At 41.0% G+C, this 58803-nt stretch overlaps 2 protein-coding genes across 9 annotated transcripts; both read left to right on the top strand.

The window, feature by feature from the left end:
• The first annotated feature begins 15561 nt into the window (after positions 1 to 15561).
• On the top strand, positions 15562 to 36083 carry MAJIN (membrane anchored junction protein). Of its 8 annotated transcripts, none has more exons than XM_033154337.1 (10): positions 15562 to 15586; positions 19430 to 19493; positions 24048 to 24165; positions 25405 to 25450; positions 26530 to 26605; positions 28948 to 29073; positions 29523 to 29554; positions 30907 to 31016; positions 33391 to 33496; positions 35961 to 36083. In XM_033154337.1, exons 2-10 carry the CDS (start codon positions 19469 to 19471, stop codon positions 36066 to 36068), a joined length of 747 nt encoding a protein of 248 aa, XP_033010228.1. In that variant the 5' UTR covers positions 15562 to 15586; positions 19430 to 19468; the 3' UTR covers positions 36069 to 36083. The 8 variants fall into 8 exon arrangements, with proteins under 8 accessions (XP_033010228.1, XP_033010227.1, XP_033010223.1 ...); XM_033154336.1 differs by lacking the exon at positions 15562 to 15586 and adding an exon at positions 15854 to 15869; XM_033154332.1 differs by lacking the exon at positions 15562 to 15586 and adding an exon at positions 15854 to 15869 and having other exon boundaries at positions 24045 to 24165.
• Positions 36084 to 41331: 5248 nt separating this feature from the next.
• SLC6A19 (solute carrier family 6 member 19) lies at positions 41332 to 58060 on the top strand. The gene is made up of 12 exons (XM_033154330.1): positions 41332 to 41660; positions 44729 to 44869; positions 45671 to 45808; positions 48007 to 48188; positions 49376 to 49486; positions 50388 to 50500; positions 50942 to 51070; positions 51721 to 51877; positions 53212 to 53416; positions 54666 to 54825; positions 56317 to 56479; positions 57410 to 58060. The coding sequence occupies exons 1-12, from the start codon at positions 41459 to 41461 to the stop codon at positions 57620 to 57622; spliced, it is 1914 nt and encodes a 637-aa protein (XP_033010221.1). The 5' UTR covers positions 41332 to 41458; the 3' UTR covers positions 57623 to 58060.
• The last annotated feature ends 743 nt before the right edge of the window (positions 58061 to 58803 follow it).

Genomic DNA, 58803 nt, shown 5'->3' with positions numbered 1-58803 from the left:
GCAGAATCCTATTGCTTAGCATTAACCACATCTAGGGTTGCCACCTTTGGTTGGTCAAAATATGGGACAGGCTGGGCAAAATAAAACTCAGGGACACACTCTATAGACATGTTGCAGTAATGTTTTGTAAGGAATAATAATTTACAAGCAGTCCAATGCAGAGAAGCAGGGCGATTCTTTTTCTCCTCCTAGCTACCCTCTTGCCGCCACCCCACCACCACCACCTTCATAACCACTGGCGGAGGAACGGGGGAGCGGACCACCCCTGGCACCACTATTCCGGTAGGGTGCCATCGCGGCGCCCCAACACGTGCTGCGCCCCCCCGCATGCCTGGCGCCATGCCCCCCCAGACGGCACGCCACGCCCCCCGGGGACCAGCCATGCCCTCAGCCTGCTCTCCGCCCCCGGTAGCGGAGCATGCAGCTTCGCCACTGTTCCTAACCCATCCTTGAGGCAATTTCCCCAAATTAAACTGAGAATGCAGCCGCAAAATTATGTAGGCCTTACTGAGATGTTTTGCCCTTAGTTTTCACTTGCCATTGCTGACATTGGAGGAGGGGAAGCAAACAAGAAAGAAAGGGTCAAGGAAGAGAAGGTTATGAAACTGGCATACGATAATGAGCTCAGTCAATAAAGTGATTCAGAACAGGAGCCCTATTGCAGCTATCCCTCTCTGGAAGGGCAACTGGGAGGCTACTGCTTGCATATTTCCTCTCGTAACTCTGTGTAAAATGACTACATATGTACTCTTTTCTTTAATGAAAGCTAGAAATGCAGATAGGAGTCCTGGGCCATCTGTAAGGGACCAGGTCCTCACAGGCCACCCTGTAGAAATGTGTCTAGGGCTGGTTATAGTATATCAAATGTGGATGCATGTTTTTTTTTATAAAAAAAATGCAGGTCAGTTCAGCAAGACCTGACATTGGAGATTGATGGTGTCTTTGTAATATTTGTTTTGTTTACAATTATAGTGGCACAGCATAGTGGAAGCAAACAAGCATTCCTACTGCAAGTAGCAGATCACCAACAAGGAACTTGCATCCCTTCGCAGCTGCACTTACTGTTCGAGTTATTCCCAGCTAGAAACTCTTGGCTCCTTCCCTGTTTCTGACAGTTCACACTCTAGCTGGTATGTATGCATGTATTTGCTGTTTCTCTGTCCCCATTCCTCGGCTGGAGGGTTATCACTTTCTTTAAGCTCTGAGAGATACCTCATCTCAAAAGCTGGAGACTAATTCCTTAGCTTTCAGGAGACCATCTCCTGCCCTTGGTTCCCACTGATGAAATATCCTATAAGCAAATATTCAGCCAAACAAAGAGAGCTTCAGCCAGCAGCCATGATACCACCATTATCAACCTCTGCTCTCGGACAGAAAGTTAAATGAGATTAGATGTAGCATGTATACTCCACTTTCCTATTAAAATAATGTACTCAAAGTGGCTTACAACAATAGTTAAGGTATTTGACGACAGAGTTCAAAGCCCAATGCCCACATTCAGAGTCCTTGCCCAAGACCTGCACTAGGGCTGGGCGATATCTGCTTTTCAACATTGCAGTACAGTATATTATCAGCTAAGGGAGACGGGTGGCGCTGTGGTCTAAACCATGGAGCCTAGGGCTTGCCGATCAGAAGGTCAGCGGTTCAAATCCCTGCGACGGGGTGAGCTCCTGTTGCTCGGTCCCTGCTCCTGCCAACCTAGCAGTTCAAAAGCACGTCAAAGTGCAAGTAGATAAATAGGTACCGCTCCGGCGGGAAGGTAAACGCTCTGGTTTCGCCAGAAGCAGATTAGTCATGCTGGCCACATGACCTGGAAAAACTGTCTGCAGACAAACGTCGGCTCCGTCGGCCAGTAAAGTGAAATGAGCGCCGCAACCCCAGAGTCGTTCACAACTGGACTTAACTGCCAGAGGTCCTTTACCTTTTTTATATATTACCAGCTAAACACTGTGATTTATCAATCCTTTTAGAAGACATCTAAAGACACCTAAAACTTCCCTGTATCAGGAAGATTTTAATGTTTGATGTTTTACTATGTTTTTATATGTTCTGTAAGCCACCCAGAGTGGCTGGGGAAACCCAGCCAGATGGGCGGGGTACAAAAAAAAAATATTGTTATTATTATATACCACAATGTCTGAAATAAGGATGGTGCTACTGTAGAGGCATTGGCTGGCTTCAAGGTTTTCCCCCACATTGTGATTTTTAGAGCACACACACACGATTCAAGATATATTGCCAGGTCTAAAATTATGAAAACGATATCACAATATGGCATTCAAACTAGTTTTGGATGATATATCGCCCAATCCTAACCTGCACTACCTCCACAGAAGTTAGAGTGCAGTTCTTTAAGTTCCATCCTTATTCCCCAGGTTTTTAATAAAAAAAATACCTGCAGGAATTGATGTATTTTGACTCTAGTGTACATGCATATAAGGGTATGTGCTTGGAAAAAGTGTCAATGTATTATTTTCTATTCCCTTCTCACAAAAACACATCTCAAAGTAAATGTTGCTGGATTTTGAAGTTATTCTATGGTAAGTCCTTCAGGTTCCATTATAAGGCTAAATGTTTTACTGAAGATGCTGAAAATTGTGGCAGTAATGAGGATTTCCCACCACAGCAAACACTCCTGATTTTTGCAAGGCAATCCTATTTTAATGCAAGATTAAATAACTGCTGCGCTTCTCTGTTAGTTTAAGGGAAGAACTGGTGGAGAGGGAAGGTGAGGGCAATGTGCTATCTCTGGATTTGTTCTTTCAGTAATGTTTTATGGCAGAGGTTGTGTATAGTTGCACAAAGATAACCATCAGGCTTTGTCTAATTGTTCCCGCACTTGTCAAATAACTGCTTGTAAAGTTTATATAATACAACAAGGTGACTCCTTTGCAGGCTGTTTGTTGACCTTCCCGTGCTTGTGGCTTCCCACCTACTTTTTATGTTTAACATTCCTCCTCTCTTGTCGGGGTTTGGTTGCTGGAGCTCCTCGTGCACGGCCTTAGACTGGTTATGCACGAGGTACCAGTTGCGGGGAAAGCGGCCAGCGTTCCGCGTGCTTTTGAGCACGGTCGCCGGCCAAGCCTCACAGTCTGAAGGATGATGAGTAAGCCAATTGAAGACTCTGGTGGAGTGTGAGTTCCTAATCGCCTTCTTTAATGAACAGTTGCCTCGTGAAAATAAATATATACCCTGACTCTGAATAGGCGGATCAGATTAAAGAAATTAAAAATTTTACTTTACTCCCCCCTTAAACCCCAAAGGAAGACGGACACCGGTTGTATCTTTAGTGGCTTCGGCAGAACCCGCGTAGGCTCGTCCCCTAAGCTAAATTCCCCTAAGCTTAAAGACCCTGCGCGCCCAATCTTCCGCGAGGCTAACTAAATAAACTAAAACCGAAATATCTTCCGCGGGCCTAACCCTAGGCTAACCTAAAGAAAACCTAACTAAGGCTAAACCGAATGATCTTCCGCGATCTAACTCTAACTAAAGAAAAACCCATCCAACCCGTCCAGCCCGCTCCTAGCCCCTTAAACTAAACTTGACTTCAACTAAAACCCAACTAAAAGAACATGAACGAACTCCTCTAAAAGAACGTGCGGTCTCGTGCCTAGGCGGGGTGCCTCTGCCTTTTATTAGGGAACAAACGTGACATCATCATTAGTACTTTAACCAATAAAATCACTGTTGCTGCCCTCCAAAAAGGCGGGAAGCAAGTTTAACGCTCATTAACAACTTTGAACATGACCGGATCTACAAAATAAAGGCGGATTAATCTCATAAGTGAACCACACTATTCATTCATGCTTTCACTTTCGCTTTTACGCGCAATTATACCAAAAGTAGACCTCGAAAAACTTATAAAATAACCAAATAAATATGAATCCATGGCGGATCCGTGAAACGTATTCCGACATATCATCTTTCTTTTTTTGTTTTAAATTAAATTATTTTTGATTTAGTTATATAAAAAAGGAAGGTTAGAGATATCATAAGCATTTATCTGACATAAACATTACCATTTGCTTTGATATAAACCTTGACATGAAAAGGCAAAGCGTCAACAGTGCCGACAGTGTCCACATCAAGACTGTGATATAAACACTAGCAACACCATCAACATCCACCCTTTTCATAGGAGGAAATACTTGTACAATAATGTAGCAATAAAGTCATGAAAATAACAAACCACTAGCCGAACATAAAAAGTGATCGATCCGATACACTGTAAACCTTTTAGGCATATATAAATACTTCAATATGTAGTGTAACACAACAAATCGTCTTATAAGCATGTATACTTTCGCGTGCAGCGTAAAACAACAAATTACTCCCCAAACACAAGAGAGGACCTGATACAGGTCCAAAATTAAAAATAACGGATAACGACTGCCCAAACATAAGAGAGGTCCCGATCCGGGACCCAAAATTAAAGTATAACTAGAGCTGGGGCTACATGGCCTACCCAGACCCCTCCCCCATTTTTTTTTAATTTTTTATTTGGAAACTAAGGAGAAATGGATAAGGAAACATAAAAGGTGTGTGGCACTGAGGCTATAGAATCGAGGGAACTTTCAGGAAGACAGATTCTGGACTTACCACAGCGACCACAGGTAACGGGGAACTAGGGTCCGATTCCAGAAAGGGGATTTAAGGCACCTAAGTACAAGTGGTTTGCGCCACTAGAGGGGATTTAAGCTACCTATATAAAGGTGTCCCAGCCAGGATGAGGATTTAAACCATCTACGCAAGGGTTTCCAGCGAAACGAAATTGGAATTAAACCAGCTACATAAGGGTCTCCCATTAACAGCAGGAAACAGAGTGAAGGGAAAAGCTGGGAACCTGGTTTACTGCCCAAAGGTAGCATATAGAGGGGGAATCTTTAAAGTAAATAGGGGTACCAAAAGGGTAGGATGCCACCAGACTTGACATATATATCTTGAACAAATCCGAGAATGACCAATTCTTTGACCAAAAGGCATATAAATGTTACCACATTTTGAACTACAACTTTTGCAAGCACAACGTGGAAATTTAGGATCATTGAAATAAAACATATATGTATAAACATATCTATGACTAGAACTGCACAAAGATGATGCTTTGACCTTACATAAACATTTCCATATCATCAAAATTGTGACGCTCTAAATGGAAACCATTTCAGAAAAGCTTTGCATATATAAACATCCATATCATTAATTATCAAGCTATAAGGAAAACACATGTAACATGCGAGGCGGATATTTCAAGAAGCATACAAAGGTAAATATGCAATTTTTACAAGTACAATATAAAGTACAAGACAGGTTTAGAACTGCAAAATGGTGTTGGAGAGGAGGATGAAGACGATGAATGAGTTGCCGGTCGTCTTCTTCTCCGACTACACACGACCATGTAGAAGAAATAGTCCTGGAACTCAGGAAAAGTTCATGGATCTCAGGAAAGTACTGAAACATCGAGCTCTGAAGAAACAACGATACCTGTAGAAGAAAGGAGGTTAAGCAAGCAAATCAAGGTGATCTGCTAGTGAATGCAGGTATGAGAATAACTGGAACAAATCTAGGCAGCCAGGAACCAAGGGGCTGCCCAGAGGCAAACAAAAGGCATAGGTTGAGGATAGTTGAAGAGTTGCTGCATTTGACAGGAAGTTGAGAAGTTAGCGAATAGCTAACAACCAGAGTTAGACATCACGGCTTGTGATGAAAAGGGAGTATCGAATTTCACGCAAAGTTTGACCAGCGTGTTTCTTGAGTGAAGAATAGAGTTGAACACACAAACAGGTGTGGGAAATAGGGGTTCTTTCCGCAGAAGTAGGGACAGTCCTCCGCTGAGAAGATTAAGCAACAAGGGGTTGTCGTTGAAGATGCAGGCTGGCAAGTACCACGCAGGGTTACATGACTTGATCTTCAGGTGAAGAGTTCCTTGCGGAAGACAGTACTTCTGAGCACAAGGAGGAACTGCCTGAAGAGCCTGTAGTAGAGTTCTTGGTTGATGCAAGAAAAGATACTCCAGAAGAATACCTGGGGAGATGCGGAGCATATTTGCAACCAGGTAGAGAGCAACAGAAAGCAGGTGAAAAGGGTTTGCGGTTTTGGTTGGAAACAGGTATGCTGCAAGAAGTGATGGCAGCAATCTGTAGGCACGGTGAGTACCATTCAAAACCAGCCAACAGAATGCCCATGCAAAAGACAGCACGGAACATAGCAAGGAGCGTCCCATGGCTGACGATTGGATCACTGAGACAAAGGAAAGTTTCAACGGCGTGAGAGTGCTTGAAGATGCTGCTGAACAGAACTTGTAGACAGGAGAATTCACCTTACCAAGCAGTGAAATTCTCCAGGAGAACTTTGCAATAGGTTTTCTGCAAGGGACAGTTTGAAGACTATCAAGGGAACACTCTAAAGTCAATGACTGTGGAGCTTTATCCATGAGGTACTGATGGAGAATAAAGAGTTGCATGTGATTCCGGTGTAGCAGCTCTTTGATTAGGGCCTCTGCTGCAGCGAGCTTTTCTGACGTCAGCGCCCATTGGTCGACCCATACAGGGGGTCCTTCCTTCCATGTGAGTGGAAGAGCATGTACTGGTGCTGATGCAAAGGCCCACATCAAAAATGTGTATGGACAACAGTTCTTGCTTTAGACAATAAGTCTCTGCCCCAAAGGGTGATAGGCACATCCATAACAAGTGGACGGAGCTGCACCATGGAGCCTGAGTCTGACTGGAAGGTAATCGGATGCACGCTCTGGTGGGCGGGTTCGAAACCTCCGACTCCGAAGACTTCCTGGGTGACAGTCGTTGCCCACTGGTCAGGCCAATCCTTTCTGGCGATCACTGTGACATCTGCGCCTGTATCAAGAAGACCCTTGATCTTTCGTCCACCCATTTCTAAGACGAGATGAGGGCGTTCTTCTGTAATCTTGATTAGCGCCATTGCTGTCTGAGGAGGCAAAGAGTCTACAGGAGCTGTAGGCGTAGAAGTAAGCAAATAGAGTCTGGCAATTTCCAAACCTTTTGTTAGGACACAAGGAACAGTTGAAAATCCTGGAATCAGCAACTGCGATGAATCTGTGATTCGAACTAGGCCTGCAGTCAGTGTGACTGTGGCAGGGAGGCGATCCATCCTAGGCAGGATAAGGCAAATCGAAGTGTCTGGGAATGGACCACGAATGGATGTTGGCAATTGCTGAGCAAACCATGGATTTGAAAAGTAACAGTCCTCTGTTAAGAAGAGTGGTATACCTGGGATAGAAGATTCTTCTTGTTCTTCGTTGGCAGTGTTTGAAGATATCCTTTTGGCTTCGGGTTTTTTGCACTGCTGAAGTTGGCAACTCTGAAGCTGCTTGGCGTTGAGTTGGCAAACTTGGGGTTCTTCCGTTGGTAAGAGTTGCTGATGCTGTTGAATCTGCTGGCATTCAGTCAGTTGTGCATCAAACTGGCAGGATGGAACTTCTTCTTTGACACGAGGCAGTAGAAGTTGTTGTTCCTGATAGTTGTTTGGTTGTGGCTGACTGAGCTTAAAAGCTGGAGGTGACACAAAGGTGTGGACATTGTTAACTGGAGTGATGCTTAAGCTTCCACAAGAGGGAGCTGTCTCACTCACTTGCATTCTTTGGCCACATGGAAAGTGATCATCAGCTGGGTTGCAACTTGAACACTGCTGTTTCATCAAGGGCAAATGTCCTTCAATGACAGATTGACCTTGACTCAAAGGTGAGTAAAGCTCAGGTGCTGCAAGGTTGACCTCAGTAGGATGTCTTCTCAACGTTGAAGGCAATTCTGCGATCAGAGGCTTGACTGTGATTGCTTGCTGCGAAGCAGGATCAACATCAGCAGGAACTGAAGGGCGGTCAGCAGAAGGTGAACTGAATGCTGTGTTCTCTACTGGAACCCTTTGAATAGGTAAGGCAGATGATGAAACCTCTGGAACCTGAATGCTTGATGAGGTCACATCTTTTCTCTGGACATCTGAAGAGTGGATATCTCTCTGGATCACTCTTTTTCCTTGATGACCTGGATAAGGAGTAGCGTTGTTCACCTTTCTGGGATGGTTGACCTTCATGATGTTCTTGAACTTGCACCCTATTGTTTTACCGGGGCCGGGGCGCGGCCCGCAGAACCGTTTCCCTGAACTGGAGATGAGGTAGGTGATGTGTTTTGTGGATTCAAGCGACAATCATTCGCCCAATGAAATCCTTTCTGACAGATGGGACATCTCTCTGGCGGCTTGGCAGCAGGCCTTGGCGTTGTTGCGCACTGCGACCGGAAATGCCCATCGCCTCCACACCCATAGCACTTCTTGACTGGCGTAGAGCTGTCTTGACGTGGCATCTGTACCGCAGCTGCCAAGAGCTGTGCTTTGTAGGAGTGGGTACCGACATTCTGGCAGACGCGTAGCATCTCAGTCAATGTGGCATCTGGACGAGCTGCAACTGCTGTTAGGGCATTCTTGCAGTCATCATTGGCATTTTCAAAGGCAAGTTGTTTTGTCAGCATGTTTCTGGCATGACGATCTTCTATCTGGCGTTCCACTGCAACAATCAGGCGATCCACGAAGTCCCCATAAGGTTCTTTTGGACCTTGCCTAACTGCAGCGAATCCTGATACTGAGCTAGCATCTGTGCGATTGGGTAGTCTGCGCCAAGCTTTGACTACAATGTCTGCTATGGTGACAAGTGCAGCATCAGGTATGGCTAGCTGTTGATTGAGATTGGAGTAATGTCCTGATCCTGTGAGCATATCTTCTGTGGCAAGTGGCGTTGCACGTCTGGCTGCTACTTCTTTCCACTCTTGCAGGCACAGAAGAGCATCTGTAGGCGACAGGAAGGTGCGAAGTATCAGCTTCCAATCAGATGGCAGAAGTCTACTAGTGGACAGTCCTTCAAGTAAACTTCTAGTATAAGGAGCTTGAAGTCCATTTTCGCGTATGGCTTTTCGCAGTTCACGTAGTGTCTCGAAAGGAATAGCTTGATATCTTGCAGGTTGTCCTCCATTAGCACGAATCACTGGAAAGATGTGCATTGGATCAGCACTAAAGTCTATTTGTCCCAAAGCTGCTTCCAAAGCTTGGGTTCTGCAGATGGGCTGCATTGCTGTAGGGTCTGTAGGTGGCATCAGTGAGTTTAAATCTTCTTGATGCTTTCCAAATGATGAGCCACTAGATGGTGCTAAAGAGTCTTTGACATCTGGATGCCTTGAAGATGGCTGACTATGAAGACAAGATGGCTGACTTGAAGTTGGATGAAGACAAGATGGCTGACTTGAAGTTGGATGAAGACAAGATGGCTGACTTGAAGTTGGAGCATAAGGTTGTTGGCTCTGTACTGCAAGTCCTGGCATCTGGATCATCATTGTTTGGCTTTGCTCTTGTCTTGGAATCTGCATTGGCATTGGAGGTGCTGAAGGGTTGGTAAATTGCTGTTGTGCTGCTTGCATTGAGGCTTGGATTGCTGTTGATTGGAAATCAGCTTGCTGCAAAACTGGAGCTGCTGGCTTGAGCGCGGCCTGCAGGGCAGCAGGGTTTGCTGGCAAAAAGGCTGCTTGCTGCTGCTGCTGCTGGATCGCTGGCAAAAGCGCGGCTTGCGATGGAGGAAGCGGGACCGTTGCTTGGAGCGAGGTCCGCGGCTGCTGCTGACTTGAAATCGCTGGCTGGTAAAAGGCCTGCGATGACTGCTGAGCGACTGGCGGTGGGGCAGTCCGCGGCGGGGCTTGAAAGGCCGACGGCGTCTGCTGCACCGGCACAGGCGGCAATGAATCTGGCAACGACAAATTGGACAAGGGCGAGTGCGTGTACGACAACGGGGCCTGAACTGGCTGCTGCGAGGGGGCCGAAAATGGCACAACCGCAAGCGGCAGCACAGGGGCACTATTAAAAGCAGTATTTCCCAAATTCACTGTTCCATTAAGCAAAACATTTCTTGGAGCGATTTGTTGAAAGCAGTTTCTTACTTTGCTCCATACTAATTGTACAGGAATTCCGATTTTCGGGTTGGCCATAAATTCTAACCCGATCCTTTCCCATGAGGCTAAATCTTTCGTTCCCTCCTTAGGGACCCAGGGACAAATTTCCCCAATGGTTTTAACTAAAAGCTCTACTTCTGATTCAGAGACAGGATGACCATTTCTTTTCAAAAGGTACAATAAATCTTCACAAAATTTTACTTGAGCAGTTGAGAGTGAGGAGCCCATTTTTTAAACACTTTTCCAAAACTTTTCCTCCCCCACCCGTAGGCTTCTACTAGGGGACACCGGTTCTACCCGTAGGCTTTAACCGAAAAACCCTGGCACCCGTAGGCTTTAGCCAGAAAACCTCCGCCCCCACCCGTGGGCTTCTACTAGGGGCTACCGGCCCTACCCGTAGGCTTTGACCGAAAAACCTGGCACCCGTAGGCTTTAGCCAGAAAACCTTTCCCTCCCACCCGTAGGCTTTTGGGAGACACCGGCCCTACCCGTAGGCTTTGACCGAAAACCCTGGCACCCGTAGGCTTTTGCCAGAACCCTTCCCACCCGTAGGCTTTAGGGAAGACCTTACTCTGCCCGTAGGCTTACACTAAACTCCTTGCCGCACTACCCGGGGACCCCTTGGGGCAAAATATACGCGCGCGACTTCTATTTACACTACTTTGGGCAAGCGGTGGATTCGCGCTACTGCAGCGAAATCCTGGATAAACCGGGCCGTTATACCTCACCTCTCAATGTCTGTTTCCGAGCCACTTCCGATATGTTGCCTTTAACCGGAGTCTTCGTGGAAGCGATTTTTGACTACGCTTTGCCTCAGAGAGGGCACCACTTGTCGGGGTTTGGTTGCTGGAGCTCCTCGTGCACGGCCTTAGACTGGTTATGCACGAGGTACCAGTTGCGGGGAAAGCGGCCAGCGTTCCGCGTGCTTTTGAGCACGGTCGCCGGCCAAGCCTCACAGTCTGAAGGATGATGAGTAAGCCAATTGAAGACTCTGGTGGAGTGTGAGTTCCTAATCGCCTTCTTTAATGAACAGTTGCCTCGTGAAAATAAATATATACCCTGACTCTGAATAGGCGGATCAGATTAAAGAAATTAAAAATTTTACTTTACTCCCCCCTTAAACCCCAAAGGAAGACGGACACCGGTTGTATCTTTAGTGGCTTCGGCAGAACCCGCGTAGGCTCGTCCCCTAAGCTAAATTCCCCTAAGCTTAAAGACCCTGCGCGCCCAATCTTCCGCGAGGCTAACTAAATAAACTAAAACCGAAATATCTTCCGCGGGCCTAACCCTAGGCTAACCTAAAGAAAACCTAACTAAGGCTAAACCGAATGATCTTCCGCGATCTAACTCTAACTAAAGAAAAACCCATCCAACCCGTCCAGCCCGCTCCTAGCCCCTTAAACTAAACTTGACTTCAACTAAAACCCAACTAAAAGAACATGAACGAACTCCTCTAAAAGAACGTGCGGTCTCGTGCCTAGGCGGGGTGCCTCTGCCTTTTATTAGGGAACAAACGTGACATCATCATTAGTACTTTAACCAATAAAATCACTGTTGCTGCCCTCCAAAAAGGCGGGAAGCAAGTTTAACGCTCATTAACAACTTTGAACATGACCGGATCTACAAAATAAAGGCGGATTAATCTCATAAGTGAACCACACTATTCATTCATGCTTTCACTTTCGCTTTTACGCGCAATTATACCAAAAGTAGACCTCGAAAAACTTATAAAATAACCAAATAAATATGAATCCATGGCGGATCCGTGAAACGTATTCCGACACTCTATCATCCTCATCTCTCCCTCTCCAAGCCACATCGCTCTTTTCTAGAAGTCGGTGAATCAACTTTCCCATCCACAAATCTGCTTTTGAAATCCCTCAAGATAGTCCCGAGGACAGGTTGTTCGAATACCAGAAAAAGGCAGAAATGCTTTTCTTGGAGCTGAGCATACTTGCCAAGACTTGGCTTAAAGAATCTTGGACATTTAACCTTGTTCTGAGACATATGTGTTAATAACAATTGTGTAAAACAAAATGACTCAACAGAAACTGCTGTAGCAGAACAAATAGGGGGCTGTGTATAGTCAGTTTCATGAGTAACATATTTAATGTGCATTTGAGGCAAAACTTCCTTAAGGTAGCATACAGCTGTTAGATAAAGCTTTTAGAAGCATAAATACCTCCAACTGTGGCTGTCTAGTGTTGGTGCCAAAAGCACCGAAAATGTGAAACTGGGGAATTGCTAAATATTTTGGGGAAGAATTTAGCAAGGTGTTGAAAAGAAGATGTAGTTTAGAATTATATTTATAGCAATGTTTTTGAACCATATAAACCACCTGATTGCCTCTGACCCTCTCTGGCATCATGGCAGATGTAATGAAAGCATCATGGCAGGCAGAATATGGGTTAGGAATATGGGTTGTTTTAGAACTTCAGCAGGCAAGGTTCTTCTTATCACTGCATCTGTATGCCAGGAACAGTTAAAGCTGCTGAATGTTTTCAGACAGAACTTTGGGCAGGAAAAAAGTTGGCATTCAATAACTTAGTCTGTTGGGAATGGAGATGAGTAGTTGTGCTCTGAGCATTTTGCATCCTGTTGTGTGTTCAACATGCATGTGTAAAACCAAGCCAAAGTACAGGATTTTCAATCATTCTAAATTTGAATTTGTAAAACACGGAAGATTAGCAATAATGACTGAAAAAGAAACATCTGATTATCATTTAAAACATGCCAGGGGAAAGATGAAGCATAAATTAAAAGGCACGTTCTAAGTAAGTTTAATGCCAGACAGGACAAAGTGTTTTACATGCCACATTGCTGGCTGTCTGCCAACTTTATGAAATATTTAGATAGGAATCTGAAGGAGTAAAAACTTGTTTAGATCTAGGTACCTATTAAAGTACCAATTAAAGTCCACAGCACTCGGGCCAGTAAATTTGTGCTAACACACACACATACACAAAAAAACCCCAGGAACAACGTATAAGACCGCATTCTGAAGTAAAAGAACATAAAAATATTCAGTGTTGATATATCATGGAAGTGTAGTATTATAATGCAGGTAAACAAGCAACTACACAATAAGATTTACTGTTGTGATCTTTTTTTAAAAAAATGGCTTACAACCAGGGCTATTGTTCAGCTGCAACTCACCAGAACTCAGTTCTGTAACTTATCTGGTGGGTGCTATTGCCATTATAGAATAACAAGGGTAGCATTCAGGTTGAGTTCCAGCAGCTCTTTTCCAGAAAAAATAACACTGGTTACAACAGAGGACAGAACAGCATTTACCAGTGTTAGGGTTTACTGAAGCTAAACCTGTCTAGGTCTGTCCTGGTATAAGGTTGCCAGCTTTTTGATCAGCTGTAAGGTTGCCAGCTTTTTTCTTGCCAAAAGTCTTGTGCCTGCATGAGAAAGAAACTGAATGGGAGATTGCTTTGGATTCCATGATGTAATAAAGTTGGGTTAAAAATGTAAGGGGGGGGAATGAATTAGATGTGATGGCTGCTGAAGACCTCTCTGTTTATAATGCAGGGGCCTTATTGAGTAAAAAGAATGCACAGCTGGGGATGTTGATCTCTTCCTGCTGGGTCCATTTCTGATAATTGGTTTCACTTCTGATTTCAAAGCCACGATGAGGAAAAAGGTGTAGGATCTCATGGTTTTGGGAAATGTACTGTGTGAGGAAACTGTGCAATGGGTGTGCCCTAATGTCAGGAAGCAGCAGGACTCAGGAAAGCTTCAATAGTATTTATTGCTCAACATCAGATCAAAACTCAGCATAACAGGCAAGACTAATGCATTCACAGCATAAAATGTAGTGAGGTTGCCCCCCCCCCCCGCTGCATTTCAAATCACATATACATGGTGTTCTACAGATTAGGGGGGGCGGGGATGACTTCACCAAGTGTACATTACACGTCTCATGCTATTCATGAAATTGTCATCTGTGCATGCACCATTATCTGTGCATGTGCAATGGCTGCCTCAAAGGTACACACCTAAGTCTAACTGCAGAGTGAATTTGGTTTACCGGTAATATTTCCTTTCAGATTGAAGCTGATTTGGTGGAGATGTATCAGACAGCAGTGCTTGTCAAGAAACCATTGGCATAGCTTTTCAACGTGGATTCAAAAACCACCAGTGGGAGATCACTGGAGCCAAAGTAAACTGTAGCATCCACGCATGATACCTTTAAAGCACATTTGGAACACATTCTTTCCCTCAAATAATTCTAGTTCCAACTGGTTCCCAGTTGACTAAGGAGGGAATCACCCCCAAGGAGGGGAGGGGAGTTTCTATTACATATCAGTTATATCTCTTAAAGTGAGAGGGGAAAGGCCTCACACGCTACAAAAAAGAAAACAGGGAAAGAGTGCCACAAATAATGTGATTTGTTCTTCAGCCTTTGTCCGCATGCACTTTTCTTCTAATATCAGATAGTTCCTTATATATTTAATTAAATGTGCATCTGTGCATTAAAATGTATTAAATGTATGTTCCATTATCATGTCTAGTTTGGTCCTAATTCTTGGTACAGTACATCTCCTGTATTTAAGCTGCAGTGTGGAACATACGAAAACAAATCTCAAGGTCTAAAGAAGCATATCAAAGTAGGATTGTTATTTTTTACTTCTTGCTTTGAACAACACACCTACCAACGCCCATTCACAAAGTGTGTTGGGAGATTCCCAACTGATACATGAGAAGCAAGTCTAAGGCACCCAGTAAATGTTTGCACACTTCTTTGCAGCCTAACCAATGTCCATAGTTTCATTTCTTCCTTTCTCACCTCTCCCTTGCCTTGTAAACTAAAACAACACAACTGTATCTAAATTAAAATCAGATTGTGTTTCCCTCATTGCCTTTTCCCCTTGTGTCCCGGACAAGATATCCGCTATAATCCTGTCCCTCTCCCCTTAAATTCTTACCATGTTTATCTGATCAAATCTGTTAGATGCTATGTAAAACAATTCAAACTTTTTTTAAAGCTCTTGTAAAAAAAGACGCTTCAAGGTAGGAGGCTTTGTGATTGACACAAGGGCTTAGCAATTAGATGATTTCTGATGCAAACTGGATAAACAGTTTTTGCCTGAGCTAGATTTGGGCAGAAGATTGCAAGTGTGCTCCCAAAAGTAATCAGTGCAGAGCCTTTTTTAGGGGGAAGGAAAAGAGGCAATTAGCTCAGGCCCGGCACATAAATCAACACTGACCAACTATATATTCCAGCTGAGGAAGGAAGGGAAAAGGTCCTCAAATGAACATTAATAGGCTTTGAAGTGTCCTGCATAATTGCACTTCTGCCACTGCTAAACTTACATACATCTGCACACACACTTTGTAAGTCACAAATACTTATTTTTGTTCTCCTCCCCCATGCATTGATCCATTTGCAGAAACATACAATCCTGAAAAGCTGGCAAATACCCAGGTTCACGGATTTGAAAAGGGGTCAGTGGCAAGCACAGCCTGACATTTACAGGTGTGGAGCAGCTGCACCTCCTTAAATTTCCTTTTCTGCACAAGAAAAGCCTTCTCCCCTTTGCATCAAGGCTACAGAACATACCACCCACCAAGCCAAATGCAGGGCAGCCAAGTACCGAGGCCTGCTTTGAGTTCAGGGAGAGTCGAGGGAATTTCCAGTTTGTACTGCCTGCCTAGAACTGGAAAAATGTGGGTAGGGAAATCAAGCAGCTGACAGACCACAATAGGGGCTTTGGCAGGCTTTTGGGGGGGGGGGCAGGAGTCACAGTCACAAATTTATACTGGTATAACTCTCCCCATGTTAAAATGGAGGCTGAGATTGGAGGTCAGTTTGAAATCTAATATGGGTTGCACTTCTTGGTGCCTCAACTGTCTTTTTGAGAAAGCAGGTGTATGCTCAAGTTAGAACTAGCTGTTTAGGTACAGAACAGGCAGAAATTATTTCAAAGGGCAGCATGTAAGTGTGTGGGTTGGTTCCATTGCGCAAAGGTTAAGGTTTTTAAGAAGAAAACGGGAAGGTTTAAGGCCATTGCTGAGGGAACCCTTACTCTTGCCAGCAGGGGCCAAATCCTTGCAATTTAAGGTGAAAATGTCACCTTTTTGCCTGTCATTGTTTTGCCTGCAATGTTTAGAAGTCACCAGAAACTATTCCAGCATCTGCTCTGAGCTCCAGCAGAGGGAGCTGTAAAACGAAAGGCATAAAAACAATGGAAGGCCTAGTTTTGTGAGGACAAAATGGCGGCAGGGGCAAAAGGAAAAGAGGAGGAAGAGCATCTGAGGAAGGAGTTGCAACACAGGCCCTCCTCATTGTCCTGTTCTCTCTCTCACACACACACAAAACAGCAGACACATTGCTCTTGCGAATCCTCCATCTGTACTCCTTTTATTGACATGTTTATTCAGTTGTCTGCTTATTTTCCTCTCAGTGTTGATAAACTGGAAAGAAATGTTAACGGAAGGAGGAAGCTAATTGTGGAAAAAGACAGCTTCCCAGGAGGAACTTAGTGGGTGTTTTCCCCACCCCACCCCCCCAAAAAATTAGGAGACCGCTGTGCTTTCTTGTTCTTTTATATTAAATTGGGAACTTGAAGATAGGTTCTGAGAGGAGGTTTGCTCTTCAGTTGCAAAGTGTTATCCTCTACTTTTATGCCTCCCCCCCCCACATGCTCAGGCTCACTTGCCTCAGGCTAATTAGAGACCCTCCAAAGAAGGATTAGCCTTAAAACAAGTATGGAGGGAAAAGTCGTGCTAAAAAGGACAACTCGTGTGGCTGGGTGTAGAAAAGGCTGACGATGAAAATAACTGAAAAGTGGCTTCATGTTCCTTTGCGACTCCAAAATATATTCCTAGGGAAATTCGCCCTCCAATCGCATTGACAATTGGGCATAAAGTTCGTTCCAATAACTTTGTATAAGTCTGGGCTTGAGGGAAATACTGTTCCAGAACGAGGAGATCTTTATACATGTGGAGGGAAAGCTGATGAAGAAAACCCATAAACACCATTTCCCCTCACAAACTTATTGCCATTCGAGTAGCTTGTTGTAAACACCCCCCCCCCCAAGGTGTTTGGTGTTTTGTTAAGAGTGCAGTCATAAATCAGACAGGCAGGGAGCAGGGCCAAACTTTGGTAATATGGTGCCCTGAGGGAAGACAAAACCCCCCCATAAAAAAATTCTTATTTCCACAATAATTCCTTTTGGTACAGTTGTTTTTTTTTTTTTTTACAAATCTTCTCAGTAGGTGCCCATGTAATTAATGTTGTTTTGCACCCCTTCAGCTTGGCACTGAGTGGGGGAACTGCCTGCAATGCCCTAAATCTGACACCAGGGGGCCAGCCAGATTAAAAATTGTGAGGGGGTGCTCTTAGCCTTTTTTTGCCACTTGTATTTACTGTATATATACAGTGCTATTTTTCTAGAAAAAGAGGTGTTGGAACTCATGGCAATGGTGCCCACCTGAGAGGTGCTGAAACTGAGTGCTTTTTTTCTTAAAAAAATGTTTATGGGTACTCTCATTTTGACTCAAGAAAATCACCATTTTATAGTTCAAATCAGGAAAAATAAATACAGTAAATGGCTTTCCCACTCCACTTCCTATTAAAAGGGGTGTGTGTTTGTGTGTGTGTGTACACACACGTACATACCAGCTAATACCAGCTATAGGTTGGCATAGAGGAAGGGTCGATCCTAAAGCCTCTCTAATGAAGCTTCTCCCTCCTGCCTTCCAGAAGGCCCCATTTAGGGGCTTAATGGCTGCTACCATCAACAAAAGGACCACCAGTGGTAGCTTCTCTGGAGAAGATTTTGGATGAATGTGTGAGGGGCTGCAGGATGCAAATGTACTGCTGTTTTTGTTTGTTTGTTTGTTTGTTTGCTTGCTTGCTTGCCACAGATAGAAACAACAACAGACAGTCACGGTATCTGTACCTCAGAAAAAATACAAAACCGTGTATATCACTGGAAGAATTGCATAAATATGAAACTAAACTGACAATATCATAATGCAAAGGGCATTTATAAATATTTCATCAGAGGCAAACCTATATATGCTTTAAATCATCAAAGTGCAATTACAAAGTGCAAAAATACAAAGTGCCATATAATGTTCAATATAATGATGAAGATGGTATAGCAAATGTCTATCAGACGCGTAGGTCCATCCTCACAATGTTGGGGAAGGTTATTCAGAATCCCTCCAACATGTGGGTGTGTTCTCCCGATGGGTGGCTAGCTTCAAACTTCCCGTTTCACCAACGGTTTCTTCAAGGTCTGGACTTTTCTTTGGTAACAACAATACAAACCATCAACTTCACTATAGATATAAATTCATGTACAGATATAAATTCATCAAAGTACATGAATTTTTTATTGTATAATTGAATTTTTATTGTATAATTGAATTTATATCTGTAGTGAAGTTGATGGTTTGTACACCATCTTCATCATTATATTGAACATTATATGGCACTTTGTATTTTTGCACTTTGTAATTGCACTTTGTACTAGCACTTTGATGATTTAAAGCATATATAGGTTTGCCTCTGATGAAATATTTATAAATGCCCTTTGCATTATGATATTGTCAGTTTAGTTTCATATTTATGCAATTCTTCCAGTGATATACACGGTTTTGTATTTTTTCTGCTTGCCACAGATGGCTAATGAGAGTTGGCAGTATGAATTCTATAAGAAAATAGGATTGTTGCATAACGCTCTCTCAGATTTAACAAAAGTTGATCTTTTAGTATTCTGGTTAATCAATGCCCCTCTTGTTCTTTTTTATTTAGTAGGAGTAAGTGGAGCTGGAGGGGAGGGAAGCAAGACGAGAGCTACAACAAAATGTATATTCTAAATACAGTACCCAGTGCAATGGCCCATCATCTTTTTCATTCACCATCATTAGGCTAGATTGGTTTCCTGGGAGATGTCCCAGTTAAGTGGATTTCCTGATTAAGTGCTTCCCGATTAACTGGAATAGATTGTAAGGACTGTACATAAATATGCCTTGCTTGTTGACTCTCTTTGTATTTTGTAGTTAGAAAAGTGATGCCTGCTCCACATTAGTTCTCTTTCCAAATGGTATATATCTTACTGGTTTCAAAAGAAAATAAAAAATAAAAAAATTCCTTTCCAGTAGCACCTTATTTTCTATATGACTAGATCCCCTAATAATAATAATAATATTAAAAAATCTAGTCATATTTCTGATAATGTATTGTTGTTAGGATGGAGTACTTAGTAATTGGGGGGGGGGGGTCACAAAAACAGGTTGGATGAAAGGCGCATACCCTTTTTTGCAAAACACTTGAGTGCCTACAAAATTTTAGGCTCCATTCCTGTTCCTACTGCAGTTTAAGATCCTGTGAAACCTCTGGATTAAACATGCATAGGATTGTGCTATAAGATTTTTAGTCAGAGGTGATGCGATAAAGGTATAATTGCTTGTAAATAGGATGCACTGATTTCTTTTGATCTGTACAGGCCATCCAGTACATTTTGCTGCCTGCAGCAGACGACAGGATGGTGCTATCCCCATGTACAAAAGGTAACTTGACTGGCAGTTGAATGTTACTTCAATATTGGTAGTCAAACAGCATCCTCTACTCCTGAAGACAGCGGGCTAGCTTAGGAGGGGCAGGGCACACAACTCTTCCCTCAAATACTGCATCATTCCCCAGCATTTGCTGCTTGAGGCAGCTGCTTCACTATGTCCAATGGTGGGGCTGGCTCTGGATGCACTGGTTTTGCAGTTCCTGAGATACCACAAAAGCTTGCAAGATATATAAGCCAAATAAGATAGTGGGGTGAATATACATACTGCATACCCTCCAACATTTCTCCGATGAAAATAGGGACGTCCCATTCCATAATAATAATTTTACTATTTATACCCCACACAACTTTACAGGGTTGCCTACTCTGGCCAGCTTCCAACATACATTAAAACATTTTAAAAATTAAGCATTAAAAAAACATCCCTGTACAGAATTGCCTTCAGATGACTCAGAGGTCGGATAACGCCATACCCTCCAACATTTCTCCAATGATAATAGGGACATTCTAAGGAAAAGTGGGACATTCCAGGATCAAATCAGAAACCGGGATGGCTTCTCTAAATCAGGGACGTCCTTGGAAAATAGGGACACTTGGAGGGTTTGCATACTATGTGCCAGTGCTTGTTGACATGCCACCACTTTCAATATACTCTAAACAAATCATCTGCTATCTGTAGCCTTACTTTTTCTCTACTCCTGTTTCTATAGCATTCCAAGGCAGTACAAACCTGAGAGCAAAAGTTATTCTATGATCTCTGTGGCCATATACTGCTTAACCAAAATATTTATAGTTTTGTTATTGCTGTTTTAAGCAAATTGGCAATACTGAGAACTGGAGGGTAAATCAAGTTGGCTTGTTTACAGCAAACTGTTTAGAATATTGATATTCACATGCATTTCGTGGTGTCCTATCCCTCTTCCCTTTCACTTATGCATATGAATATAAATATTCTAAACTGTTAATTGCAATCAGCTGTGCACTCATGTCCCGCTTATGGACTTCCCATAAGTTTCTGGTTGACCACTGTGAGATCAGGATGCTGGGCCTTTTGGCTTGATCCAGCAGGCCTCTTATTATATTCTTACATCTTCATTGCAAACTTAAAGTGCTTTCATGCCAATTAACTGCTGTGCTTTCTCTAAGAATCATAGGATTGTAATTTAGTGCAAAGTCTTTTTTTCTTTTGATGATGCCTAGATTCAGTCACTCACTGAACTTCAGTTCCTAGGATTGCTTGTTTATTGACTTGTTTGCTTTCTTTTTATATTGGCAGCATTTACATGCTGCCCCATAACAGTGTTCTCTGGGTGGCTTATAGATAATAAAACATTATTTTACAATAATAATCACAGAATTAAAAACAGTAAACTAATTTCAGCATACATATTTCATCAGCAGAGAGTAAAACAGCACAGAAAAATATACAGCATCCCTAAAAACATACTGTATAGCAGATATTTAATTCAACTATCTCAAAGGATTCACTATTTAAAAGCTTGGGGCTATCTCTTTTACTACTCTACAGTACATACAGCCACAAACCTTGTCAAAAAGGTTTAGCTGATAGGCAAGATCAGTTTACAGATCTGCACTAGGAGCCCATTTATAGTGACAAATGTAACCCCTTCCTTCCCATAGCTCTGTAAGAAATGACCTTTAAAGAACACTTATCCTGATTTGTCCATAGTTTGCAGCATCCTTGGTTAACAGAAGACTCAATAGCTCAGAGTCACATGCTTTGGATTCAGTTTCTTTTTCTTTTCCTTTTATTCAGTTTCAGTTCCAGACACCTCTAGTTCAAAGATCTTGGGTAACAGGGCTGGCAGAAACCTGTGCCTGGGGCTCTAGAGAGCCTACTGCTAGACAAAGCAGATATTGTTGATGATTTGTGCAGTTCTGTTTTCATTATATTTATCTGTAAGCGGCTTTGAGAGCCTTGTCTGGACATAGACAAGGATATAAATAAGGGATGGACTGTAGCCCAGAACAGAGCACATGATTTGCATGTTCTCAGTCCCCGATATCTCCTGGGTAGGGCACCCATGTTTGAAACCCTGCAGAACCGTTGTCAACAAGTGTGGTAAACAGTGCTGACCAATGATTGGATGCAGTAGTAAGGCAGACATTTTTATTTATTTATGTGACTTCATTATGCCCTCAGGACACAAAAATAAGCATTTATAAACATTTTCAATTGTTTTATTTTGAAATGATTCTTAGAAATGTAAGATGACTGTCTCACACTGGAGTTCATGTATGGGTTCAGCTTCATTAGAATGTCCTCTTCTGTGTTTATTTCCCTGTTTTGGGTTAGAAGAGAGAAAACAGAGGCTGCAGTTTGCCAGGAGAGGGCGTTCTCATCCTTACTCCAGCTCCAGCCAAGCCGTTTCTGCTTGATTTTTGTCTGCTGGACTACTGCCGCACTGGGCATTGCATTGCAGAGCAGCTGTAACACATGCAAAAATCTGCAGTACCATCCAGGCTTCCCCGTAGGATGTTCTGAGTGGTTGATGGTAGGATTAAAGAATTTGTGACGGAGGCAGGAATTAAAAACTGTACTCGTAATCCATGTAGAATGAGGAATAACATCTGTCCCTGCAGCATAATGGGTCAAAGAGGTTCAGCAGAAATATAGCAGGCTGGGACTTGGAGGGTGTGTTTGGTGTAACTTAATAGCAATTTTAAAAAAATCAATTTGATGATTTTTCAGTTGATCAACATTTTTCAGAAACATTGCCCAGATATATAACCTTGAATTTTTATTAATGTTAGGATTTGTGAGCAGAAGTACAGCCAGTAGAGTTAAAACCTGGAAAAAGTATGTGAGTGAGAGAGTATTTTAGGTGTGTGTGTGTGTGTGTGTGTGTGTGAGAGAGAGAGAGAGAGAGAGAGAGAGAATTGAATTTAAGAAAACAGGTAGGATTAATATGGCATATGCAAGTGGAAGCAACAACTTTTTAGATGTGGCAGCCTTTGGACAAAGTGTTGTACAAGTGGGAAAAGTTACCAGGAGTCTGGTTTTGCCATATTTTTAGAAACATTATCTTGTGGGTCAGTTTATTAATGACACAATGACTTCCCATTAATTTGTACCAACATGCAACTGTAGGATGTGTATGGCTATTTCTATTCCGACAACTGCCAGAATATGAGAGATGAGCTCTGTATGTCCTTTTGGCAGGGAAATCATGGGAAACCGCTAGATTCCTTGTAGCGACTGGAATTGTATTGTCTGGAATTGTGTTGGTTGAGAGACCAGTGGTTCCTGAATTTATAATGAGATTTACCCAGATCAGACTAATCAACTGATGTAGTTGTTATGCTTCAAGCAATGTATACTTTTATGATTCAGAACTCTGAACCACCTGACTCTCTTTTTTTTCCTCCCTGCTTTGGGAGGAAAATAAAATCCAGATGAAATTGTTTGTAATCATTTGGTATTTTTGATGCAGCCCAACTGAAGTTACCATGAGTATATTCTGAAATAAATAATTGCATTTGTGAAGGAGAATCATTTTGGTGCAAATATTCTGCCAAACAGCAATAAATAGTTTCTTGTTTCACATCTATAATTTGGAAGCTGTCCACCACAAAACACTGCCTTGCCATAAATGAAATACAGTATAAGTTAAAAAAGGATGTAATTAGTGTCCAGTATAATATACCATGGTCCATCCCACCTGTTTGTATTGATGCAGGGCTTTTTCTAAGTGCTCAAACTAATTTTACCACCATCAGGACAAAATTTCTTAAGTGTCCAAGTAACATCCTGTTTTGCAAAATTTATAAGCTGACTTGTGCTTGTGCTACTCTTGTGCTGTAATAAATCAGTAGTTTGAGAAAGTGCTGTTATTTTAGTGTCTCTGCTCAGTGGATGTTTGCATTTTGCTTTACAAATGAATTCTCTTTGGCTATAATATCAAATACTGAAGCAGTGATGGCATAAAATAGCAAGATTACATGAGATTCCTAGTAAATTGAAGGTTAATCTGTATTCTATAGCATTATGGCTTACGCATGGATCACAACATGACTTTAATAAGAAGTGCTTATCTTCATAACCAGGCCATTACTTTAAAATCTATTAAGAACATACTGTCATCTCTAATGATCCAAGAATCAGCAAGGTTAAGAGAATAATGAATCAGCTTAGTTTCCCGTTCATATTAATTTACCACTTTGTTGCAAACTCTTGCAGTAATGCTTTCTGAAAAGTGCAATCGTTGGAAAGAAAAACAAATTTCTGGGCTTGAAAACTAGCAATAGTTCTTATGAGCTACATGTTGAGGCAAGATTACTGCATATTTTCAGCTTTCCAACTGCACTTTTGAGAATCATCCCAGCATATATTTTGGCCTCATAAAAAACTGAACTGCTGTATTTTAATATATTTGCTGAACTCATAAAGCATAAACTTGTGCATAAGACTTCCGGACGAATTTCTAAAACTAGGCCAGTTCATAACAGTTTGGTTGCCTTGCCACAAACAATGGAATTGGTGTGATAAGATTTATTTTAGCATAGTGTTTCTTCTTCTTTTAAGGCTGGTTTTCTGAACACTCATCTTTAAAACCATTTACATGTCCAGTGCCTGAGACGAGGTTTTTTCATGCAGGAGCAAATGTCTACAAATTTAAGATCAAATATGGCAACTCTATGAGGTAAGTATGACAAGACAGTTATCTGAAAGCCTTCACTCTTGACAATATTGAGGAATTGTTCAAATTAGGAAGCAGAAATAAAAGATAGGCTCAGCATCTCAAAAGAACTTAGGTTGAGAATTGTTAATATCAAAAATTGTATTAGAATATTACAGATACTTAACCTACAGCTAGTTTATCATAATGACCCAGAGAATAAGCTATAACTTTATCTCTAAACTCACTGAGGTAATGCCATCTGTCATTCTCATCCCTCTGTATATCTGCAATGTGAAGCTAATACTGTAACTCTGGTCTGCCTTACAGGGTTGTTGTAAGGATAACTGAGCGAAGTTATGTGAAGCAGAGGCAGAGCTAGCTATTCCAGCACCTGGAGCGTTGCACATGCTGTGCACCCGGGGGCGCGGCTAGCCACCTGCGGGGGTGGGGCGAGCGTCCCAGGGGGCGATGCCAGTGGTGAGCATCCGGGGGGGGGGTGGCTCAGGGATGACACCCGGGGCAGACCACACCCACCACACCCCCTTCTTCCGCTACTGATGTGAAGCACACTGAACACTCAGCAAATACTGTAACAAGCTGCTGCTGCTATTATTACTATAACTATATAGCGCGGGGGGTGCTGTGGTCTAAACCACTGAGCCTAGGGCTTGCTGATCAGAAGGTTGGCAGTTCGAATCCCCGCAATGGGGTGAGCTCCCGTTGTTCAGTCCCAGCTCCTGCCCACCTAGCAGTTCGAAAGCATGTCAAAGTGAAAGTAGATACGGTAAATAGGTATCGCTCCGGCGGGAAGGTAAACGGCGTTTCCGTGCGCTGGTCTGGTTCGCCAGAAGCAGCTTGGTCATGCTGGCCACATGACCCGGAAGCTTTCTGTGGACAAACGCTGGCTCCCTTGGCCTATAGAGCGAGATGAGCGCGCAACCCCAGAGTCGTCCACGACTGGATGTAACGGTCGGGGTACCTTTACCTTTACCTTTATACTATAAATATCAGAATGTGTTTTTTTTCTGGATTGACCCTGGTTCATTTGAACAAAACCATTATTTAAATCGGCCAGAGTTCACCACAGTGCAGACATAACAAGAAAATTCTGATCACATCCTTGAAGCCACATTGGAGGGGAAAGGGGAATATATGAGCAGTTAGATATTTAGTCTAAACTACAGTAATTGCAATTGTTTTACAGTAAATGCCCATTTGCACTTGATTTCGCAGTTAAATTCTGTTATGTTTGTTTTACAGTGTTAATATTGATTTTCATGAAAGTATTGTCAATGAAGAACTACAGGTAAGATATGAAGCAGATTTATCTCAGAAGGGTCATGTGATAGATGTGGAATTTAGACTTTGTCCTCTTTGCTTTGGGAAAACAGAGTGCACTTAAAGTTCAAGTTCCATTTAGATAGCTTTGAACCTCACAGTGAATGCTTGTTTGGGAGTTACCTGTTTTCTGGGAGGAATACTTGCAAAAAACACGGCTTTGTCTTGTGTAAGAGGGGGTAGTACATTTCCTTATATGGTCCCAATTATGATTTTTCTGTTCTCATGGTATGTTTGTATTGCATGGTACTAAGCTTCATTTCTGACTGGCTTATGGTTCCCTACTGAACTTTTGAAATCCACTCCCCCCCCCCCGAAGTCCTTGTAAAGCCAAGTCTGCAATATGCCAATCCTACAATAATTTCTTTTAATTGTCTTCTTTTTATTAAGCATTGTATAATGGGCTCAGTGTGTTACTTACGCAGAGTACAGAGATGAAAGTGGGAGCATAGAGATGAAACTGATGCATCAAACTTTTTTTTATCCTTTTGCTTGAGCAGAAGAAGATGTAATAAAGTCAACTGCAGAGGAACCTGTGGTTGTGCAGATGTTGTTGGACTCCCAGCTTCCATCAGCTCCAGCCAGCATGGCCCATTGGTCAGGGATAATGGGAGTTGTTGTAGTTCAGCAACATCTGGAAGATCGAGGATAAGTATCGGGAGATCTAGAACAAAAATAAAAATAAAAATCCTTCCAGTAGCACCTTAGAGACCAACTAAGTTTGTTCTTGGTATGAGGTTTCATGTGCATGCACACTTCTTCAGATACACAGTATCTCAATAAGTGTGCATGCACACGAAACCTCATACCAAGAACAAACTTAGTTGGTCTCTAAGGTGCTACTGGAAGGAATTTTTTTATTTTGTTTTGACCATGGCAGACCAACACGGCTACCTACCTGTAATGGGAGATCTAGAAGTTAGTTTGATAAAACATAATAACAACCTTACCACAAGAACTCTGGATAGTCCAGTCTATTACACTGTGTTTAATATCAGAAATTTGTAAGCACTAATAAAGTATCAGAATTTCCTTCAATTCTTCCAGGATGCTATTCGAGTAATACTTGGAAACCTTGATGAACTATGCCCATTTACTACTGAACACTTGATAATATTTCCATGTATCCTTTTATCAGTGTAAGTTGTCTAAGGAACACGTGTTGACGGTGTGGGTGGTTATAAATCTATTAATAAAAATAAAAATAAATAATCATAAGGCTAATCTGGGAAAAGATTTTACACAACCCGTCTGACATATGAAACACAGAAGAGTCTTACTTCACAAAATCACAAGAGAAACACTTATTGGTGGTAGGCCGCCACTGAATGTGTAGGCAGTGAAATAGACACACATGTGCTTATCAGGGACAGGGATGAAGAAGTGTGCACTAGATACTTTTTGATGGGGAACAGGGACAAGCGGTTGGAAGCCAGGAAGCATTTGATTTAGAAAAATGTGCATTTGTACTAAGACATGAGCAAATGTGTGCACTAATAAGCTGGTAATCAGACAAATAGGAAACGAGAATAAACAACAACATTAAGAAGCTGAGAAGATATGAATTATCAGCACTAGTGAGACATTAAAGGGGCATCAAAATGCAAAGGCTTGATAATCAAGCGCAAGCTGGTGAGAATTGTAGATGAAGGAAAAGGTTAAACTCGTGCAAGCTGGGCATAATTTTGATTGGAAGTAAGAATGCAGCATTTTGAAAAAATAGAAAACATGCTTCTGCTACAATATGAGGTATGCATTTTGAAAATCCTGCTGAATTCCATAAGTATTTTTGAGCAAATCTCCCAAACATGCAATGTCACTTTTCAGTGAAGTGAAAATACTTGTGCAAATAATCAGAGATATTTTGCACATTATTTGCCTATGGTAATTTACTGCAGTAATATGTCAGTTTCCTACATAATATCCAGGTAGTAAATTTCTGTTTATGAAGCAGTCTCCACCCAGCCATCAGTCAGTTGCCTAAAAAAAATGCCTATTATACAGCTGAGATCTGTATCGCAAACTTCTAAGCTTTCCCCTATCTGTACCAAAGAATGGCATCTTTGCTCAGAATCACCTTTTCACTCTCTCTTGCTTTGTTGTTTTTCTGTCTCCCAAGACAGAGGGATGCCAACTAACTTATATAGCCCCAGATCAGGAATTTGCAACTGGCAGCCCTGGTTCAAAAGCAGTTCCCAGAAGTGTGCTATTTGTCCCTCACCTCCCTTTCCAAGCAGAGACAAAAGGAGTGGTGTGGAGACAATAGTGGTTTTAAACATGGGATTTACTGACAATGCAGAAGAAGAAGAAGAAGAGTTTGGATTTGATATCCCGCTTTATCACTACCCGAAGGAGTCTCAAAGCGGCTAACATTCTCCTTTCCCTTCCTCCCCCACAACAAACACTCTGTGAGGTGAGTGGGGCTGAGAGACTTCAAAGAAGTGTGACTAGCCCAAGGTCACCCAGCAGCTGCATGTGGAGGAGCGGAGACACAAACCCAGTTCCCCAGATTACGAGTCTACCACTCTTAACCACTACACCACACTGGCTCTGTCCTCACCCCAGCTTCTTTTCAAAGCTTGCTGCAAAGTAGATCCTTAGATTATTAAATTTGATTTCTTAAGTCTGATTTTTTTTACATTGAAGAGTGAGATAAGATATTCATATGATATGTAGATTCAGTAATTTATTTTGTTATCCTTAAATTTACCTGTTATCTCTGCTTGAGTGTAGAAAATCTTTGGTCTGCAAGTTGTGTTGCTATATCTGTTATGCTGCAAGTGTAGAAAATCTTTGGTCTGCAAGTTGTGTTGCTATATCTGTTATGCTGCAATACAGCATTGTGTTCATAAAGCTTTTTGTGTAAAGCTCCACAGTGCCTCCAATTCTACACTCAGATACATTTGTGTTTTCTCTTTTCCCTACTAGCTTCCGCACATAATGCTAAGCCAAAGGATAGTTCAGCATGAATGAGCAAGTGTACTGGTGCACAGTGAGAAAATCATGACTGTTTTGCTCTTCTGTTGCTCCTGCCACCACCACACTATCTAGAGCTAAGCTATTGTTTGGCTTAACCTTAGGTCTCAGCCCAGCTTCATGGTTTGTTTCTCTCAAAACAATCCACAGGCAGTAATGTAAAAACAAACATTGGGTGCAGTGCATTTGTGTGGAGCAAGACAAACCATGAAACTGGGTTCAGATGTAACCTTAAGCCCAAACCATGGCTTAACTCGGGGTAGTGCAGTGACAGCAGGACCAGGGAAGAGCGAAGGGATGACAATTTTCTCACCACGCACTACCGGTAGGATGCTTACTTGTTCACACTAAGCATGTGGCTATCAGAGTTAGGCAGTAGCATTCAATTTCCTGCAGCATAACTGAACCAGGAATGACACCATAATTTTTGCAACCTTCATTTTACTCCAATGTGCTACTGAACCGTTGAGCCTTAACTGTTCCGATCAGATTTAAACCAATGGGAAAAAGTGTCAGACTTGAGATTCATGCGTGGTGATACGTTTCTTGTTCCTTATCCTTACGTCTGCACTGTCTATGTAGAATTAAATCTCTTGAAGCATGGTGCATTGTGGGGTAAGTTCTGAAGTTCAAAAAGGAATGTTTGAAGTCTAAAGATATATATCCTGACATAATTGCCACAAGAAAAACAAAAGATTTTGGCTCCAGGATTTCCCTATTTCCCCATAGTGCACAGGTTGGGATAGTCCCTGACCCTCCTGATGTTGCAATTTATAGGCCTATAAAAACTCTTGATTGTCCATGGGTCTGCAAAAACAGATCCAAATCTATTGGCTATGGAGTGTTCACTTTCTCTGGGCATGTGTGTATCAGCCACCTTTTTAACGATAGTAGGGTAAAGATGTTTGAGAGGTTTGTCTTTTCTTTTCCTGGAAATTTGCTGTTAAACTTTTTGCAGATATGCAGTTCCATGTACTGGAATGTGTTATGTTTTTAGTATGCCAGTAAATAAGTTACCAATTTGGATTGGCCTATCTTTTATGAAGTATGTTGCATATTTTCAGGTAAAGCAGGATGTAGGGAGTCCTGTAACTCTGTGAGTATTTTCTTTGAAATTTCAGACAATAAGATGGGGAAAAAGTAGAGGGGGATTCATTCTGATGGAATTACCGGTAATACTTTAAGTTTAAAGAAATGGGGTGGGAGAATAGAACTGCTTCAGCATGTGCCTAAATTTGTATTTGTAGCCAGTGCTAGTCCTACTCAGAGTAGATCTATGGAAATAAATGGATTATGACAAACTTAGTTCCATTAATTTGAATGGGTCTTCTCTGCATAGAAATTAGTTGGATATAATTTTTCATTTGCATGATCTATGTGCTTAAAAGAAACCAGATAAAGTAAATTTTGTTGCACATTGGTGCCTTAGGCTGTAATCCTGTACGCATATCTGAGAGCAAGACCACTGACGTCTATGGCGCCTACTTCTGAATAGACATGCATAGGTTTGCAGTGTTGCTGTGGGTTCTGCAGTTCAGCACCCAATAACTCATAACTCCAATGGCTTCAATGGGCATTGTTTCTTAGACTTACATAAAATTAGTACAGGAAAAGGAGCAATTCTAATGTAATGGCCCCATATGAGCACTTCTGAAAAACTGTTTCCATGTGACCCTGGGGGTGACCCTGTCTAGCATTTCCACAGGGACCCTGAAGTTCTAGTGCAGTTGCTTTCATACAGATACTTCACTTGACTATCCAAAATCACGTGGTTAAATCACTGGTGAATATGCCTTCCATGTGGAACATTGTTTTGTAGTGGCACTTCCTATGGGATCCACTACAACTGAATTGCACAACAATTGAATTGAGTGCAGTCACATATTTACCTAGGAATATGGCCTATTGAGCACAGTGTGTACTTCAGGGTTGGGGAAACGTTTATTACAGGCATGCCCAACTTTCAAGAGACAAAGATCTACTCCCACTATTAAAAAACTGGCAGTGATCTACTAAATTTGTTGAGCTTTTAAAAGTTCTTTTAGGGAGCCAAAGTTGTAGAGCTTTTTTTAGGTGTGTGTGTGGGGGGTGTGTGTTCCTGCGATCTACCATACCACAAACCCCCGCGATCCAGCAGTAGACATCCCTGGCTATCAAAGTCCACACTGGGGTTGTGGTGAAATGAGGGTGGAGAGAGGCATGTGACATAGAAGTATTAATATATTTTTGCTAAAGGACACATTTATTAATACAAAAACAATAAAGTGCAAACATTTTTTTTGCAGTGTTAGCTTTCTTGAGATTCTATTCCTAAGTTTATACAAAAACAAGCAAATATATTTATATTATATGTTAGTAAATATTCTTGCAAGTCTTGTAATAATGAATAAATTTTTTGTTTTTAAATGAATAAATAAATGAATTTGACAATCTGATGCATCCTAAAAGGACAACAGTGGAAGTGACCAAAGAGATAATGTGGACACAGAAAGAACCATTAAGTGGAGGAGACTTGAAGACACAGTAGAAATTTCACATCCACGGATATCCAGGGGCAGGTCAGTGACGATCTTCCCTCCTAAACCCAGCATAAATTCCTTGTTCTTACCTTTAAAATGCTTGATGGCACTTCTCAAATGTTGTGCTAAATAGTGTCAGTTATTTGACAACTTTCTTAAAAAAAGTTGCCATATGTTATAGTTAGTACATACACTCATAAGCATTTATGATTCAGAGGGAAAGTGTTGCACATAAATATAGATTCATTTGCTCTGGTTCAGAGAGGGATAGGGTATGAGTCTTGCTTCATTTTCTGGTAAGGTGAAATGGTGATGTCAGTATCTCCTGGTGGTGATTTCACCCGAGAGCTGAATACTCATGTGGTAAGAACAGGTATTTCCAAGCCATAGAAACTGTAAAAACTCAACTTTGCCCTGCTGTGATAAATACCAGAAAGGTCAACTATAGTATTCAAAAGTGTTACATAATTGCTAAGAGTTAGTATGATTACCAGATGGAGAACACATGGAGTATTCACCATGAAACAGATGCAATATAAACATAGAATTGCCTTGCGAAAACATAGCATACAACCATTCCTAGGAGGAAATGGGTAGGATGGAATTCCTTGTAAAAAGTACTATTTGTTAAGTGGCTGTTTAAAGAAAGCACTTCAAAAACTACAATCAATACGTAATTGTTATTTTGTTGCTGCCACAGAACTCAGGCAGTTCACACATGATGCTAAATCAAAATTTAGCATTGCACAAATGAGCCAAAGCAAGCCTTGGGCTTGCTAAACCAGTGTGGTGTAGTGGTTAAAGTGTTGGACTAGGACCTACGGGACCACTCAGCCATGAACCTCACTGGGTGACCTCAGGCCATTCACTGCCTCTCAGCCTAACCTACAGTACCTCACAGGGGTGTGGGGATTAAATGAGGAGTGGGGAGAACAATGCACGCCACCTTGAGTTCCTTGGAGTAAATAGTGGGCTATAAATGCAATTAAATAAAAAAAAAACCTTTAAAATGTTTCCTCCTCCCTTCCCATTTCACACACAAGAGGGGGATCTGAAGCATCTGCCTTTATTTTTAATCCCTGTGGTGTAATTTGGAGAACTCTGATTAGTTTGGATGAGAGCCAGTGTGGTGTAGTGGTTAAGAGTCGTAGACTCGTAATCTGGGGAACCGGGTTCGCGTCTCCGCTCCTCCACATGCAGCTGCTGGGTGACCTTGGGCTAGTCACACTTCTCTGAAGTCTCTCAGCCCCACTCACCTCACAGAGTGTTTGTTGTGGGGGAGGAAGGGAAAGGAGAATGTTAGCCGCTTTGAGACTCCTTCGGGTAGTGATAAAGCGGGATATCAAATCCAAACTCTTCTTCTTCTAGTCTAAACTCTAGCTAGTTCAAACAAGCCAGATCAAGCTGTTTTTCTTATCTTGGTTTGCCTGCTAACCAGAGTTTAATCTAAACAGAGTTCCCCAATATTGAATGCAATAGGGAACACTTTTCAGATTAAAAGTTTAGGCAGATGGTTCCAATGTCTTCTTCTGGTATGTACTAGGATTGCAGAGGACAGCAGGAGCACTCAAGTCATAAACTCTTAGAAGTTTATATGGGTAATGCTAAACTGTGTTTTTTTTGGGGGGGGAACCTTACACCTACCAACACACCCACTGAGAGCTACTTGTGTTTTTAGTTGTTTTTGTTTGATGTGTTTATTATGTTTTCTTTATTGTGTATTTGTGTATGTATTGTGTTTTTGTTGTTTAATGTGAAAATAATAAAATATTTTTTTAAAAAAAGAGCTACTTTCCCTTTAGGAGCATCTGTCAGTAGCTGCATGCTGGTGGTGGGCCATGGGCTGTGTTGGTTTAGGGTTTGATATGAACTGGCCCACACTGTTTACATGCATTGCCTTGCCATCAAAATACTCAACAAAGTTTCCCAGCTAAACATATAATATAATAGTAATTTAGTTGAAATATGTAAAATTACATTAAAAATCAAGAAATGCAACTGATGAAATCAAATAAAGATCAGCAATAAAATGTTAATTCATCACAAATCAGAATGAAACATTGAAAAAATAGAAGTTAAAGTGAGTGAAAAAGGGCTCAGAAATAACACCTCTTTAAAAAGCAAATTAAATTGTTGTGTAGCAAAATGATTGCTTTGCAGTGTATGAAACAGATCCACATATACATTGTACAATAAAACTGCTTTAAAAATATTTTTGAAAACAAACAGGTTGGCACTTAGCAGTTCATCTTTATTTAATTAGCATACATATGAGAAAAAAAATATCCTCAAAGTTTTCCTGCTTAATGTTGGCAAAATACTCAATTTATAAAAAGTTGTTCCAAATGGATGTTTAGTCTTTTCTGTTTTTGCAGAATACAAATGAGATACATATTTTATTTTTACTTTACAGAAATGTGACTAAAAATACCAGTACAACCTGTATTCATGACACAGCCAAGCTAGAAGTTGGCTTTGAAAATGAGAGACTTCGGGAAGACACAGTTCATCCAACTCTGGTATCAAATGTATTTTATTTATTTTTTACATTAGATCTAGATTGAATCTGTTGACATGACTATGTGCAGAAGCTTTGATAGCAAATATTGCAACATATCGTTGATTCTAACCATGGTTTTAGCATGGCATACATGAGGAAGAAATAAGCCTGGTGGAATAGCAATGCAGAGTAGGGAAATTGTGGGCAGGAAAAAAGTTAAATACTCTCCTCAAAGTCCACACATCCGTGTTTGAAAATACAAAGCTACTTGTGCACATTTGCATGGAAGGGTAGTTAGGTTGTTAATTACATAACACCAAACTTCTAGTTTGGAGACACACGAGTGTGAGCTGGATATACATCAAGTACTAACCCTCTGACAAAGAAACTTTACATAACTTGTTTTCCATGCATTTGTAACTGATTGTATTTTTGTGAGGATATGAAATATATTTCCTCCTTCTTCCCCTTTTTTGTGCTTCCCATCTTTACTGTTATATATATATATAATTTGTTAAATTGGTATCCCACCATTCCATCACCAAATTTTGAACAAAATATGAAGTAAGAAGCATAAAAGCAGGGCAACTAAAGCATTTCAATAAAACCAACTTAAGTCAGTTGTACCATCTTGTAGAAGAAGAGTTTGGATTTTATATCCTGCTTTATCACTACCGAAAGGAGCCCCAAAGCGGCTAACATTCTCCTTTCCCTTCCTCTCCCACAACAAAACAAAATAAAAAATTCTTTCCAGTAGCACCTTAGAGACCAACTAAGTTTGTTCTTGGTATGAGCTTTTGTGTGCATGCACACTTCTTCAGATGAGAAGTATCTGAAGAAGTGTGCATGCACACAAAAGCTCATACCAAGAACAAACTTAGTTGGTCTCTAAGGTGCTACTGGAAAGAATTTTTTATTTTGTTTTGACTATGGCAGACCAACACGGCTACCCACCTGTAACTCTCCCACAACAAACACTCTGTGAGGTAAGTGGGGCTGAGAGACTTAAGTAGCCAGCTTATGGGTGATATGCCTGTCTGAATAAAAACATACTTGTCTGCTGGTGGAAGGTCATCAAAAACAGGGCTAGCTGGGTTTCTCTAAGCAAGGTGTTCCAGAATCTGGGAGCAGCCACCAAGAAGGTCTATTGATTTCCTGTGCTCCAGATGTTGGCAGGACATGCCCTGACATGATGTTGCTGACCATAAAAACCTTGGCAGGCTTGCATGGGAGACAACTGTCTTTTAGATAATTGGATTTCAAGTAATAAAGGACTTTGTAGATCATAACAAGCATGTTGAATTTTGCCCAGAAATGGACCAGTAGCCAGTGAAGTTGTTGTAATATGGGAGTCACTCCAACTAGCAGTACTCTGGTCAATACTGTGGCTGCAGCATTCTGTATCAGGCTGAAGTTTCTGAAAACAATGGCAGCTCCATGTAGAGAATGTTACAGTAGTCAAAATTAGATGTAACCCCCCAAGTCATAAGTCTGTGGACAGGGGCACTTTTATTTAAATCTTTTTGAAGTGTGCTATGTCCATAGGTGCTCTAGGTGATGATACATTATTTAAAGTTGGGATGTATATTTCCACGAGTTATTGAGGAATTCAAATTGTATCTTGAGCTGAAAGTTTACAAACAGAAAACAGAAAATCTTGTCCTAGAAGAGCAATGATGGGTCTTAGATTAGAATGATTTGAACTTTGAGTCTTAGTATCAACTTTTCAGACTAAACTGATCATAAATTCAGTATAAGCTTTATAGACTACATGTGCCTATGTCCTCTTTTCAATTGACTCAAACTTATCTTGGTTTATCTCCTATTTTATCACCCTGTTAATCCCACTCTTCCTCGGAGAACTCTAGGTAGCGTGAATGGGTTTCTTCCCGTTCAGTTTAATCCCTTCCAAATGCTCAAATCCCACACCCGGATAATTACTGTGTCTGTGCTTTTATACTTCTGCTTACCTCTGCTCTCAAGATCTTTTGCTGTTTTGCAGCTGTCTCTCCCCCTTACAGTCGCCACTATTTTCTCTTGACTACACATTAGGGGCTAGTGCAGTGTAACATAGATAAATCCATGGGGAAAAGGCTCTGAAATCTCACCCCAACCTGCAGCCCTTCTCCTCTCACATGTGAATTCTCCCCATCCGTTCTCCATGGCCTTCATTGTGGTTAGCTAATAAATGTTTTTGTAAAATGCAGACTAGAGGGGAGAAAGTTAATTTTACATCGATATTATAGATAGATATTATAAAATGAATTGGTATAAATTTAGGACATTTATAGATTATGCTAAGTAGTTTTAAAATGGATGATGAATGAATCTAGCAGTCCTGATGCTTTGATTATGCATTTGTTCTTAATTTAAAATATTGTTTCCCACCATAATATGTGACATAGGGTGGGTTGTAAATATGTTAAATAAATATTAAGGGGAAATGAAAAATATCTAAATTATTTTTGCTCCTTTCCCCCCAGAATCAGCCAGAAGAAATTAAGTGTCAATATTGTGGCTCTGCCACTGTTAACAATTATTATGAAAATAGGAGGTTGTGTAAGTATGAAGTTATTACTATAAAGGTGTGAGCCTATGAAGAGGAATTTACTTGGAAGCTTGCGTTCAAATAATGATGTGAAGGAATTGGGCCTTAGACAAAGGCAGCTAATTTGGAGGTGGGCAGATAAATGTGGATATCAGCATAATAAGAAAAGGATTTGAATGCCAGAGAGAAAGGCAGGAAAGAAGGACTGCATGAGTAGTGTATGAAAGAAAGTGAGATTCAGCTGTAGGGAAAGAGGATCATGTTTTAATCTACTTCATTTTATTAGGTATTTTTGCTCCATTGGGAAATATATGGGCTTTCTGTAACTTTTCCCTATAATATCTTTTCCTTAAAACTTTATTATTTTTTCTGTTCCAGTAATTTAGTAATTTTTTTCATAACCCCATGTACTCTCAATTTATTGTCAAGACACTTGCACCTGGGAGCCATAGGTTTCTGTATCTTGAGAATCTTCAGAGAAACCCCAGAGAAGTGTTTAAGCCGACTGAAAAAGGGAAGTAGTAAGTTCAGATCCAATGAGACTTAGGGGGTGTGGCAAGTAGCCATTACATGTGACAATCATTGAGCTGTTCCCCATTGTTGTCCTTGGTTGCGTATGAATCACATCAAGACTTACAGAACAAGATGTAGTATAAAAGGGAAAAAGCTGGTGTAATGTAGCAGTTATATTTTTTTTTATAAAGATTTTATTATTTTCCATATGCCTATATAAAGGAACAAAACATAGACAACTACAATGAAAATACAAAGTACGATAAACACTAAACAAATCAAACAAAAACACAATAAACATAAGAAAAAACATATACAAACCTGTCTAAACACTTATCTTTATCTCGTTCTTATTCTATCTTCTAAGCATGGAGGACTTCCCCCACACCCTCCACTGCATTGTTAATCCAAATATACTTTAGGTAGCTATAAATCTACTTTCATAACTATTAACCATCTTATTTGTCCTTAGATTCCTTTACTAAAAACATAGTTCTTAATCTATTCTCCAAATCTTCAGACATTCTTATTTGTATCTTATACTGTAAAGTTCTTACCAAAACTTTAACTTAAATTAATCTAGCTGAAGCCTGTTCAACAGCTAGTTCTGCTCAGATATTCAATTTTACACCATTAACTAAGTAATCCTTAAATTTCTTCCAATCCTTCGACACCTTCTCCTCCTTCTGGTCTCGGATTCTCGCGGTCAGTTCGGCAAGCTCCATAAAGTCCATTAACTTCATCTGCCATTCTTCCACCGTTGGGATCTCTTCACCCTTCCAATTTCTTGCCAATAAAATTCTAGCTGCTGTTGTGGCATACATAAAAAATATTCTATCTTGACTGGGTATCTGTTCATTGGTCATGCTCAAAAGGAAAGCCTCTGGTTTCTTACTAAAGGTAATTTTCATTACCTTTTTAAGTTCATTGTAAATCTTATCGTAATGTAGCAGTTATAGTACTGGGCTTGGACTGGGGACACCAAGATAAAAAAATCTTAGCTCACTGGGTAGCCTTGGCCTTGGGCAACTCACCTTAAAATTGTGTGATGAAGATCATATCTTGACCTTCTTTGAGTTAAAACAGCAAACAGCTGTGACAACTATAAACTGCCTCAGGTTTTCACCAAACTGGTGAAGATTTTTCATGTTACTTATCTCTTGAAATTATTTATGCTCCACTCTTCAGTGTTTCTATTTTCAGAACAGCTTACAACAAATGACAATACATAATTAAAATGAAACCTCATTCCAGTTCACCTAATAAAAAGATTTGAAGGATTAAAAACAGCAGAACAATAAAACAAGTTTTAGAAGAGATTAAAACCCAATTCAAATGATGAAAAGGCGAGAGTAAAAAAAACATTTTTTTGCCTGGCACTGGAAAAACTGGAAAGTGTTCCACAGATGTGGTACGGCACAAAAAAAGCATTATTTCCTGTTACCAACTCCACAAATCTTCTTTCATGTAGGAAAACACAAGAGATTTAAACTACAAGGTGGTGTACATTAGCGTTGCCACTGTTGATTTTATACTTTCTGAATTGAATTCAGAGTAATTATTCTCTTTCCCCATATAATTCGTAATTTTTCTTTGGACATAGGGGAATCTGCGGCATATGTCAGGACAAAAAATACAGAGAACACTCAGCAGAAAGGACAAGTTGTAACCGTACAAAAGAGAGCAGAGGAAAATGTGGAGTTAAAAGCTAAAGGCTTTTTAGAGTTATTGAAAAGGTAATGTAATAACATTAAAGCATCTAGACTTCCTAGCAGGAGCCAGTATAGTATTCACATTGGCTCCAGTAAGGGATTTATGTTAGAGATTAATTTGATCCCTAAAACCTACTGAGGCTATTAATGTAATGACATGTGTTTTGTGTTTGTATGAGGATGTCTGAAGTTTTGTATTCAGGAGCACAGGAAGCAAAGAATCTTTTTTTATTTGTGTATTGTTTTTTCAAAAGCCTTTCCCCATATAATTCTAATAAACTAGTAACAAGAATACATTGGGAGGGCAGAACTGTGGGTGAAGAGACCCACAAACACTGTGAAATTTTGACAGGATAATAACCACACATACATTCATTGAAAAAAGGGGTCATTGAGCTGAAAAGTTTCGGGGCAATTTTAAAAAACGAATACCTGGGACAATTCTTCCTGGAGACAACTTACTTCCTCCCTTACCTTTGGTTAGAATGTCATATTCTTAGATAGTGTACCTTGTTATTTGCCTTGTTATTTTTATTGTAAAAGTGAGCTTAAAAATGGTTATTTTCTGATGCTAATTCCTCAAAAATTATGTTTTAAAAACCCCTAAAATGTACTGTTGAGGGGTTCAATATACATATATATATATGTATCAGTGAGACTTCATGCTCCCCAAACAACGTAGCATGGCAATTAATTTAATTCTTGCATATTAGGGATAAGTGATTGTGTGCTGTTAGCATAGTGTGTGTGTATCTCCCATGTTTCTAGAGTGGTGCAATACTGTCTGCATGCATTTTGTGGAGAGATGAGGGTGGGGACAGTGATGTGACTTGATAAGCACAGCTTTGAAAGGAATGCAGCACAAATGTTCTAGTGTGTAGGAAGGGCTCATCCAGACTTCCGCTTGTCCCGCTGCTTTCCCCCAGGAAAATCCGATCTTTTCCGCTGAATTGGTGCAAACGTCAATCAGGTTTCCCATGGATTTGCTGTTTGCTCCAGTTCAGCACTAAATAGCATGTTTTCCTTGGGAAAGTAGCAGGGCAACCGGCAAACCAGTCGGACCCATGCTTTCTAGGTAGTGTGGATGAGCCTTATAACAGGTTTCCTTTCCCCTGGAAAACCCAGGTTGCTGATATTCTGCTTTGTCAAGCAATGTTCTCAGTGTGATATTCCTTTCTCCTTCTCCCACCAGCTTTCTGTTTCCACCGATACTACAGCGAATTTTTACTGGAAGCAGTCAACCCTCCTAAAGCATTATCACTACCAGAAAGCTGTTGCTGCCTGTATCTTTTGAATGACATCAATGATTTCTAAAGAACTCAGCTTTCTAACTTAGTGCAATTGTTTTAGAAGCCGAGGGTGCTTAAAGCTATCCTGTATAACGGTACTTGGTGTCTGAACCCTCATTTCAGCTTTGAGTACTTACCCGGTATGTTGGTTTTGAAACTTATTCAGACATGTATTGTCAGAATTTAAATTGTTAAAGTGAGTATTTGAATTCATAGTTCTTTCTTTTCAAGACACTGTATTTGTGTTTTAAGGGAATAAACTGTCACAATTTGCAGTTACTAAAACAGCTCTCCAATATATTTCAATATCTAAAGTTAAAATGGGTTGTTAAAAATAGAGATAGTGTGTTTTAATTCCCTCAAGTTATACAGAGATCAAGTGTTTTACAAAATTATCTGGTCCTGGTTTAAAGATTGTCAGCTGTGGATACTTTAAATGTGTCACCTTCAGCTAATAACAGGATTAATTTCTGATTCTGGCAATCTTTAACTTCTGCACAATGAATACCCTGAGGGTATGCTCATATCCACTTCTTTCTCCAAGGTATATGTCATGGGAAAGTAGGATACTGTTTGCACCAATTCCTAGGTGAAATTCAGATAATTTCCAGACTGGTTGTGGGGAAAGTAATATGGGAACATCAGAAATGTGGGCTGGGACAGCACTTTTCTACTACAGTACTGTACTTAAATTGGATCTTGTTCAGCTTCTGACTGAGGAGGGATAGGGGGGAAAACACAGTTCAGTTCAGTTCACAATTTAATGGGAACCTACCTAATTTGCTGGCCACATGACCCGGAAGCTGTCTGTGGACAAACGCCAGCTCCCTCGGCCAGTAAAACAAGATGAGCACCGCAACCCCAGAGTCATTCGCAACTGGACTTAACGGTCAGGGGTCCCTTTACCTTTACCTAATTTGCACTTTCTGAAACAATAAATGAACCGACATGCAGTTATCCTTTGAAATTCGCACTATTCCAGATTTTGCAGTGCAGTTGTCCAAACAATGTGTACATTAGGAGAAATGCATGTCAATGAATACAAAAAATGATTTTAGTGATGACATTTTTAAAAAAGCATATTGATTCAGGAATGTGTCAAACCGAATTTAAGATTAGAAAAATGAGAAAAGAGAAACCAAAATTGACAGATTCATTCATCTCTATGGCTGAGAGAGGCTATTAGAACCCTTCAGATAGGCCAGAACCCTCCTTGCCAGCAGAGCAGTTCCCCCTGCTACTTCCAATGAAATTCAGAGCTCCGTAACGTCTAAATAAAATTGAGGAATCCACCCTTTGGTTTAATTTTTTGGTACTATTTATTAAACATGTTAAGTGTCTCACAAAACTTCATTTCTAATCACCTGTAACACTTTTGCCCAAATTGATCTATAGCCCAAATATTTTGCTTACTAAGAATAATGAAATATAAACCTTGTAAAGGATGTGCAGATACTGGAAGGGGTGGGAAGTGTCAGCAAGCATGATTTCTAACAGAGTGCATGGAATTACAGGAACTTGGTTATGGGCTTTGATTCTGCTGGGATAATGCCCTTCACTTTATTGCAAATGATGGTTAGCACAGGGGTGTGGCATGGTCTATTTAAACATACTGCTTTATGTACCTTGGAGCAAATTGCCCTGTGAATTGCCATTACTTGTTTTGATCGTTTTGATACCAAGCAATCACTGCGCTCAGTTGGAGCTTTGGCAGATAAGGCATTAATAAGTCTCTGAGTAACCTTGGTTAATCAAATGACTTGCTGACGCTTCCTTTCTACCCCAAGTCAGCACCATCAAGTTTAGTGTCAAAGGTTCACTATAAAGAGCTGAAGCCAGCAGTCAAGGCTCCCTTTCTTTGGCCAGCCCCAGAACCAGCTACTGATTCTTGAGCAAGGACATCCAAGCACAGAGACATCATGCTAACACTGCAGCTGCCAAACCCCAACTTGGAGCAGAGAATACCTTCCCATGAGGACCTTGAAAACCTTGAGGCTACAGAGGCAGATTCAAGACCCAAATGGGATAATAAGGCACAATACATGCTTACCTGCATAGGGTTTTGTGTAGGCCTGGGCAATGTATGGCGATTCCCCTATCTCTGCCAGAGCCACGGAGGAGGTATGTCTTTGATCACGCAGATGGTGAAGGCAGACATTTATTGAGCGAAAATGCTTGAATGGAACAGAAAATTGTAATGTTTTTCCCACTCCTCCACATGCAGCTGCTGGGTGACCTTGGGCTAGTCACACTTCTCTGAAGTCTCTCAGCCCCACTCACCTCACAGAGTGTTTGTTGTGGGGGAGGAAGGGAAAGGAGAATGTTAGCCGCTTTGAGACTCCTTCGGGTAGTGGAAAGCGGGATATCAAATCCAAACTCTTCTTCTTCTTCTTCTTCTTCTTCTTCTTCTTCTTCTTCTTCTTCTTCTTCAATCACTATGATTTCCAATGACAAAAAAACCACACCTAGTTTAGAGAGAACCTGCAAAGCGATCATGTACCCTATCACTTGAGGAAATTAAGAGATTTGCATATGATTGTGCTATATGGTTGCATTTATTTAGAATGAAGTTCTGTTGAGTTCTGTGAGCCGAATGCCTGACTATAACATGCATGGAATTGCAGCAATAATGACAGAGGTACAAATTTCTAAACAAATGGGCATTCTCAGAAAGTTAAGAAAGGAGGACCCAAATTTCTTGTGGTTTCTCATTTGTGTCTGACTGTAAAAGGAAAACAGTCATTAACATTTTAATTAAAAACATGAGCTAATTTAAAATTACGATTAGTCAAGAAATGCTGTGCTTTGTACAAATGATTACTATTGTGAACAACCCAGTTCCCACGGGTGGTGGTGGTTTTATCATTATTATCATTATTAAATTAAGCTCCTTTTTTCATAATTCAGAGGTTTTTCTAACTTTCATGCAATTGAAATAGGTCTAAAATAGTTACCATTGCACCTACTTTATGTTGTAGTATATTTGGGGGGCAATGCTCTGAAATACAAGACTACTTGATGCAGCTAATCACTTTGTAATATTTTAGAACCTGTGCCTTTTCATGTAAGTTTGCTTTTACTGCAGAAGAAAAATTCAGAAAAATAAGATCCACCAATCCACTCACACCTCTCTAAAATTACCTCTCCCTTACCCTGAGCAAAATAACCCTACCAGTGTATCAGCAACCATTGCCTACAAAATATTATTCCAGCTACACATACAGACTTGCTCACACTGCAAAAAAACAAAACAAAACAAAACAACCAAACACGATAGACAAACAACAACAGGGAAAGGGGAGATTTGTATTGTTTATTTCTTTATTATCCTGGCTTTAGCACATTCTAAAAGAGGGAGACACAGTGCCATCTGGGTAAGTCTGGGGCTTCTTGAAAACATATGTCATTGCATTCACTTGGTTAAAGTCCATATCCCACTAAATCTCTTTGTTAATATACTTACTGAATCTCCACCTTGCCAAAGTGCTGATCCACTGTGTATAATAATCTGCTTGACGTCATACAGGCAGGCCAACGATCTGAGAGAGATTCAAGCTGCTACTGACAATTTTCCTTTCTCATTTTAAAAAACAAATTCAGGGATTTCTTTTCACTCCCATTCCTCCTGTCCTGCTTTCACTGCATTTTGAGTGTGTTAATCTTTATCTCAGGAAAGGGTTTATTTAAAAGCCAGTCACACATTCTCACTCACTGAAGGAGGACGTGTCAATTTCTAAACTTTCAGTACTGTACTCAATGTGTTACATATTTGGCGTACTGATTAACATGACAATTAAATAGTAGTAAGAGAAGCTTGCACTTTGCAAACTCAGACACACATTCCTCATTGTTATAGGAAATCCCCACACTGCATGCTAGTTCTAGCAGGTAAACATAAGCCTAAGATTGTTTTCAATGTGTGGCTGGAGTGCATGCCTACATTATGAGGTAAACTTCGCCCCCTGAACTTCAACTGTTCAATGTAAGAAAAGTGCCACTTTCAGATTTTTCAGGTAATCACAATGTGTGTTCCAAATTTCAACATAGAGGGTGACATGAGAACAGCTTAACCATTTGAGAGAATTTACTTCATGTTCCACTTTCTAAGGTAGAAGTGTACCAATGTTTCAGCATTGGATTAAAACAGTTTAAAAAGCATCACTTTTCTGCATAGGGCTATTACATGATTTATGATGATTCTGTAAGAGAATTCCCCTCTGGACGGAAATATTCCAGTATATTCAGTTGGTGACTGGACAGAAATGCCGTATGAGAAAAAATGATTTTGTCAGTGCTATTTTGGATCATTTCTCTCTCTCTTTTGCTTGCTCTTTTGACATGCTGTTTTGCTTAAGAAACAGATAACACACCCAGTGAGCAATTGGCTATGGGAAAATTAGTGAATCTACTATGCATTTTGGAAAGCTGTTTGCTACGCATTTGGATGCTTCACAGCCAAATTTTGCATGATAGCTTCTGAGTAGGGTTTTTTTGGTCTATGTTTGGATACAATTTGAAACAACATGGCAGAATGAACCTTTCAAAACTGCACAGGTGTTAACCACCGATTTCAAAACCACACTGAGTTTTGGGTTTCTTGGAATTCCCAAGCAATGCTGGCTATAAGACTGCAAGTACTTTTTAAAGAAAAGATAATTTTGATGCCCTTTTACTCCAGTCTGTCTGTCCCCCTCCCCACACGTGGGTTTGAGTCTTATTTTGTAACTTCTCCTTCAATGTATAGAAGTAAGACTCTCCTGAGAATACCCAAGTTTCATTTTGAAAAGGTAGTCATGTTGATAGTGTATTAGAGTGTGGTGAGAGATGGTGCCTGAAATTCTGCAATAGTGCACTGTTTTTACTTGCTTCCTTAGAAAACCCTGGTAAAATATACATTATTCACAAAAGGATATGCTACAATTGCTCTTGTATCTCCTTTTATGCATTTCCTTCCCATTGCATCCTTGCCACTTTATCCCAGTTGTCCTTTTGCATTTAAAGAAAAGTAAAACAATCGGGAACCTGTAGCTCTTTAGTTGCTTTTGGACTTCAATTCCCATCAGCCCAATGCCCTGGCCCATTCAGTCAATGGTCAGGGATGGGGGGAGTTGTTGTCCAACTGTATCTGAAGGCCACAGGTTCTCCATCTTGGGTACAAAACATACTCATTTTGGATTTTACCCCTGCAGGAGCTTTTATGATCCCTTTCCTCATTTTGCTTGTCCTGGAAGGCGTCCCATTGCTCCACCTTGAATTTGCCATTGGACAAAGACTTAGAAGAGGTAGTGTGGGTGTCTGGAGTTCTATCCATCCTGCCCTGAAGGGAGTAGGTAAGTTTTAATGTATTTTAAGAACAGCCAGACGAATAGCATTTCTTTTACTCAGCAACATGTTGGCATTACAAGCATACATATGCTTTCATGCGAGGTGTTTAGGTTGGAATCACCATGCCTCACTCACTCACATTTTATTAGGGGGTTCCACACACCACCATAATCAATTTGCACCCCTCCAGTCATTTTTCTTGGAGCAGAAAGTCCTGGCTTCTTTTTTGAGAAAAAATGGAAGAGTAGTGCGATCTACATGGTGCTACTTTTCCATTTTCTTTAAGAAATGGACAGTGACTTTTTTGAAGGGGGAAGAGACAAGTCTTTCAAAAAAACCAACAAGCTGTCCTTTATCAGATATGTGTATATTATGTATTGGTGAAAAATAATTTGGACTTTCTTGACTTGAGACTGAAACTCAGGTACACACTGATGAGAGACCAGTCTGTGGCCTCAGATTGATTTTATCAATTAACACCATACATCCAAAGCCCTCTTATGCCACTCAAACAATCATGGAGAATTCTGGGCACTATGTTTTGTTAAGGGTGTTGGGAATTGTAGTTTTGTGAGGTCAGCACCCTTAAATATATGGAGATTTCTGCTTCCTTCTGTGGATTATTCTTAGAAAACTACTTGATATTTCAGTGTGGAAAGGGACAGGGATACATCTTCAGAATTTTGTTGCACCTGTTTGTTCTGTCGTCAATTTCATTTCTTCATCATTGTTCCTCAAAATCATTATTTTTAAAAAAAATATATACAAAAAGGATCTATCTAAAGGCTTTCTCTCTATTCCTACAGGTATAGCAGCAATGATTGTCTCCTTCTTTGTGGGCTTATACTATAATACTATTATTGCTTGGGTGATGTGGTATTTCTTCAACTCATTCCAAGAGCCACTACCCTGGAGTGAATGCCCACTTGATGAAAACAGAACAGGTACAGATTATGCTTGTAATAGTTAGCAGTCTATCATAAAGAGGCTTCTCTCTGCAAACAGCATAAGAAAATACAGTCTTTTACCAAAGATCATTTTGAATTAGGGTAATGTTTTAATCTACTGAACTGGAGACAACAACAATAGGAAAGCTTCCTCAGGACCATTTTGTAGCGTAAGGCTCAGGGCAGAACGTTATTTTATTTCATCTATTGCACATATGTGTAGGGGCCAGTAAATTAATTGCCCTTCTCACTAATATTAGGCTCATTGATTTCATTGGAAAGTAAATCTGTCCTACATAGTTTGGATCTAACCAATAAATACTTTCTATCACCCCACCTCCTGCCTCCTGCTGGCCATTAGGAACAAATATAGGAACATAGGGATTTCTCCATTGGTCCATCTACCTCACCATTGTCTACACTGACTGGCAGTGACGGTCCATGGTTTTAGGTAGGAGTCTCTTCCGATCCTACCTGGAGATGTCAGGGATTGATCGTGGGATGTTCTGCATGCAAAGCAGATGCTCTAGGTCCCTTCCCAAATGGCATCTCCCCATGGTAAGAATAACACTTTAAAAAGTCTTGAGCCACCATTCAGACAACAATTCCTACCTTCAGACACCATTCCCTTTCATAGTGCAACCCGAAGCAGGTTATTTCACCCTGCTGCATGGCAAGGCCAGCCCTGAACACAGCTGCTGGGTGCAGAGAAATCCCAGAAGCATCACTATTGCCCAGCGGTAAGATCTGAGTGACTGTCCAAACAGAAGGGCCAAGATCCAGGAAGCTATATTAACTGAGCTATCCTGCACATTAATTTCTGGCATCAGAACCATTTGGAAATAAGGGTGAGTTACGGTTCCAATTGCTGATGGCTTTGAGGAACAGACTTTTCTTAATAATGGGTGCCCACGATCTGGAATTCTTTTCCAAGGGAGGCTTATCGGTTTGACTCACCACCAGCTTTCCTTCGGCTGTTTTGGAAGGCCTGTTGGGTAAGCTATAGTCTTAGCAGGTTGAGCCAAGTGTTGAGTCTTGAATTCTGAAAACCACAATGAGAACTTAACTTAACATTATTTTCAAGGTGTTGTAATCTTTTAGACTGGCTTGGAAATTGCACGGCATTGTTTTGTGAACTGCCCTGGAAATGAATTATGTTTTGGCGACTCAGTAAAGTCTGACTGGATTAAATAAATCCATGTCTGCTTTCTACCAGCAGTCTAGGGTGGCAATGATTATTATACTCAACAAAAAAAGTGACCACCAATTAAAAGTAGCCAATTGGCTGAAAATATCAGTCAAACAAAGGGCTCACCCAGACTTGCTTTTGTGCCGTATTTCTAGGCATAGGTCTGCACTTTTTTTGTTGGGTTCTGCCACTTCCCCCAAGAAAACCCACACTTTATGGCAATCCAAGGAAAACCCGAATTGCTGTTTGTTCCAATTCAGAGTTAAAGAGCAGGTTTAACTCTGGGGGAAATGGCAGAGAAAAAGATTTAAAAGCACTCAGACAGGAAAGCTCAGTTTCTACCAGGCTGGTAGAATGGAGGGTTCCTGTGCGCTGCACTTCATGCAATGCCAATGTGTGCTTCTCTCTTTTGTTCTTGAGGGAAGAGGAGTGACTGGTCAAAGGTTGATAGGCAGAGGAGGAAGAAATAGCAACTCCACCCACCCACACCCAGCCATATTTATTTTAAATAAGTCTGCAGCTTTTTACTGATTAATTGATTAGAAGAATTGACTCAAAACATCTTAATTGCATAAAGAGGCACCCCCTTGCAAAGGTCCGGTGCTTTCTTGCCAATGTTAAAAAAACAAAACAAAAAAAAACTTGTGGCATGGGCCACTGAAAGTTCGAAATAGGACAGTCATCATCCTTGCTAAGTGTCAGATGCCAGGTTGAGATGTTCCCCCGCCCCAGAAACCTTTGTTTTAATACTTTTGTTTCCAATGTTTTAAATTTTGTACATTGTATGTTTTATTTTTACTGTAAAGTGCTCTGAGACAAGCAGTGGAAAGCAGGGTACAGATTCTTTAAATGAAACAAATCTGTAAAAGTTATTGTGCACACTCTTTTGAAATTAATGGGAGATGTGCAAGAGAGCACTGTGGTTTTTCATTTTAATGGAGCTTGCACAGAAAAGCTTCCCACTGGATTGTAGCATTGCTTAATAGGACTGTTTCTTTGGTTTCAGGTTACTTGTACGAATGTGCAAAGAGCTCTTCTGTTGATTATTTTTGGTACAGGGAGACACTAAACGTCTCCACCAATATTGACGAGACTGGGACTGTACAGTGGTGGCTGCTGTTATGTTTAGTATGTGCCTGGGGAGTGGTGTACGTGTGCACAATTAGAGGCATTGAAACAACAGGAAAGGTACTTCTGTCTTGTATGAACGAAATTAGAGCTACTTCTTATATTCTGTTTTCCAACCATTTTAGGGATTGCTGCAGCTGCTTTCCCCTAAACTGGGCTCACAGACCCTATCTGTCTCTGTGTTGATTTAACCGGGGCGTGGGGTGTGTTTAATACCCAGGATGGTATCTTTGGGTCAGAAGGGGGCAAAACATTCTCCTTGTTGTCGGCCACTTCTTCCCCAAGAGATCCTTCTCCACCCTGCCTCAGCTTTCACATTATGATTTATTTTATTTATTTGTTATTTTTATCAGTTGTCTCACACAATGTGCCGCTCAGCTATACAGAGCACTAATATAAAACAAGGGTTTAAAAACAAGCTAAAATACGAGCAGTTCATAATAATGATCAAGCCTAGAAACAACAACATGTATCAGCACCAGTGTACACACAAGCCGCTGAACAACCAAACACAGCACAAGGGGACAGAGGGATGGAAACTCCATATTTGCCGCAATGTTTATTTTGTGGCATTGTAGGTAAGAACAGGCCCTTGTCTCAATGTGTGACCTGTAAACTCTAAAGAAATTGCAGCACATAGTGTTATCAGAGGCCAGGTTCAGATGTATTGCTGAATCAGAAAAGTCATTTGTAGATATATGCAGATACAAGCCAGATTCTTGTAGTGTTTATGCAGTGTGGGTTTCATGTGGTACAGCCTCAATCTGATCTGGTACCATCTAGACAGACTGAGTGATGTGGTTCCTTCCTGAGCTACATCATTCATCTGATCCACTTGGTTCTTGTTTTAGATGACACCCATATAACGTGGGGTCAGACCCTGCAGAAGTAGCTCCCGTAGAACAATTACAATTTGTACACCTGCAATATTGGCAGCAGATAATACATGCAAATCTTTATGGTTTTTCTCCCAGTTTCCTCTTTCCATGCCGTTTTTCATTGAAACAAATTTACCCCATGCTTTAAATTTTCCTTGGGGGTTTATGTTGTACCATCAATGCACATGGCGATTTACAGAGTAATGTTAAGGAGGGGGGAAGGCAGTTCTCCACTCTGAAAGTGACAAATAAATATTTCAACAGTGTGGGAGACAATAAAGCTGTGGATAGGAAGGAATGAGAGAAGTAAGAGTAACAAAAGAGGTGTATTCATGTTGTGTGTACTCAATTGATATATTCCTTCTCCAGGCCGTGTATGTAACATCAACACTTCCTTATGTTGTGCTTACAATTTTCCTGATCCGTGGCTTAACACTTAAAGGATCAACCAGTGGAATCGTATATCTCTTCACGCCTGATGTGAGTATTGATTGGATCCCCACCCACCACCCCAAGTAAACAGAATAACTGAAAGTTTGATTTTGGCCTCTGACGAGAAATGAGCCATTTGCAGCATTATTTACACTGATTATTTTCTGAGTATCATTAAGCCCTCCATGATCAAAGTCATATAGACAGACAGACAGACATGCCACTTTGCTGAGGGAGAGGGGTTGCATAGTAAATGGTGATGCCTTGCCCTCTCCTACCTGTGCAGATGTGCTTAATGTGTGAGCTGAGGCTCCTGCAAATATCACCTGCTGATTCAGCAGTTTCCCAGATGACTTGTGACGGCGGGGGGGGGGGGGGGGAATTGTGTTCCACCTTGACACATAAAACCCTCAAAATCTGCCTGACTCTTCAGTCCGAGTAATGCATCTCTCCAGTCAGGAGCATGGGAGGTGCCCTGTTTCAATGGAAGCACATATCATTTGCACACAGGTAACAAATGAGGTCCAAGCATGGTTCATAGCCAGTAAGAAGATCGAAAGTAAAAGACCTGGGAAAGGCCTCTTCGTCAGACCCTGGAGGACTGCTGGCAGTCAGTGTTGTCAGGAAGGAGCTAGATAGACAGGGCTAAGGCAGGTTTCTCTTGGAAATCTTTTGCCTGGTTGTCCATATGCATACCCTTCCTTGGCTTGCCTGTCCATTCTGCACCCTTCTCTTCCTATGGACTGTTCCTTCAACCTGCCTGCTGGATTATGCACTGAACCACAGGAATTGGATGGTCCTAGCGGCGGGATTCTCCCATACCACACTTTATATTAAATGAACAGGTTGCATGCTCAGTGTCACAGTCTGTGCTAGCTAGGATATGCCTTTGTTCTATTTTAGCTGTAAAGTTATCCCATTTTTGAAGCTCTTTTGTTCTATTCCTCAGGTTGCAGAATTGGCTAACCCATCCACTTGGCTTGATGCCGGAGCTCAAGTATTCTTTTCATTTTCCCTTGCCTTTGGAGGCCTCATCTCATTCTCTAGTTATAATTCAATTCAGTAAGTTGCCATACCAAATAGAAAAAGTCAATTCAGTTTTAAAACACAATTCACAATTGGTCGTAGTTCATTTCTTGACAGTAACACCCCCCAATACTATCTCATAAGTATCTAGGAAGGCATATGTTCTTCCTCACCAAAACAAAAACAAAACAAAAAACAAATGGGAAGAACAAAACAAGGTAGCTCAAGATCGAGGTCTAGAAAAATACTTGCTTCTCCTTTCTTTCATATTGAAGACTGTGTATTACTATCTGTAGCACAATTCTTATCATGCAAGATGTAGGAAACCGAGCAACCAGGGCTCTCACACACATGTTTCTCCACCTACACACACACCACATTTCTACCTCACAACAAATCCCAGAGGTACATATGTATGAGAAACAGTGACTGGCCCAAGATCACCCAGTGACCTTGTTTCTGTGTTTTGGTTTCCAGCAACAACTGTGAGAAGGACGCTCTGATTATCTCTGTGGTTAATGGCCTCACATCCATTTATGCAGCTACTGTCATATACTCAATCATTGGATTCAGAGCAACAGAGAGATATGACAATTGCTTTAGCCAGTAAGTTTTTTTCCCTGTTTTCCAATTAAAGCGTCCCAGATTATTGTTCTCTTCCCCCTCCCCAATATGAATGCCAATTGCACAGACAATTATAGTTCCAGGGGTTTGTGGGATCAGTTGTCTTCTCTAATAAGCAAGCAACACAGGCAGAACTGCCAATGATGTGGGAAAACAGTGGGCATGTGGTTGCCAGAACATTTTCTATGTACAAATAACCCTTGTTGTATCTGGGCAAACATTAGCTATTTACAAATAGGAGAGAGTATGTAAGTTAATTTATTTTAATGTTCAACTTTGTCCTTGTGGCACAGGAAATATAGGATTGGGGGGGGGGCACACCCTTCCATATTATTAAGAACTCTGCCTCTAAGGATCTGATATCTTTTTATTTAACTGATGGCTCTATTTTTATTACTGTCTGATAAGGTAGCAAAATACTTTCTATTTTCAATAGAAATTAGGAAGCAGATGGAAAAGTCAGAACTTACTTTTGACTCCTCTGTAATGTATCTGCATTCTTTTAAATGTGTTGTTCTGTGAGCATAATAAATTTATTTATTAATTCATTATCATAATGATAAAACTTAAGAAATCTGTGTGAAGAGGCATTGACTGAAGAAGCATTGACGGCTTTCCTTTTGCATTTGCAGAAATATCCTCACTCTGACAAATGCATTTGATTTGCCAGAAGGCAATGTAACCCAGGAAAACTTTGAACAAATGCAAGCTTGGCTCAACACTACAGATCCAGCAACCTTTGCAACTCTTACATTTCAGACCTGTGACCTGGAATCATTCTTAAGTGATGTAAGGTGATAACATGGAAGCTAACAAGATTATAATAAAAGACTTTATACCAATAAGCATAATTCACTTCCATATTGCATGGACAGGCAACGTCCCCCAAACCCCAGGTGGCCCCCGAGTGGAATAATGACACAAGACAACATGCTATGGGATTAAAATTGGCCACAACTTTATTAAGTTACAGGTGTAGGGAGACCTTGGCTCAGGCATTGGGTGTTTATCCTTCCCAGCCCCCTGCCGGGGATCTGGGAAACTTCAGGGTTATCCAGAATATTTGGGGATTGGGCTGGCTCTGGAGAACATACGTTCAAGCAGAGAGCCCACCCCCCGTTCACCGCCACTGATGGGGGAGAGCAATGACAACCTCTCAGCATATGGCCAGTGCCTTCCCCCAAGACCCCTTTAATGGGGAACCCTGGTATCCCCACCACTCTGGGGGCGTGGGGTCACCGTCCCACCCCCACCCCCCATTTAGGAAGATGACTAAACAATTCTGCCCAAGGCCTGAAACTTCCAAAGTTGTGACGTTTTGCTACGGGAAAGGCAAAACCTGCCAATGCAGGGAAATTCCTTTCCGGCCCTTCAACAGCGGCCTTGACATAGCAGCGCCTGCGTACCTGTGGAAAAAGAGGTTAACCTACAAAATTAAGTGTTAATTGAGGGAGTGGAGGGTGGCAGAAGCTCTGGAGCCCGACTGCCGTTTCCCAGGTAAGCTACACCTATTGTGTGGGCCGGGTAGTCCCTCCCCTTACCTGGCCAATCCCCTGGCAACGCCTCCCCCAGGCGGGATTGGGTGCTGGCTGAGGTAGGTGGAGACCACAGGTATCCAGCCTGGGGAAGGTGAAGCCAGCTCCGAGCTAACAGGAGCCGCTCTGGGATCCAGGGGGCTGCACGCGACCACACAAACATCGCCCCCCATTTGATGTGTGGAGCGGTCATTACTGGTGAACCATTAATTATGATTTACTGCATGTGTCCTGGGCCATTGTAAGCCCCAAATTATATAAACATAAATGAAAGAGAGAGAGAGAATTTGTTTACCCTCTTGGAAATATTCATAATTGATTTTTTATTTAGCATATGGCTGCTGTTGCTTGAACAAAAACTTTATTCATTGTAGCTTTTGTGATGATTTTATCTGGTTCTATTCTTGTACTCTTCCTTGGGCACTTTGGTGGAAGAGCAGTTAGTGACAGAATGATAAATGATACGGTCCTATTGGCTTAGGAAGCTGACTAGTTGGTCTAACCTGAGTGACTTAAAGTGCATTTTTAAATGATCAATAATTGTATGTCTTATTACATCTACTGTATATCTATTGCTATTTTCTGCAGGGTGTTGAAGGAACTGGCTTAGCATTTATTGTCTTCACTGAGGCCATCACCAAAATGCCCGCCTCGCCATTATGGTCCATCCTCTTCTTTATCATGCTGTTCTGCTTAGGTTTATCATCTATGTTTGGGAATATAGAGGGTGTTATGGTGCCGCTGAATGATCTCAAAATCATACCAAAAAAATGGCCTAAGGAACTTGTTACAGGTTAGTTGAAAATGGTAGTATAATTAGGGTGTGGCAACAGAGGGATTGCAAGTCAAGTAGTGTATTGTTTCTTTCAAGTTGAATGATGTAATACTTTATTTTCATTGGGTGGAATTCAGTATTGCACTAAGACAATCGTTCAATCAGAAAAAGCATTTCTGCTTGCCAGAAAGAATGCTCTTTCCCTTTCCCCCTGTTCTGTGGGGTCCTCCTGACCCTTCTCAAGCAGTTTTGGGTTAGTTGCAGCTGTCATGGTGCAGAGGACGGCTGTGGAAAGTACCATTGCACCAACAGGATTTGTTGTGTTGGCTTTTGCTAGCACAACAACTTAGTTGAATCTGACCCAGTATGAATGAAGCATGTTTTAAAGATGATGGTTAAAAAGTCAGCAACCTGCTCATGAGTTTTGAGTGAAATCACTGCAGCTACTCACTGGACCTACATTTGCAGCCAAACACAGTAAAGCAACCCCTGCTGCTGAATATTGCTGATGGAGGAGAGGGGAATTGATTGTGAGCATGTAGCTTTGGATAGCAGTCAGCTTTTTTGATTTTTGCTTCTTTTTTGGCACAGCAACCCTTTTGAGATGGACTAGTCTAGCTGAGGAGTTCGAACTTTGAATTTCAGAAGCAGTGTCCTTACAAATCTATAACTATTCCTAACTTCCTAAATCTATAACAATAATTGAAGGAGCCATTTCTTTTCTTTTCTTTTTCCTTGACTTTATATCCTCCATAGACTTCCAAGAACAGAATGGCTTTGTTCGCACATTGCAATCAACCATAGATTGCAACTTTTTTTTGTATGTTTCTGTCTTCCCAGCTACTGTTCAGAGGAAAGAAACCCACCATTCTTGGCTTAGTGTTATGTCTGAGCCAGGGATCCTGGTTTGTTTCACTGACAACAAGCCACAACCTGTACTCAATGTTTCTTCTTGGCTTACTGAGCATGCTTTGTTGGAATGAAACAAATCACAACTCCTGGTTTGGATGTAATACTATGCCAGAAATCAGCTTCTTTCCTACCAGAATGAGCAGAGGGTGGGAGAGACAGTGTGTTCGCAATAAACTGTTAACTTGTTCACCATGATGTGTGAAAACTGGATCAATACATTTTCTTCATGTCTAGCTGATTTGATCCTTGAGGTATTGCCAACATTTCTTGTATTATAATATTTATTTAATTTTCTTAGTTAAACTTTCTGCTTCACATTTTATTTTATTTCATCGCGTTTTCTGTTTCTTTATAGGATTGATTTGTGTGACATCTTTCTTGATTGCCATTATTTTTGTGCTGAGATCAGGAAACTATTGGTTGGCTCTGTTTGATAATTTTGCTGGTTCCATTCCTTTGCTGATAATTGCTTTCTGCGAGATGTTTTCCGTTGTCTACATATATGGGATAGACAGGTAAGATGTGAAACCTTCTCAAACAGAAAGTGTCTCTGGATTCCTATCAGCCAGAAATTCTGTAGCTAGATTCTTCCACACGCCTCTCAAAAGTACAAGGGAAATAATAATAATAATAATAATAATAATAATAATAATAATAATAATAATAATAATAATAATTTATTTGTACCCCGCCCATCTGGCTGGGTCTCCCCAGCCACTCTGGGCGGCTTCCATCAAATATTAAAATACATTTAAAATATCACAGTTTAAAAACTTCCTTAAACAGGGCTGCCTTCAGGTATTTTCTGAATATCAGGTAGTTGTTTGTTCCCTTGACCTCTGATGGGAGGGCGTTCTACAGGGCGGGCACCACTACCGAGAAGGCCCTCTGCCTACTTGTATTTGTTTAACAAAAATTATATACTGCTTGATTGTAATAAAATCTCTTAAGTGATTTATAAGCCCACCTTACTGGACTGTTTTAAGGGTTACAAATATAATGCATGCAAAACACTTTGCAGCTTTGACAGGTTCTTTATAAATACTAGGTGCTATTTATTCTAAACAGTAATTTTGAACACAGGTATTAGAGTCACTTAAATGTGACTCATTAGTATGACTGCAGTTTGCTTGTGGCCGAAGACTTCTTTGCATACTGAGGGGGCAAGCCAAACCCAAGGCAGCCACCTGACAGGGTTTTCTGGAGTGTCAGGGACACTGCTGCAGCCCTGCCATGCTTAGCAGCTGGGGAGGAAGGAGGGCAGTCAGGGCCATCTTTGTGCCAGTTGGGTGCAGCAATTGGGCTCACATCAGGCCTGGTGCTATCACTTGACACTGGAGGGACCAGGTTGGCCTTCCCTCCATTTGAGGGCTTTCTGCTGACTGCTGTTGCTGGGTGTCCTGCCAACAGCACTTTGCCCAGCACCCATCTAAGGAGCAGGAGAGGACGCTTTGCACTAGCAGTGAGTGACACTTGTGAAACTGTTGGTGGCAGCTGGCTGGCGTAGCTGTCAGAGCCGAATGGAGAGAGAAGTATGGCGCAAGGGAGGAAGATTGGAGTATCTCGTTCCCTAAAAACCCATATGTAACACACAAGGCTCCTTTTATTGCCTGTATGGCAATACATGCATCTATCTCTTGACGTTTAGGCATGTCAGCATCTGTTGTCGTGATGGCACATGTTTTCAGACCCTTGGAAGTGCTCCTGCGTCTTGAAATCATGCTGTTAAAGCTGGTTTTGACCTATGGCTCGGTTATCTGTGCATGCACATCACTTGGTTTGTCTACACTTGATAACCAGCTTCTGAATGTGAGAGCCGATTCCATCGCAAGCTATAACGTTTTAGGCAATGCAAGCAGATATGGAAGTTCTATCCGTTCTGCCGTATCTGTAATGCCCTCTTTCCTTATGGCAGTTATCAAGTAATGAATATGCATGTGTGAGTTCGCCCTTAATCTCTCCAAAGCAGTTTGGCTTCTCTAAACTTCCTTTCTCTTTATTATCAGATTTAATGATGATATTAAGTTCATGATTGGACACAAACCCAATATCTTCTGGCAAGCCACCTGGAGATTTATCAGTCCTCTTATCATGTTGGTTATCTTCTTTTTTTACTTCGTGGTGAAAGTGAGAGAAGAATTACTGTACAATGTCTGGGATCCCAACTACGTAAGTACACATGTTCAAAGAAGCATATCCCAAGTTATTTTATGGGTTTCTTTTCACTCATGCTGTGCTCAGCATGCCTTTGATTGCCCAATCCACAGTTTGCAACCCTCCCCACAAGGACTATTTGCTGAATATCTTGTTGGGGCAGATGAAGAAAAACAATTTGTTTTCCCCTCAGGGAAAATAAATTATCTGCTCAAAATTGGCTACTAACTGAAAGTAAATGATTGCTCACAATCCCTGTTAAGGCGTGCCTGCATTGAATGGGACCTCAGGCTGAATATAGACACATTTAAAAAAAGCTTGTAAATTTTCCTGTAAACATAATGTGACCGTCTGGTGTCACAGTGTTATAATACATTTTAAACACTTTTTCTTTACTAATGTAGCTGAGTCCTCAGTTCCCTTTAGAGGTGCTGTCTATACCATTTTGGCCTTTGCCTTAGGTGGCAAAATAACTTGGTTCCCTGCAACACAGTGCTCTATTGGTATATAATAGATGGGTGGATTTTACCACTTGTTCCCCTTTTTTGCCACTTTCCCACAAACTGTGCCCAAAATGGCTTACAGCAAACAATCAAAACATCAAAGTAGAGAACAGTGGAAATGCAATTATACAAAACACAGAACATGTCAGTAAATTCAAAATAACAAAAACCAAACAATTTAGCAAACACAGAATAAATTCGGTATTAAAAAAAAAACCCCACAACAAACAAGAACCCACCAACCTAGGCTTAAGTAAGTAAATACAAAGCAAAAACAAAAGTTAACAAACAATAAAGTTTCTGGCACTGCTCTTCTTGCACTCCAAGGAGCCTAGCTTAAATACAGTTCAGGGGGATGGGTAGATGGATGCCTTTAGGTTTCCATCTTTTCTGTACCATCACCACCTACAACTATCTGAAAGGTGTGTCGTCTTTTCCCCAGGACCTGTTTCCCAAATCAAAGTCGGTAGGATATCCTGGCTGGGTTTATGCTATCATCGTAGTCCTTGCAGGAATGCCAAGCCTGTTTATCCCTGGGTTTGCTATCTACAAAGGCATCCAAAGTTTGTGCAAGAGGAGAAATCCTGGACGGCAGGATCTGATCAGTGCCATATCAGAAGCATCAATAAATGGAGAACTGAAGAACAAAGTGTAATTAGGTCACCGTCCTGAGGTGTTACAGAAAGAGTTTTCAGTGAGAGATGGTGCAACACTGATGTCTCCCTCTCCTGAGTTCAGGATTAGAGCTGTTAAAAGGTTAGCGGGTCCCAGAGTCTAAATGAGACTAATGCACTTTGAGTGACTCTCCTTATTAGTTGTGCTGGATTATCAGGTGGTTAATACAGATGTCTCTTTTATCCAAACATGCATCTGTAATGCTCTGTTTCCTATCTTATGTGTGCCACCATGTTGGACAAATAATGTATTATTAAACAAAATGCTATTTGAGTGAAATATGCACAGTTTTGACTCTTCTTTTTTACCACTTGTTTTGATTCTGTGTTGAGGTATTTCAATTGCTTTTGTTTAATTTGCTCATTGCAAACAGCTGAAAGTCTGTAAATTTTGATAATAAACCTGATTTGCAATGGGAGTTGAATATTTCAGTTGCAACTGTATGTTGAACTGAATGCTGAGAACAACAGACATTTTTATGAAAGACTCAGACTGTCACCTGTTCTGCTATTTTGAAGTTATATAGGGAGGTGGCAGTGGGATGTCATAGCTCAGTAGTAGAGCCCATGCTTTGCATCCCAGATTCAATCTCCAGTTTAAAAGATGAGGTTGCAGAATAATGGGAAAGACATCTAGTCACTGCTAGTCAGAGTAGACAGTACTGCTCTAGATGAGCCAATATTGGCAGCACACAGCAATTTCATCAGTTCTTGGCAGAGCACTTAAAATCACAGGACTTAGATGTGCTTTCTCTAATTACACAGAAAGAAACAGCTGGAAATGTTTGCTAGTTTTCTTTTAAGGTTCACTCTCTGTTTTCCTAAAGTCTTCTATCTTTTAACTGAAAAGCCACATGTAGAATGGGAGAGGCAAGACAAGAAAAGAAAAGAGGAAGCATAAGGAAAGTAATGCACTCTCTCCAGATTAGTTTCATTCATTACAATTTGCTTAAAGGCGGACTTCCGCTTGAGGCGCCACGGAAGATGGCTGAAAATTCCATTGCTCTGACTCTCACGGGGTAATTAGAGGCTGAGATGGGAGTAATCGGCCTCCCAAAATCTTCCTGGGGGTACGGGAAGACACTGCCTCATCCACAGTTGCCCAACAACTCAGCCCCGAATTCAGAAGGAAGGAGGAGCTGGGGGGCACTGGATGGAAAGC

This window comes from Lacerta agilis, chromosome 7 (genome assembly GCF_009819535.1).
Source record: "Lacerta agilis isolate rLacAgi1 chromosome 7, rLacAgi1.pri, whole genome shotgun sequence".
Classification (NCBI taxonomy): Eukaryota; Metazoa; Chordata; class Lepidosauria; order Squamata; family Lacertidae; genus Lacerta; species Lacerta agilis.
The sequence above is the reverse complement of the archived record's forward strand: the minus strand, read 5'-3'. Positions and strand labels throughout refer to the sequence as shown.

Bases quoted from the DNA above. Each gene is read 5' to 3' on its own strand.
- MAJIN (XM_033154332.1), top strand. From the start codon at position 19,469: ATGGTGCTATCCCCATGTACAAAAG. The intron at 24,166-25,404 runs GTAAGTATGACA...TTTGTTTTACAG, and splicing joins AAATATGGCAACTCTATGAG to TGTTAATATTGATTTTCATG. The intron at 25,451-26,529 runs GTAAGATATGAA...CAATTCTTCCAG, and splicing joins TTGTCAATGAAGAACTACAG to GATGCTATTCGAGTAATACT.
- SLC6A19 (XM_033154330.1), top strand. From the start codon at position 41,459: ATGCTAACACTGCAGCTGCCAAACCCCAACTTGGAGCAGAGAATACCT. The intron at 45,809-48,006 runs GTACAGATTATG...CTTTGGTTTCAG, and splicing joins ACTTGATGAAAACAGAACAG to GTTACTTGTACGAATGTGCA. The intron at 48,189-49,375 runs GTACTTCTGTCT...TTCCTTCTCCAG, and splicing joins GCATTGAAACAACAGGAAAG to GCCGTGTATGTAACATCAAC.